This window comes from Triticum aestivum, chromosome 3D (assembly GCF_018294505.1).
Source record: "Triticum aestivum cultivar Chinese Spring chromosome 3D, IWGSC CS RefSeq v2.1, whole genome shotgun sequence".
Taxonomy (NCBI): domain Eukaryota; kingdom Viridiplantae; phylum Streptophyta; class Magnoliopsida; order Poales; family Poaceae; genus Triticum; species Triticum aestivum.
The window spans coordinates 264,778,154-264,850,242 of NC_057802.1; the positions used below are offsets into that span (position 1 = coordinate 264,778,154).

The 72,089-nt window shown below is 44.4% G+C and overlaps 1 protein-coding gene across 1 annotated transcript; it reads left to right on the plus strand.

The window, feature by feature from the left end:
- Positions 1-3,906: 3,906 nt before the first annotated feature.
- Positions 3,907-34,878, plus strand: LOC123078360 (nodal modulator 1). The gene is made up of 27 exons (XM_044500841.1): positions 3,907-4,144; positions 4,231-4,296; positions 5,336-5,422; positions 5,601-5,657; positions 5,773-5,837; positions 5,926-6,092; positions 8,790-8,851; positions 8,937-9,020; positions 9,160-9,316; positions 13,299-13,414; positions 15,880-16,008; positions 19,613-19,684; positions 19,784-19,879; positions 19,959-20,036; positions 20,463-20,591; positions 20,705-20,881; positions 20,966-21,166; positions 21,251-21,364; positions 21,453-21,703; positions 21,847-21,889; positions 21,961-22,209; positions 22,635-22,862; positions 32,894-32,985; positions 33,478-33,706; positions 33,794-34,150; positions 34,441-34,514; positions 34,606-34,878. Exons 1-27 carry the CDS (start codon positions 4,052-4,054, stop codon positions 34,709-34,711), a joined length of 3,579 nt encoding a protein of 1,192 aa, XP_044356776.1. The 5' UTR covers positions 3,907-4,051; the 3' UTR covers positions 34,712-34,878.
- Positions 34,879-72,089: the final 37,211 nt, after the last annotated feature.

Consider the following 72,089-nt stretch of genomic DNA (forward strand, 5'->3'; position numbering starts at 1 on the left):
CATCTCCTTCGGCACGCATGAGATTAGTAAGTTCAAATAGACAATCACTAAACCTAGGATCATTGGAATTCATCTTACTCAAGGCAATAGACTTATGAAGGATCTCATCTAAGTTTTGCAAGGAATAGTTTGGAAATCGTTCCTCAAGAAATCTCCATATAGTGTAAGCACAATCAAGAGTAGGTAAGCTAGCAATCAAAATTTTGGGCAATCCTCTAATGATAAGATTGATAGTTATAAAATTGCGAATCATGCCAAGATCCTCATCAGGAGAGGGATGCAAAGGATCACAAGGGGTAATGCAAGGACTAGTAATGTACTTGTTCAAGTGATATTCATTGAAAATCTCAAGCATCTCATTTTTCCACTCATGAAAGTACTCTCCATCAAGTATAGGCACTTTATGTCTAAGACTCCCCAACGTAGACACATCCATCTTCCTTCAAAGGTGTTTAAACCAAAGCAATGGAGACCAATGCTCTGATACCAATTGAAAGGATCGAGAAGAGGTGTCTAGAAGGGGGGTGAATAGACTCTAATCAAGAAAAGTTGCAGTTTTTAATTTCTTTGAGTTGAGGTGGAGTTTTAGCATAATTTTAAACAATCACAATACATATCAAGCAAGCATGACAAGAGTATATGAGCAGCGGAAAGTAAACCATGCAAGTTGCAAGAATGTAAAGGGATGAGATTGGAGTGTGCAAACGCAATTGAAGACACGGAGATTTTGGGCGTGGTTCCGATAGGTGGTGCTATCGTACATCCACGTTGATGGAGACTTCAACCCACAAAGGGTAACGGTTGCGCGAGTCCACGGAGGGCTCCACCCATAAAGGGTCCATGAAGAAGCAACCTTGTCTATCCCACCATGGCCATCGCCCACGAAGGAATTGCCTCACTAGGGTGGATCTTCACGAAGTAGGCGATCTCCTTGCCCGTACAAACTCCTTGGTTCAACTCCACAATCTTGACGGAGGCTCCCAAGTGACACCTAACCAATCTAGGAGACACCACTATTCAAAAGGTAATAGATGGTGTGTTGATGATGAACTCCTTGCTCTTGTGCTTCAAATGATAGTCTCCCCAACACTCAACTCTCTCTCACACAGATTTGGATTTGGTAGAAAGATTATTTGAGTGGAAAGCAAGTTGGAGAAGGCTAGAGATCAAGATTCATATGGTTGGAATGGAATATCTTGACCTCAACACATGAGTAGGTGGTTCTCTCTCAGAAAATGTATGATGGAAGTGTAGGCATGTTCTGATGGCTCTCCTCGTGAATGAAGAGTGGGTGGAGGGGTATATATAGCCTCCACACAAAATCTAACCGTTACACACAATTCACCAAACTCAGTGGGACCGAATAATGAAACTCGGTCAGACCGATTTAGTTCAAAATGTGAACATTAGGCTTTTCGATGGGACTGATATTATCAACTCGGTGGGACCGATGTGCTAGGGTTAGGGTAAAACCTCATCTCGGTTTGACCGATTACACAAACTCGGTGGGATCGATTTTGGTAATGAGATAACCAGAGAGTTGGTCAAGAAAACTCGGTGAGATCGATTGCAAATCTCGGTGGGACCGAAATAAATGCAACAGGCACCAGAGAGTTTGCAAACCCATCTCGGTGAGACCGGGATCCCATCGGTGAGACCGAATTGCTTAGGGTTTCTGGGAGTGGCTATGTCGAATGAACTCGGTGGCGCCAGATAGAAAGTTTCGGTGGGGCCGAGTTTGACTTTTGGTTTGGGACATATGTGGATATGAGAAAGTGGTTAAGGGTTTTGGAGCATATCACTAAGCACTTTGAGCAAGTAAGCCATTAAGCAACACCTCACCCCCTTTTAATAATATTGGCTTTTCTATGGACTCAATGTGATCTTGGATCATTAAAAGTAAAATGTAGAGTCTTGAGCTTTTGAGCTTGAGCCAATCCTTTGTCCTTAGCATCTTGAAGGGGTTCCACATCCTCTTGTCCACGCCACTCCATCTGTTGAACTTGTCTGAAATACACTAGATGAAAACATTAGTCCAACAAAGAGATATGTTGACATTAATTACCAAAACCACCCAGGGAGCACTTGTGCTTTCAGGTTGCTTTGATCTGCAGACCTCTACACATAAGCAGGACACCTAGTGCAAAAAACTGTAAAACATGTAGACAACCAACTACTACAATGATGCAGCCAACTGGGCAGTCAACCTTGTGCAACTGGACAACATATAAGCCAACTAAGTTTAACTGTGGCAAGTAATAATTAGGCAGAAAATAGTTAAAAATAAAGGCAACCAGCTGAGTATGATAACTTGTGCAATTGGGACAAACAAAAAATGCATAACCAAATATCCAGCAAAATAATTGGGCATACTATATTGAAAAATTGGCAAGCATTAGTACTAATTTGCAAAAATAAGGGTCCCTAGTTGCACACATCAGGGGGAAACACATGAACAACCACATCCACAACAAGACTGGCAGATTGGGTAGACTATATTGGAAAATTAGCAAGCATTGGTACTAATTTGCACAATCAAGGGGCCCTAGTTGCACACAGCAGGAGGAAACACACACGAACGACCAGATCCAACACAAAGGCTGGCAGAAAAATCAGTAGACTATATTGGAAAATTGGCAACCATTGGTACTATTTTGCACAAGTGATGGTCCCTATTTGCACACAGCAGGAGAAAAACACATGAACCATCACATCCACCACAAGGCTGGCAGATTGGGTAGACTATATTGGAAAACTGACAAGCATTGGTGCTAAATTGCGCAAACAAGGGTCCCTAGTTGCACACAGTAGGGGGGAAACAACAAGCCAACTAAGTAGGGCAACTAGCGCAAGTGTATAACATATGAACAGCCAACTTGTGCAACTGAACACTGTGTAGATAACCAACTAATACAAACAGTAAGCCAACTGACCAAGACAACTGGTGCAACTGCAGAGCATATGGACAGCCAACTACTATATTGATGTAGCCAACTGGGGAGAATTTTGTGCAACTAACCAAAAATCTCTACCTAAATCTCTGTACAACAACTTCAAATCAGCCAATGCATTGCACACAACATTGCGCACATCTAATAACAAACAATACAAATTGGAGAAGGACTCGAAATCATGAACAGATCTCAAACCCCTGCCAATTGAACATGAACTAAACAACACTACCAATCGTCCTAAAATCGCGCAACGGGCGTCGTGGACGTGCATCCCCTGCTACCTATCGACTACCCCGTGCCCTGGCCAACTACACCTTGGCCCTGGCCAGCCACCCCGCGCCCTGAACAACCCCACTAGACGGGTCCTTATAGATCCCGACCACCGTTGGGTGCGTGCTACCAGAGAGGAGAAAGGAACTCAACATGACCAAAATCGAGCATAAGCGGGGGTAGTTCGCGCCGTTCCCGAACCCTAGAAAGTATTCCCCCCACATATCGGCACATCCGCGCCCCGCGAGCATACCTCCGATGTCGAGGAGCAGCAGCGATTCCCCCGCACGGAGAACCACCCGCAAGCTGCCGCCGACCTAAGCACTCCGCCGCGACTCCCCCGTATCGCGCCCGTTTGGTGGAGAGGCTGGCGAGGACGAAGACGAAGATGGAATGGGGAGAGAGCACCGCTGCGGGCGAGGGATTTCAGGCACAGAATTCGAAACCGCCGCCCACGACCCTCACTCCTCCCTCCTCTACGGCTTACATGTGGGCCTCCCCACGTCCGGATATGGACAAACCTGGCGCACCCGGGCGCGATAAGCGGCCGCCCGGTTTGGTTAGATAGTGCGCGTGCACTTTGAAGGATTTAGATTGAATTTAGGGACCGTATTTGATCAGTTTCAGAGTTTAGGGACCGTATTGGATCAGTTTTAGGGCTTAGGGGCCGTTTTGGTCCTCGCGAGCAAGTTCAGGGACGGTTGATGCATTTTACTCCAGGATCAAGTCGCAACTCCACTGCTATTACTACACCTACCCCCACCCCCCGCACATCTCCTCAAACTCGTCATCTCCCTGGCATGCTCTGCGCCCACTAGATCCGATCTATGGACCCCCTCCTCCCCTTCCTCCTCCTCCTCACCCTCGCCGCCTTCTCCGCTGCTTCCGACGAGATCGACGGATGCGGCGGTTTTGTCGAAGTATTCCTCGTGTTACTCGCTAAGCTTCAGTTTCGGCTTGGGTTGGCTTGATTCTAATGCATTTTCTGATTGGGCTCTTGGTGCAGGCGAGCTCGGGCCTGGCCAAGTCGAAGAGGGCGTCGGAGTCCAAGTTCGACTACTCTGACATAACGGTATGCGATACATGCCGCACTCTAATTATTTCGTAAATTATCGTTGCGTTCTGTACTTGTTGTCGATCAAGTTGCTGCACTATGTTGCCGCACTCTGATGTGAGGGAGTTGCTGCACCCCCTCACTCTGACATAACGGTATGCGATCTACGTTGCTGCACTTGATCTAGTCTCTGCTAGTAGTTAATGGGTGCTTCAGCAGGGATACGTTTTGTTGCTTGAGATAGTTCACCTGAACTGATACCTTGTGGATTTTTCTAGTTGCTGGATGCCACTGGTTCCAGTGGCGCTGCTAGTTTGGGCCAATTGTTTATATAATTACAAATTGCTAGATGCTTTGTGCAATGGGGCTACCTGCTACTGGTTGCTATCAATCGGACTAAACTACTTTTGCTTTCTTCCCATGGCGAAAATGAATACTGGGTTGCGGAGAATTATAATGCTAATGTTTCGTTGCCTGCAACCATATGTATGTTGTATTTTGTTGCTGCTAGTGATGGTGGTCACCAGATTTGCTTGGGATTAGGTGACTGCTCTGGTGACTTGATTACGCAGTTTTACATGAAAAATGAAATGGAGGTTGTGACTTTTGAGCAAGTTCCATGCATTTGCAAAGCTTGGCGCAAGTAAAAAATGTTGGAGGTGCTAGAAACTCTGTCAACAATAGTCTCTGTCAACAATAGTTGTACTCATGATTGACAGGTTCAGTTGTAATCATGATGGTGGGTTTATATTCTCTGCCATTAATTATTTTTGAGCTAATTGAATCTGTTTCCCCAAGGATTTTTCTAACAATAACATACCCTGTGTCATTTTACCCTGGTTATGCATAAGATGTATCGTACTACATCAGTGAGAAAATCTCATATCTTCGCTATAGTTGCTTATATGCATATCAAAGCCATAGAGACTAATTCTACATCTGCAGTATAATTATTAATTCCAGATTACTTTTGGTGGCCATATATTCTACTTTATGCTTTTGTTTTTGTGGTATCTGGTATGCACAAATTCATTGCCTCCTAAACTTTTTGAATCAGGTTGAGCTGTGTACTGTTGATGGTTTGGTGAAAGAAAGCACCCAATGTGCTCCTAATGGCTACTATTTCATTCCAGTCTATGACAAGGTATACTTGTGGGTGATGCTTGCCTTTAGTGTAGGTTTTCTTCATTATGAGTTATCTAGATATAACAGTAATAGCTAATTTTGTGATGTGTATGATATTTCAATAGTGAGCGCTGCATTCCCATTGAAACAGTTGTGGACCCTAATCTGTTTGATTTTGGCTTGTTGTCTCTCCACAGGGTTCATTTATCGTCAGAGTTAAGGGGCCTAAGGGATGGTCTTGGAAGCCTGAAACTGTAAGTTGATTTGTCGACTGAATCTTTTTGTTCTTCCCTTTTTTCTGTCTTAGTTATCTGCTTGGCTTTGACTTCCATCTATTGTGTGAGATAAGTCATCAATTAACATTTTCAGGTTCCTGTTGTCATTGATCAAAATGGATGCAATGGAAATGCAGATATAAACTTTCAATTCACTGGGTCTGTTGCTTTGACCATTTATTTAGTACTTTTTTTTGGTGTGGATAATTATCTGATTCAAGTTTTAACTGTTGAATTCGTCATGCAGATTTACAGTATCTGGTAAAATAGTGGGAGCTGTTGGTGGTAAGAGCTGTTCAAAAGATGGAGGACCTTCTGGTGTGAAAGTTGAGCTGTTATCAGATTTGGATGAGTTAGTTGCATCTGCTTTGACATCATCAACAGGAGGATATGCGTTTGTGAACATAATTCCTGGTTAGCCTCACATTCATCATTAGAAAACCACAGCATATGCGTGTATATAGTCTGATGTGAGAAGTATTGGTCATTTCCTGTGAGTTCATCTCTTACTCATGTTATCAGTAGCTACGGAGTACCCTATTAAGGACTTGTATGATGTGACTTTAATTAAAATTTGTCAACGTGTCTTTCTTTTTTGTTTCATTTGAATATATTAGATGCTTAATTTACTCTTGTTAATGACATGCCAACATATTTAAATTTTTATAGGTTGTTCAATCTGTTTTATATTATTGCATTTGTTCGGATCAAGTCCTCTGGAAAAGATATGCAATTGGGTCGTTATGTTGGCATGAGTTTCTGACTCGAATAACTTCTTGACCAGTCTTTTTAAGTGGTGAAAAATTCGTGTAGAATCTAGTGTCATGGCAAACCATACCTGCTCCCTTCATGGACTCATGGTTGTGTTGAACCCTAGAGCCCAGAAATCATTTCCCTCCTTTGGTTTTCCACCGGAGGCATGTGTACCACGAACCGTAGATCCCATATTTATATTTGTATAGGTTGTTCAATCTGTTTTTTTTATTATTCCATTTGTACGGATCAAGTCCTCTGTAAAAGATGTGCAATTGGCTCATTATGTTGGCGTGTGTTTCTGATTGGAATAACTTCTCAATCTGTCTACTTAAGTTGCTAAAAAAGTCTTTTAGAATCTAGTGTCATGGCAAACCGTACCTGCAATCTCTCTCATGGTTATGTTGAACCCTAGAGCCAAGAGATCATTTCCCTCCTTTGGTGTTCCACCGGAGGCATCTGCACCACGAGACCCACTCCCACCCCACAATACATCAGCAGAGACATGGTAGTAACTTTGCCTCAAATGTCTCACTCACCCCCTCTCCATCCTTTGCAAATATGACCCAGACATTTGGGGGAAACCTATTGCAGCGAACTGTTTCTTCAACCATAGTTTCAGTCCAGTTCGCTCGGAATTCACTACCAAGTTGCCGATCTCCATGCACAAAATCACAAGCATCAGCAGCTAGCTTAGTGGTGGACAGGCTCTGATCCAGCATGGTCGATAGAGGAAAGCGCTGCAGCAGCGTGGCGCATGAGTAGGTTGTGACGCTGGTGAACTTTGGCGGCGGCCGGTGCTGCGTGGATGTATGTACAGAGACCTCCAGTGCTTTGGCCTTTGAAAGTTGGGATCATGGAGTAAAGCTTAGTGAATCTGGGAGGGATTTGGATTTTTTTTTTTGAACAGCGGGAAGGGACCCGAGGTTCTGAAATTGGCATTAAAAGAGCAGAATTGTACAACACAGCTTACAGAAGGACACCAAAGAAAAAGAAGATTATAGACACATACTTCCTTTTTGCAAACAAGAACCCAGCATAGACACTTGGATTGCAAGCGAGTCCTGGAGCATAATCCGATCTTGCCGGAGAGGCTACTGCCTTGCCATCTTTATGCAAGGAGAAGAGGGCCTCCCAGCATGGAAGTTGAAAAGGAGCGCGCAGATGATCTGCGACAGGCTGAAGCTGGCGATCAACCCTAGCTCTTGTCGGAGCAAACTGGAGACATCTGAATGACCAAAGCTTGTCCGGAAGAACCATGAATGCGGCAGTCAAAGAGGTCGTGGCTGTGCATCTTGGAAAATGAGAATCACCAAAGCCAGCTTCCTTTCCTGTTGGTACACCAGATTTGCATGGATTGAAGCCAAATCCAGCCCGATACTTCCTTCCACCACCTCAGTGATGAAGAGGGAAAGAAGAAGCTTCAGACTCCACCAGATTGGGCTGCCACAGGAGCTTATTGTGGAGCTCCCGCTGGATCCACCTCCAGCAGCTGTCCTCCCCCATGGAAGACAGCTGGAAGAGGTGAAAGGCAACCAGCCGACGCAGCTTGAGTGCCGTGAGAAGCTCCAGTCCGGCATGACGCCAAACACCACGAAGGCCGCCCTAACCTAGACCTACACCTACTATACTATATACAACGAGGATCCACACTCCCATCCTATCCTCACTCCGGCCGGCCTTGTCGGTGAAGGAGAAGAGGAAAAGAGGCGCTCAGTCGCCGTTCTGTCATCTACACAAGATGATTTGAGGCCTATGCTTTGCTGACAGTTATCATGTTATGCAACTTGTGGTGCATTTATGTTAATGCTAGCTGTTAAATCTCCCAATCGGCTGTCATATGTTATATATTTATGTGTAGCCTTGCCTTATGCTTTAAGTGCTTAAAATTTTTGTGCCTTTTTTCCTATTCAGCTTCCTTTTTTACTTTCAATAATTCAGGATCTTTGAGTGAATAGAAATATTTGGTACTTCTAGCTCTTGATAAAAATATGTTGTGTACAGCGATTTCGAAACGGAAATAACGAATGCATGAATCTGATTCCCAATTTGCGAATTGGAAATGTATACCCCCTAGTGAACCCGATTTGTGATCGTGAAATCAAATTGTGAATCGAGCTAATTGCGGATCTGGTAACTATGGTCCAAACACAACATTTCTAGCTCAGCTTTTTATTATAGTGGTATCCATTAATGGATTAGTCTGGTCAGACTCGTACTTGCACCCATTTACAAATGATAGCCATGTATATCTTGTTTCTCCCCCTTCTCATTTGAGCTTAGTACCTGACATGCATTTACTTGTTTGCTTCTACGCGGCACCTTTGTTCATTTATGTGTGTCTTTGATCTTTTCCAGGACTCTACAGGTTGCGTGCATCTCATCCTGATTATGAAATTGAGATGACAGGTTCATCAGAGGTTAGGATTTCATCGTTGCTTATCTGCCAATATATGTTATCACACACATGTATTGCTTATAGTGGAGTCTGTTTTCTGTATGTAGGTGGACTTGCGATTTGGAAATGCTGTAGTAGATGATGTTTTCTTCGTATCAGGTTACAATATTCATGGCTCTGTAGTTGCACAGGTACTGAAGGAATCTGTATGTTGGCAATAAGTTATAACCAATGCTGTAAGCATATGACTGAAATTGCCAGCTTCAGGGTTGTGATTTTCTTGTTTGCTGGATTTTTAGATTAACATATACTAAGCATTTCTTGTACCAGGGAAATCCAATCTTGGGAGTTCACCTGTATTTATATTCAAATGATGTAAAGGAAGTTCCTTGCTCGCAAGGTTTGACCGACGCACCCAGGGAAGGTGCTCTTTGCCATGCAGTATCTGGTGTGGATGGGAAGTTCTTATTTAGATCAATGCCCTGTGGTAAGTTAACTTGCCCATAGTTCATCACACTGTAATGCAACTGGTACATAAAATTCTGTAGTTAACATGCTGTGGAAGTTTCCTTTTGACATGTCCTCTTATTTGACATGTCTTCCAGGACAAAAACAACAACAGTTGTACATGTAATTTGTGTATCTAATTAACTAATACTCCCTCCGTTCCGAAATAATTGTCGCTGGGGGGTTATTCCGACCAGGTGAAAACGAGCAAAAGTACAAAAATACCCCTGATTTGAAAACGTGAGTCGTCGTCTTCCTCCGCGACGCTCCTCGTCGTCGTCTTCCTCCGCCAGGGCGGCCACCTCCTCCTCCGCCCTCCACCTCCTTCAGCTGCTAGTCCGGCCACCTCCTCCTCATTCGCCAGTCTCTTCCCCGTCGTCCTTGCCCAGTTTGGTCGCCACCGCTCCCAATTTGATCGCCGCCGCCCCAGCCTGGCCGCCGCCACCACCGCTCCCAATTTGGTCCTTGCTGCTCCCCCGCCTGGTCCTAGCCAGGTACTCCTCGCTGCTCCCAATTCTTATCAGTTTTCGGCAGGTGCACTGAAATTTACAGCAGAACTGGGAGAATTCGTCGATGCTTTTAGGTACAATAGTCTGTAAAATTGATCAGGAGACATTCAATCAGGAAGAATTTGTTAAGATCAATAATTATAGCAATCAGACAAGATCATCACCCTCACAATTGGCATCAGAAGAAATTACTGGAGTGTAATGATCAATTGGGAAACCTATAATGCATGAGAAAATGTTGTTGCTGTCCTCCTGCTGATGTTGTCCAATTGTCCAATTTAGAGATGATGATCATTGTTATACACCATTTGTCCAATTGCAAACATGCCTAAAGTTTCTGCGAGTCAATGGAAACAAATTCAATACACCATTTGAGATCAATACTTGGATATTTAAAGAACTTCATAAAAAAGCTGTGTATCCTGATGAATGAAGCCAACAGTAAGAAAAGCCAACAGTCTTGACAGTAAATAAGAATGAAATTTGTGAAAAGTGTGAATGAAAGATTAGTCTTGTCATGATTACACCGAGGGAGTATCAGGTTTAATCTCATGACTATTCCAAACTATACTTATAGAGCCATCCAGGGCAAGGTGGCAACATTTTGCCATGTAATTTTGTGACAACAATGTCCACATGCTTCTAATAATGGGGAAAAAGAGGTATCTCAATCCAATGGGAATATGGGATCACTTACTCTGTTGACATAGTGTGTGTTCCTTGTAAAACATAGTGTGTGTGTCGATGGTCTCACTCACAGGATGGATCCTTGCTTCTTTTCCGTGACACAAGCAAACCAAATGGAATGAGATCTTATTTATTTACAATCAAATCAAAACAAGGAAGCAAGGAAAGGTGAAGATGGACTGCACTTTAGTTTACTTCATTTCATTTCAGACAAGCAAACCAAAAGTAAGTTTATTTTTATTTACTTCACTTTGACTGCACTTTAGTTTAAGTGAATGGACAGTTTCAGTAACAATAAACTGAAATGTGGTCTGATGTATTAAGAAGAGAGAAGAAGAGAAACTTTTATTTTTACTCCTACTCCTACTAATCCATTTGAATTAAGGCCTGATATATTGCAGTTTAAGTGTCAACAAGCAATGTGGTCTAAATTTCTGTGGAGTAATTTTTTAATGAAATGTGATTCAGAAACAATGCAGAGTTGCCTCTGTTTAGATGCAAGTTAACTTACAGAAACGTACTCGGAGTACAATTTTCCTCTGTAGTCGGAGTATATGTTTACTGGTTTAGACTTAATAACATGAGTAGCTCGGAGCTGAGACCTGAGAACTAGGCACTCAAATTTCTGCACTTTATTCTAGCCTCCTGCATATTGCAAATCAAAGCGCGCACACACAGATGACCCGCACCAAGGCGAGTTTAAGAGACGCAATGATTTGTCGGACGTCCCGGCGACGTCGTTGATGTGAAAGTTGACGCTGCCTATGGTCCAAAGATGGCTCCAACTAAATTACTCCTCTATACAAATCTTTAGCAAGAACTACCCTACCGGGAACTAAACTACTCCTATATAGGAATAGGGTTCTATTGCTGCAATCCAAATGTTTCTAAAAACAAATGTTCAGAGTACTTGCATGTTCCTCTCACAGTAGCAATTCAAGATGAGTACTCTTGCTTTTTTGGCTGTCCTGAATAGCATAGCTCAACACAAGCAGATGCAACCACATGCGCAAGATGTTTAACAGTACTTTCTCAAAAAAGAAGATGTTTAACAGTACAACCAATTAGCTTTATACTCCATCTGTGGAAGAAATTGCAAAAATAATTGACTTTATTCACTGTTGGTATTGTTTATATTGTGATTACACTGGTTAGCATCCGGGGCTGGGAGGCATCAGGAAAACTGTTAGCTCATGGATTCAGAGAAATAGCACTGGTTTGCCCAAGCTCACAAGATTGTTCTGCCTCAGGATACAGCATCTGCCCCTTCCTCTCGCTCTCCCTTTTCACTGTTGGTATCCAACCAACCAAACAACAGAGAAGCTAATTGCCAACCAAACAACAGAGAAGCTAATTGTTTCAGATCAAACAAATCGACCGGCGGGAGGAAAGACTACAGTACTAAGTACTCCGGCGTTGGGCAGGGGATTACTTACGTTGGGCAGGGGAGGAAGCAGCTACTCCGCCGCCGCCGCCGACGACGTGGGCACCGTGAGGACGAAGACGCCGCTCCAGATTCGCCGCTGCTCTAGATCCGCCACTCGGGTGCCGCTCCACATCCACGCCTCCGTCGCCCAGATCCAGCGCTTGTGCTCCACATCCACGCCTCCAGAGTAGAAGCTCGTCGTCGGCGCAAAAGATTAGATTTTTTGACCTTCGGGGTGTGAGTGGAGGCGGGGTGGTGGAGATAAAGGGGGCGGTGGAAAGGGAGAGGGAGAGGTCGGCGACGGGGAGAGGGTGAGGCCGGCGAGCGACGGGGAGAGGGGAGGCAGGCGAGAAGGGGAAGGCCGGCGAGCGGCGAGAAGCGTGGGAGAGAGGGCGGTTGGGAGAGTACGAGCGAGTGAGTGCGGCTGGGCGAGTGAGCGACTCTGAGGGAAAAATTGGAAAGTGCGGATATTTCTGAACTAGACGAAAGTTGAACTAAAAACCTCCAGCGACAATTATTTCGGAACGGAGGGAGGCAGGCGAGAAGGGGAAGGCCGGCGAGCGGCGAGAAGCGTGGGAGAGAGGGCGGTTGGGAGAGTACGAGCGAGTGAGTGCGGCTGGGCGAGTGAGCGACTCTGAGGGCAAAATTGGAAAGTGCGGATATTTCTGAACTAGACGAAAGTTGAACTAGAAACCTCCAGCAACAATTATTTCGGAACGGAGGGAGTAATAATCTTCTCCTATAAGGAACTGCTTGTCCTCATGCAGCATGGACTGTAAATTATGTATGCTAGCTGTTTATGGTTGTTTTCCATGGAAAGTCTTCTTTTGTTTTGCCAGGTCTACATGAGAACTTGCATTGTATTTCACTCATATAAACCTTTAGGCTACTATATTTTTGTTTTATTACACTTTCTAAATGTGAATGTATCATTGGTGTTGGTGCATCAAGTTGTAGACATTCTGTTTATGGTTGTTTCCCATAGGAAGTCTTGTTCTGTTTTTGCCAGATCCGTATATAAAGGAACCTACATGAGAACTGCACAGTATTTCAGCCATGTAAATCATGAGGTTGCCTTATTAAATTTGTTTGGTGTAAATGCGCAAGTATCATTGGGGGTTAGTGCATCAAGTTGTAGACACTCCTTCACATGGTCCCTTTCCAAATGCTGTAAATATGAGTTCATATTTTTATTTATGGCACTAAAGCTACTTGATGCGTTATTAGCATTGCAATTCTGTTGCTAATCGACATTTTTCACGTGTTATAATGCTTGTGAAGGTGAGGTGATGTGTAAACACCAAGCATAGAAATTTTCATTATCTTGTATAATTTTGCAGGTAGCTATGATCTGTTGCCATACTACAGAGGGGAAAACACTGTTTTTGATGTTTCACCTTCTTCATTACATGTTTCCCTTGAGCATAGTCACATGACAATCCCCCAAAAATTCCAGGTAATTTTTAACTTACTATACATCTCATAATTTGGACTGTAAAGTTATGATGAAGCTATTTTTGCGAGGATGGCTGACAAGAGGGCTACCTATAATTTAAAGCTGGGTAGATGTTACTTGAAGTTTACCACTAATTGATTAGCATGTATACTTTCATGGATATAAACAAAATATCTTTCCTACTTGTAAAGTCTAGAGTTGTCGGTGAGTTCACTCTCCCTCCATTTTTTCTTGGGCATAGTATATGTGGGGCAAGTAACTTACAAATGAATCAAATAAACAAATATATTCATCTTCACATGTGGGATCACCACTCATGCAAAAGATCTCGCAATCAATAAAAAATGCACTATTATGTTCAAACGTGGGACCTGTATTCTTGCAAAAGGCAAAAATAAATGAATATACTCTTATGCTCTGTTTGGATGTAGACATTCAAAGGCATGGCATTGAATAACTGAATTGACTTAATGCCAAATATCCATGACATTGAGAGCTTCAATATCAATTTTAGTGTTTGGATGGTCATATATTTGGCACCTGGAATCCATCATAAGCCACAATTTTCTTGTTTGGATGGTCAGATGTTGAATTGCACATGTACAAGTGTATGAAGTATGAACAGAGCAATGAATGTTCATGCAGCAGCGCATGCAAGCAATGCTGCACACATAGCCACACACGCGTTGCTGGACATTGTATCTCCATTGCCAGACTCGACGTCGCCGCCAATCTCCAGCCGAACTAGCAGCCCATCTCCAGTCGGTCTCATCGCGCCACCTGTTCCAGCCAAGGCAGATCCCATGCCGGGGAGATACGGGGCATGGCGAATCACACCGGAGCTAGATAGGGTGCACGGGGGAAGCATGGGGGCGAGGTGGGGAGCATGGGGGCGAGGTGGGGATGGCCGGAGGAGTGCCGTCATCGAGTTCCGCCTGGGTCGTCTCGCCCTGGGGATGTGGCCACCGAATAGAGTAGCACAGAGGAGAGCACCAGCACGGCGGAGAAGTTCTTGACGGAGGCGGCCAGCGAGGGGCTGCTGCCATTGCCGGACGTGGAGTAGGACACAGAAAGGCGCGTGATTGGCCATTGTTGCATCCTTGGCGTGCGTGGGGTAGGCGTGCGGAGGGGTTGTAAGAGGATGGGTAAAGAGCGTAGGGGACGGCGTCCACCTTGATTCGGCGGAGAAGCCGCCGGTCTTGGAGACGGCTGCTGGAGCGGGCTGGCCTCGACCTCGATCTCTTTTCTTCGCGTGCAGGGAATGACGAAGGGGTAGCGAGGCGAACGATTCCAGGGAATATCGAACTCTGGGGGTCTGAATTTGCGGAGGGCCGTGCGTGTGTTCAGAAAAACGCTTCAATATTGAGCCCGAATACCACGCCTGAATGTCTAGGCCATCCAAACAGCTGCATTCGGGTCAGCCCAATGCCAATTACGAATTCCCGCCACCAATGTCTACATCCAAACGGGCTGTTACTCTCATAGGAACCAACATTCCTCTAATTGGCACAAATAGACAAATGTGAAAAGCCACTCCTAATGCAGAATCTTGCTCTAGATTTTTTAGCTTTCCCCACTAAACCAATTTTCCTCGGTCTATATCGTAGCATGCATCATCGAGCAATTTATTTATTCTGGCATAACGGAGGATTCCATTCTCCTGCGGTTTTCTTCCTTGATTGCTGTCCTCTTTCCACATCTCATTACTGCCCAACGTTCCTCGTTTGAAAAATTAAAATTTGCTCTCTTTGAACCTTGTAATACCACCTAATGGTCGTTTTTGTTGCTCCCATATCCCTGGGTTTTCACCCTCATTTTCTTGCCGAGACCACACAACGGTTGTAAGACACTAAGGCTCTTCCGGCGACCCCCATGCCTATGGTCCTTGTTGCATTTCTAGATGTTTTTTCGCAGCAATTCATGGGCACCGTGCTATAACGTGATAGCTTAACCTATGTTCAGCTTCATGCACTAGCCAACGCAACCAAAAGTCTGAAATTATGGAAAGGGCTAGTGCAATCCACATATACTGTAACACCCCCTCTTACGTGTGACGGGGAAGACAAGTCAACACGTGCAATCGGAAGAGACCAACGGCGCGCGAAACTCATGTATGACTCAAGAGGCCTATACGTGGACACAAAGGGGGGTAGCAGCAATTTTTTAGGTAAATTGCGAAAGCTAGGACTTGAACTCAAGACCTTAGCTCTGATACCATGTTAAGCTTCATGCACTAGCCAACGCAACCAAAAGTCAGAACTTGTGGAAAGGGCTAGTGCAATCCACATATACTGTAACAACCTAGACTTGAGAACTTTCAGCTGCTTAAGCAATTTGAGCTTGAACATGTTCTTTATTTGCTGTGATTTTGAACATGTTTGTGCACATTCAGCTTCAGTAGTTATTTTCCTTGCTCTTTGTATGCAAACCTGATCTCCACCAATTTTCCACATTTATCTTGCTAGGTTACTGGGTTTTCTGTTGGTGGACATGTTGTTGATGGCTATGGTGCTGGCATTGAAGGTGCCAAGGTTATAGTCGATGGTCAGTTGAGAGCTGTAACAGATAATCTTGGGTATTACAGACTTGATCAGGTACTGTTATCTGATCAGAATTTTAATTAGTGCATCTGTTTATCTAGGGTGTTTCTTTTCTCTTTATTTGTATCTTTACTTGTATCTCAAGGTATAGCATGGTTTATTTGTGTACAGATCACTAGCACCACTAGTCCGCTTAGTCATTCAAGCTGGTTGAGGGCTCGTAGATTGGTTGTTGACCAAAATTAGCTATGTTGGTTCTTATATATTAAATTTAGGAAAATACGATAAAAATAACAAAGTTACTAAAAACAACAGAAAAGTTTGAACTCCAGTATAGAGGCTAGAATGTATGCTATAGGAACTGCAAGTAGTGCGTTATAACTTAGATGCGCGGGATCAGCCAGCTCAACCGCGGTTGAATTGATCATTTGATCAGTTGGATACGTGACCAGTTTTCAGCCAATGTGGTGTACCTTTCTAATCCCGGTTTTCTACTCTGTGTAGTCTACCTATCCCAGCCTCTAATCCCACCTCATGCACCGCTCGCCACAAACAGCTGCAGCCCACTGAAAAGTGTAGCAGCCACGCTATGTAACGGCGAAGTACGGTTCCTATGCCGCTGCCACAACACCGTCAATTTTTTTCTGCAACATTTTAACACATGCATGCAAAACTATTCATCTTTTATCGTGTGCATGCGCATAGTTCCAAACATTTTTCTTATTGTTTGGTACTTGCTGGTGTCGCTCCAGCGTGAGCTACGGTCTCCAACGAAGATGCTTGTTGGAGCAGTGTTGTCAGGCTTGCATCCGCGGCAGCTGGCTTTGCAGCATCGCGTGTCCAGCTCACAGTGTCGCTGGACTGGACTTGCAGCATCGTGATTCCGTCATTTGCAGCAATGGTGGACCTACCTTGCAGCTTTGTACTCACTTGCATCGTCATCGACCCGACATTGCAGCATCTTCGTCTCAGCATGCAACATCGTATGCCCCAGCTTGCAGCATGCCACCGCTGTTGCTCGACTATTCTTCCTGCTGCAACATGAAAACTGCACATACAACAAAAACATTTTCTCTCGCGAACGCATCAAAATCAATCAAAAGTCTTGCAACAATTGAACATCCATTTGTGGCAGGGCAACGGTACACGTTGGCAGGCGGATAAGAGAGAAAGACAGACCGGTCCCAGATCATTGAATGGAGCAGATAAGAGAAAAAGACCGACCGGGTCCCTGATTATTGGATGGAGCTGCTGATGCCCATCCTATCTACCCAAGTGACCAGCCATCTATGCAACAAATGAGCTGTTGCAATATTTTCTGCGACAGAGGTCTTATTGCAGAAAAATTTCGCAATAGAGGTATTGTTGCAGAATTTTTCGCAACAAAGGTGTTGTCGCAGTTTTTTTTGCGAGGCTGCAATAGTGCCCTTCTGCAATAAGAGCCTTGTTTCAATTGCGACATGCCCTTTGTTGCAAAATAAACGTATCCGCTCGTGTCTGTGTTTGCCGTTCGGATCGTCTTCTCAGGGGTCGACACCGCCCTTTGTCGCCTTCGTCCGCTCCATGCACACAACATAAAAAGATAAACGTAAGCAGCACATGAAAAAGAACATGCAATGACAGGAGAGAACTTAAATCCATATTTTGTCCATAGAAGTGAGGAGCCGGCTTACCATGAGTGATGTCTTACAACGAGTGATGTCTGTGAGGCAAGCTGCAGGCCGATGGTGAAGATAGAGCCAAACCCATCAGTTGACACCAAAAAGGAGGAGATATAAGGAGCAAAGCTCTCTCAAGTTCTAAGTATATGCTTTGCTAGCCCTAAAAATTGAGAGGAGGTTGCGCAATAGGTACGGGCCCGGTGGGCTACATGGGCTTCTTAGCCTGAATTGGTGTGCAAACCGGTTGATTCCGGTCTGACGCACCAGACTGTGGTAGTGTAAACAGCGGCCGATCGGAAGTTCGGTCCTCAGGGCCGGACAGTCCATTGAGTCCGGAGAGTTAGGCCGCGCGCACCGTCCATCTACAGTCTGGTTGCTCAGACTGGACAGTCTGGTCCCTAGGACCATACAGTCCATTGCTTCCAGAAGGTTTTGCCCGAAGCATTTATGCTGGACAGACTGGTAGTGCAAATTCTGCACAGCTTCTTTTCCACTTCTTCTTGTCCCTACTCTTTGCTCGAGTCTTAGGGCTGATCTTATGCCTCCATTTCGAGGAAAAAAAAACAGCCGCAGTATCTACTAGCTAGTACTACTAGAGCACTAGTACACAGCAGCAGTACATTAACAGGTGTGTATGTGTGTGGAAGCACCCGAAGTTAAGGACAATCGTGGACAGGAATCAGCTGCCCATGGGGACGACTCACGTCCTAAGCGTGCTTACAAGAAAGCATGCGTGGTAGGCCTGAACATGTAGTTGGTTCCGTAGGCGACTCAACGTCATTCTCAAATCAGCCGGGTGAGGACATTCGTTTTCCAAACTTATATGAGAGGTTCCAAACAGAGCACGTCTAGGTTTTCTCTTATGAACAAGCCTAGAATGTTAGCATTAATTTGTCATATGGTAATTTGGTGCTGCATGCATGAGGTGATGCAATGCATGCAGATAAATGTGCACTAGCTTGCATTTCAGCTGACTTTCTACAGCAAGAAAGAAGGCAAGGCATCTCTAATATGACGGTAGGAACAGTCACAATCCTTTTGACTGCTTGTTATCTTGATAAGGAAGTAGAAAAGGTAATGGCAAGCTCAATGCATGCATGCACCTAAGCTGGACATTGGATGCATTGACTGAAGGACATGAGTTGTATGAGCTATAGGTCGGTTTGTAAAGTCATATATAAGGACATGTATCCATCTATGTAAGATAAGTTTGTGGCAGGATGTAGCCCCTCAAGCATGAACGAATGTAAGTGCATATGTGTGTCATATGTGCATTTGTTATGAGAGAAAAACAGTGAGTGGATCCTTGTGAGAGAACCTAGTAGTTCTAACATATAAGCTAGTTTAGTTTCTGTTACTGTTTTGCAGTAAAACACCCTAATCTGTTCTGGCACAAATTGTCACATTGCAAACATTTTTTGAACTGCAAATTTCTTGATTAAAGGAATGGACAAATGTACTGCTGGAAACTAAAACTCCTAAGAGCAAGCAATTTACTACCTTTGAAGCAGTAAACTTTGTATTGTATTATCTTGGCATGGGTGGAACATTTGGACGTTTAGTCTTTAGAACAATGGCTTGCACCATTTACTGCTTTATTACGCCCTCTTGTTTTTAATTTTATGTCTATACTCCAAAAGTCCAAATAGAACTCAAGTCTTGGACAATTTAGTTGAAAGTTTTCTCAACATGACTGTGGCACTGTAGCCAACATCAATTTCCCTTCATCTGGTTTTTAGTAAATCTTCAAACTAGACAGCTTTAAAACACAATCTGGTCAACAGACACTAAGAAAACTGTATATTCTTACTGTTAGTTCTTGTCATAAAATGACAGGATCTAGGATACGCAGATTACTGAAATAGAAGGTACAGAATTTTGTCTTTGCAAGCACTTAATTCTTCTAATTCTCATGTAAAGAAAGAAACAAGGATACTTATGCTACCTCATATTTTTGAGTTTAAACTTGTCATTTTGATCTTTTCGCCTGTGTGTAGGTTACATCCAAGAAGTATGATATAGTTGCTGAGAAGGATCATTATAAGTTCAACCGTTTGGAGAACTTCATGGTAAAAAGTGCCTGATTGAGGGAACACCTTAAATTGTTAAATCTCCAGATCAAGTGCCTTAGCTTCCCCTTTGTGGCTAAATACTGTCCTTTTCATTAGATTTTGCCAAACATGGAAAGCATTGATGATATCAAATCAGTTCGATATGATGTATGTGGTGTTGTTCAAACAGTAACTCCAAACTCTAAAGCCATGGTAATATCTTGATATGGTCTTTTGTTTCATTGAGATTACCATGAAAACTTCATCCTTACAATTTGTGTGGGGTTGTTAGGTAACTTTAACACATGGGCCTGAAAATGTAAAGCCGCAGAGGAAAATTGTCAGCGAAAATGGAAGATTCTGCTTTGAGGTACATGGTTATTTCTTGTTTTGTTGCTGGAAATAAACTTTGAGCTAATGATGTGTCATTCCTTTTTGCTACTTTTTTGTATGAACATAGTTTCGTGCACCGTATGTTGCAATTTGAACATGTCTCACTTCAGAATTATTAGATGCATTATTATCTTCAATGTTTACAGTTTGAACAAATGTAATGCAAATTGGGATGCCGTACTAAGCCTTTTTTTACCACTAGCCGTGTTCTATGTGTGAGTAGGAATAGGAATTTTGCATAGACCTGCCTTGAATGGTTATTTATATCATTGTGAAGTTTGGTCTGATCTTACACAAACCAGCTTGTGATGTGAGCTCCAGCATTATTTCATTCATTCAAGTAACTCAATTTAAAGTTATATGACGAAATTATCTGTTCTTCTTCCTTTCTTGCAATATGCAGGTTTCTACTGGTGAATACCGATTATCTGTGTTACCTGTAGATTCCGAAGGTTCTTCCAATCTTTTGTTTTCTCCAGGATATATCGATGTCAATGTCAAGTGCCCGTTGCTTGATGTTGAGTTCTCTCAGGTAAATGAGTATTTCTTCACCTATTCTGGTGATTTTTCAACATTATTTAACTTTCATCAAGTTGATGGATACTCTGACTTGATTGTATCTGAGTATTACCTCTTTGTAAACAGTCACAAGTCAATGTTCATGGTAAGATCCTCTGCAAAGAGAAATGCAACCAAAATATTCTGCTCTTGCTTGTTAGATTAGCTGGGGGTGTCAAGCATGAAACGAAGACAACCAGTTTGGAGCAAGATAATGCTAATTTTGTGTTCACAAAAGTATTTCCTGGAAAATATCGTCTGGAGGTAAAATCTTGTAATTTGATCAACAATATTGAATTTTCACTATTCTGTCTAAACTCTTGGCTATTTTGTGAAAATCCCTTCTAGGTGAAACATTCTTCATCCAAGGCTCCTGCAAACGATGACTGGTGCTGGGACGAAAATACCTTGGATGTAGATGTCGGTAATGATGATGTGACAAATATTGTATTTGTACAAAAGGGTTATTGGATAGAGCTAGTCTCAAGTCATGACACTGAAGCATACATTCGTCAACCAGACTCTTCTAAACTTGAATTGTTGATAAAGGTCCATACTTGGACTTATTAAATCTACAATATATTTGAATTAATACAATTTTTTGTTAATCCGTCCACTTTTTATCCTACACAGGAAGGGTCACAAAGAATGTGCATCGAAACTCCTGGGCAACATGAGCTTTATTTAGTTAATTCTTGCATTTCCTTTGGGACCTCGCCTATTGTGTTTGATACACAGAACCCAGTGGTGAGCTGCTCATGTACTTTGGTTTTTATCTTTATCCATGTAAAGTTCAGTTTGGCACCCTAATGCAAAAAGTTACCCTCCCCCCTAGTTGGTTCACATCAGTGCAAAGAAGTATCTTGTAAGAGGTGAAATCCATGTGGACATAAGCTCTCCTCTGGAAGAGATTGATTTATTAGAAGATATCGTTGTTGATGCCTTCAAGAGTAATGGGAGCTCTATCGACGAAATATCTACCATGCCTGTTTTTGCAAAGAGTTATCAAAATGGTATTACTGTTTTTGAGTACTCTACTTGGACTGATCTTGGGGAAGACTTCATTTTTGTCCCTCGTGATTCCAGGTATAATTTTTACTCGTAGTCCTTTTGGTTTTGCACCAACAGTCAGAATTTCTCAATAGTTGCAAATTCCTTCTACCTCTAACTCTTGTTTTGTATGTTTCCCTTTCTCGATTATTGATCTATTATACTTTTCTGTAATACAGCACTAGGAGGAAAAAAATCCTATTTTATCCATCACGGCATCAGGTGAGCGATGGTTTATTAAAAAAAACTTCTGAACTTGAATGGTGAAACCATCATTAATATTTAAACTGCAGTTCTCAGTGTCTGCAAGCGGATGCCAAGATGCTGTTCCTTCAATCACTGCTAAAATGGGTCTATACCTTGAAGGATCAGTGTCACCTGCAACTTCTGATGTTCGTATCACGATTCTGGCAGCTGGAAATAGCAAGTATGCGATGCTGAAGAAAGGTGATATAGCAACAGAGACAAAGACAAATTCCGATGGGTCATTCTTTGCAGGGCCCTTGTATGAGGATATAGGATATGAAGTCGAAGCCTCAAAGGTCTATACTTTTTTCTGCACACACATTATGTGTAATCGTTAGGGTGTTGACCTCCGGTGTTGACTTCATGGTCATATGCTGCAACTGTGTACCGAACTACAGTGTATTAGCATGATTTCTCAGTTTTCACAAACTGTTTTCCAGTCACTCTTTTTTTCAAATAAGAAAGACGTAGCAAGTGATGTTTGCATGGAGCACCACTTTATTTTATTTACCTTTGCACTAGACTAGTCAATGTGATTTCTTGTAAACTGCTTAGTCAGAAGTGGTTCCAGTCTTGTTCATTCAAGCTTAAACAGTGCACTGTTCAATATAGTATGCCGTAGTTACATTTAACCACAACTGGGAAGGGAACTTTTAGAATCAGCAACCAAAAACGTGTGTTTTCTTTAATATCCTATATCTGATATCACTCCTTCCTTCAGGCTGGCTATCATCTCAAGCAAACTGGCCCATACAGCTTTGCTTGTCAGAAACTTGGTCAGATATTAGTTCATATTTATGGCGAAAATGATACAGAGATGTTACCGGCAGTATTATTATCCTTGAGTGGTGAAGGAGGTTACAGAAAAAACTCAGTCAGTGGTTCTGGTGGAACTTTCAGCTTCGATAACTTATTTCCTAGGAGTTATTATCTCCGCGCTCTTCTTAAGGTACTTTGTTGTTATTCACACTCTCTGTTCTAGTTTGTACTGTACCACAGTTCTTCTAAATAATCTGAAATCTTCACATCAGATTTTACTAGTTTTCAACAATGTGTCTAAATATATCAGTGGGTTGTTCATATGTTAATATGACGTCATAAAATATTCATAATTATTGTCTTATTTGCTCGTAACATGTACTGACGTCTACATTTGAGTGACTTGACCTTGACCAAACTGCATCCTATTTCTTAGCTGTGAGTTTTGATAGCCTTCATCTGAAATAATATCCGATTCTCTCTAGGCCTCGACTGAACTAACTTCTCAACATTTCTGACATACGGATATCAAAGAATAGGGAGAGATATATTTATAGTTCAAGCTTAATGTGGCGAGGATACAAAGGGTCACTTGGCTAAGAAGATACTAATTTGTAAAAATCAATGACTTGTTGATTTTTTAGTCTTCCTGATCTTTATTTGACTTCGTCACCAGGTAGACTTGCTCGCTTCACAATTCACACTCGAACTGATTGCAACAACAACAAAGCCTTTCAGTGCCAAACAAGTTCGGGTAGGCTAGAGTTGAAACCCATAAGATCTTGAACTCATGGTTTTGGCACATTTATAGCTAATTTCCACGAACCCCTGTCCATAGCTAATGGCTAATTCTTTGGTGATATTCTAGTCATTCCGATCTCTCTTTACTGACTCCTCCCATGTCAAGTTTGGTCTACCCCGACCTCTCTTGACATTATCAGCATAGTCTAACCGTTCGCTATGCACTGGCGCTTCAGTAGGCCTGTGTTGTATATGCCCAAACCATCTTAGACGATGTTGGACAAGCTTTTCTTCAGTCGGTGATGCCCCAACACTATCACGTATATCATCATTTCGGACCCAACCCTTTCTTGTGTGTGTTAGCAGTATTTACTTAGCTAGGGAGTAGTAGTAGGTCGGGTGGAGCTTCCTTAGTAAGGTAGTGTATGCATCTAGACAGCAGTAGTCAGTTTGGTTTTTGCATGTACCAGCAACTCAAAAAAAAAAACTGCTAGAGCTGCATGGTCGGTAGAACACTAGAATCAGACGGTGGTCGCCATTGCTCGTGCCCGGCTGAAACAAAGGAAGCTGCTAGCAGAATTTTGGGGGGAGGCGGTCACAACTGCAGTTTTCCTGCTGAACCGAGCCCCCACCAAAAGTCTGGCTGGCATGACACCATTTGAGGCATGGCACGGGAGGAAGCCCGCTGTCCAGCACCTGCACACCTTTGGGTGTGGTGTACCTCAAGGAGGTGCGCCCGCAGCTTTGCAAGCTCGATGACCGCAGCTCCGCCATGGTCTTCATCGGCTACGACGAGCGCGTTAAGGGCTATCGCGCATACGATCCAGTGAACAAGCGTGTCCATATCACCCATGATGTCATCTTCGATGAAGAGGCCGGCTGGGATTGGACGGCTGTCAGCTCAGATCCACCATGCAGCGACTTCATCATCACGAAGACCCAACAAGTTGCTCCTTCCACACCAAGTGCAGCTGCAGGGGGAGCACCTTCCCTTGTTCCTGCACCATCTCCTGCTGCACAGCCATCTCACCAAGACAATCTCCACAACCTATGCAACCTGAGTTTGTGTCACCATCGCCCAATGAAAACGAGTGGCTGGACGCAGCTCATGATGACACACTGTTGCACTACCGTGGCATTGCCAATGTGATATTCAGCAACCCTGTTCATGGACAGGCATCAAGCGAGCTCGTCAATGACACACTCTACCTTGTGTGTGAAGGAGAGTCAAGCTCCTTTGCCAAGGCTGAGCGCGACGCATCATGGCGTGCATCCATGAAGGAAGAAATGGATGCCATGGAGCGGAACAACACCGGAAGCTTGTAGACATACCACGCGACCATCGCCCAATTGGCCTGCGTTGGGTCTTAAAATTGAAGAACGAGGCCGGCGCCGTCGTCAAACAAAAGGCACGACTCATCGCCAAAGGTTATGTGCAGCAGCCCGGGATCGACTTCGATGAAGTCTTCACCCCCATAGCACACCTCGAGTCCGTTTGGCTTCTCACTCTGCTACCCATGAGGGGTGGCCTGTCCACCACATGGACGTAAAATCTGCATTTATATGCATTTATATGTTCAGGTTTCAGGATCAAGCATGTTCAATAGAGCTGAGTGCAGCAATACAAGCAACAACTTCAAGAAATCAAAACTATCCTGTGTTCAGCCCCAGCTCCCTTCTGCTCCTCTACTGTAGTCTATTTCTAACAGTGTGGCAACATATCCATCTCAACAAGCGCATCTCTGCTACACCTAACCGTTGCATGTCGCCTTTTAGTTGGCCAACATTCAACACCAGACAACATCGCAGGTCGAATCACTGTTAGGGGTGCAAAGCGGCGTCCCGCCAAGACCCGCCAACAACCGAAGCTAGAACAAATTGAACTAGCACATTCCGATCCAGCTAGAACTAACTTTTTCTCTTCCATACGAAGCGGGACGGGTTCGGGCGCCGCTCTGCACCCCTAATCACCGTCCTATATAACACGCCTTTTAGCTTTTGTGGTACACTCTTGAGTTGATGACTTACATCTTCATCGATATCACCATCCTTCTGCAGCATTGGCCCCAAATATCGGAAGGCGCCCTTTTGAGGTACCACCTGCCCATCAAGGCTAACCTCTTCCTCATGATGCCTAGTAGTACTGAAACCGCACCTCATGTACTCGGTTTTAGATCTACTAAGTCTAAAGCCTTTTGATTTCAAAGTTTGTCACCACAGCTAACTTTCTATTAACCCTTGTCCGACTATTGTCGACTATCACCACATCATCTGCGAAGAGCATACACCATGGGATATATATCCTTGTATATCCCTTGTGACCTCATCCATCATCAAAGCAAAAAAGATAAGGGCTCAAAGCTGATCCTTGGTGCAGTTCTATTTCAGTTGGGAAGTCATCAGTGTTTAAAAAGTCATCTTTGTTGCCATCACTTGTTTGAACACTTGCCACAACATTATCATGGAGGTCCTTGATAAGGGTAATGTACTTTTGTTGGGACTTTGTGTTTCTCCATAGGCCCACCACATGACATTATGTGGTATCTTATCGCAGGCCTTCTCTTCTCCAAGTCAATGAACACCATACGCAAGTCCTATTGCTTCTTGTATCTCTCCATAAGTTGTCCTGTCGAGAAAATGGCTTCCATGGTCGACCTCCCGTGCATGAAACCAAACTGATATTTTGTCATGCTTGTCATTCTTCCTAAGGCTTCGTTCGTTTAGTCCCCACCCCCGCCGGGATCGGAGGGTTTTGTCTCGAACCCCGTTGGTTTTACCCTTGCAGGGGTTGGACCCCCGCTTAGCTTATATGCATATTTGGTTAAACCCGGACGGGTTTATTTGCCATCCACCCCCCCCCCCCCCCCCCAAAGCGCAGGGATTCCACCGGGTTTTGAGCCATTTCTTCCTCTGCGTGGAAGAAAACCACGTCTCGTCTCGTCTCGAAAGAAAAAGGAGAAGAGGGGCGGCGGCAGCGGGGAAGGAGCCGGAGAGATGAACTCAAACCTCCATTGAAAACCGGCTGCTGCCTTCTACCTCACCTTCCTCTCCCCAGCAGTAGATCCTCGGCGCGACCCTCTTCTTCCATCCCGACATGAGCTCAAAGGCGATCTCGAGGTGCAGCGGTGCGAGCACGGCGGCGCCCGCAGCGACCCCCATCTTTGGCGTCCGCTCCTCCCAAAAATTATCTTGCCATCTTCTTTCCCCTCTCCTTGTCCTTAATTTCTATTCTTCCAGCTCGTCTGCCAAGAGAGGTATAAACGAACAACTATACGTAGACAGGGATTATGCAGGAAAGGATTAGTGGGGATTGGGTGACGGGGTGGGGATCACCCAAACCCTAGGCGGATTGAATCCACTAGGGGATTGGATCCCCGACGACCGAACAAAGCCTAAGTGGTTCTCAATGACTCTCCCATAGCTTCATTGTGTGGCTCATAAGCTTATTCCACAGTAATTAGTACAACTTTGAACACCTCCCCCCCCCCCTCTTGTTCTTGAAGATTGGTACTGACCTACTCCGCCTCCATTCTTTGAGCATCTTGTTTAACCAAAAAATGAGGTTCAAAAGCTTAGTTAGCTATACTATCACTATGTCTGCAAGGCTTCTCTACACCTCAATTGGGATAAAATCAGGGCCCATCTCCTTGCCTCCTTTCATCCTTTTTAGAACCTCCCTAACCTCAGACTCTTGGATTCGTCACACAAAACGTCTGTAGGTATCATCAAAGGAGTCGTCCAGCTCAATGGTAGAGCTCTCATCCTCCCTATTGAACAACTTGTTGAAGTGCTCTCGCTATCTATGCTAGATCTCTTCACCCTTCACCAGAAGCCAATCTGCTCTATCCTTGCTGCATTTGACTTGGTTGACATCCCTTGTTTTCCTCTATTGGATCTTGGCCATCTTATACATGTCCCCTTCGCCTTCCTTCGTGTTTAAACACTGGTAGAGGTCCTCATATGCTCGACCCCTTGCTTCATGATGAGGAACAATAGATGAGAAAAAAAAACACATGCTAGTTCTGTTTGGCTACTTCTAGATACTTCCACTCTAGTGTAGTATTTATTTTCTTTTCTTTAGCTTACCACCTGCTGTTTCTAGAGTTCTCTAGTTATAAGTAGCTGCGAGTAGAATGGTGAATCCTAAATAATGTTTTCTAGAGTGCCAGCTTTAAGTAGAAGTATGTGAAGGCTTCCCAAAGCCCTATAAATAGAGGGCCTCACCTCTACTTTATAACCAGACGATGTACCCACACCTATAATAGAACTTGTTGTTCTTATCTGAGATCTTGGAGTAGATCTTGTGCTCTAGGAGTTTTTGATTGAACTCTTGCTGCCATATCGGCCTACATTCGCCTCTAGAGCGATATCTAGCACAACACGTTGAAGTTGTTCCTTCAACACTTGTGCTGTACACATTGTAGCACCAAGGTGGAGTTGCTCCTCCACAACCTTTGTGCTGCTTCAGGTGGCATCAGCGTCAGGTTGACCCATAATCGTTCTTGCTTTCCTCTTCGAGAGCAAGCTGCAGCAAGCAATGGAGCAATTGGAGGAGAGGATGGATGTTGCAGAACAACAAATCAAAGAGCTGCATGAAGATCTTAATCGGAGATTTGACCACCTGGTTGGGATGATAAGAAAGGGTGTCCCCCCTACTGCCAATGAAGGAGATTCATCTAAAGAAGAAGATGTTTAACAAAGAAGGAGAGGTAATCTTGGAGCAAGACTGCCACAACAACGTGTTGTTCAACGTGCTTCAAGGAGGCCAATTTATGTTGAAGCTTTTGAAGGTGAAGAATATGATGATCCCCTTGAAGAACCTGATCTCTATGCTTATTGGAGAGTACCAAACCCTACATATGCAAGGGATACATACAAGGTGAAAGCTGGGATCCCAACTTTTAATGAAAATACTGATATTGAAGGGTGCCTTGATTGGTTATATGAAGTGGAGACTTTCTTTGAGGTCATGGAAGTTCCGGAATATCGTAGAGTTCCTTTGGTCGCGTACAAGCTGAAAGGAGGAGCCGGTGCATGGTGGCATCGTGTTCAAGAAGAACGCAGGTTGAGAGGAGAACCTCGTGTGAGAATTTGGCGGCAAATGAAAAGCCTTTTGAAAGGGAGATTTTTACCAGCTGATTATGATCAGATCCTATTTATCCAATTCTAAAATTGTGCTCAAGGAAATATGACTGTTTCAGATTACACGGAGGAGTTTCTAAGGCTTCAAGTGAGGTGCAACCTTGCTGAAACTGAAGATCAACAAGTTGTAAGGTACATCAATGGTGTCAATGATGCTATTCAAGATCGATTGATGATGCAACAAATCTGGTCCATTGATCAAGTACAAGCTCTAGCCTTAAAGGCCGAGAGGTTTGTGAGGACAAGAAAGACAACTAAGACTCCATATCCTCCATATTCTCATACCGAAGGCTTGTGTAGGGATCACCCTAATAGAGTGGAAGAAAAGCCCGCTCCACCTAAGGCAAAACAACCAATCCCGAAGCAAACTAGAGGCAAGGGTAAGTCCAATGAAGGCCCAGAATGATATAAATGTGGTGAAGAGGGACACATATCTAGCGGTTGCCCACAAGGGAAATTCGTTAACGCAACTATCCATGATGGTGAAGGCGACGAGGAAGAATACTTGAAGATGTAGGGGGACAAGAGGTTTGTCAAGAAGAAGGTGAAGAGGTGTATGTGTGATTGAGCGTCTCTTATGTTTCACACCACAACCTGACGACACACAACGGAAGAAAATATTTGAGAGCAAATGCACGGTGAATGGCAAGGTATGCAAATTAGTGGTTGATAGTTGCAACTGGGATAATCTTATCTCCCAGTAGTTGGTGAACCATTTAAAGCTTGAAACCCATGATCATCCAAATCCCTACACTATTGGATGGATCAAGAAAGGAGTGAATACGAGGATCACCAAACAATGCAACTGCCACTTCCTTTGGGCAAGCATTATCGCTCAAATGTGTTGTGTGACGTAGTCGATATGGACGCGGACGCCAGCCATGTGGGAGACCTTGGCAATTTGGTGTGGATACTGCACACAAGGGCAGGGAAAATTCTCACTCTTTCATTTGGAACAAGAGAAAGATCATTGTTCTACCAAATAAAACTGATCGTAATATCTCTAAGGAGGAGGGGAAAAGTATGTTAACTATCTCCCACACCTCTAATGAGTGTATGGAAGACTTGAAGGAGGCAGATTTGTGTGCTGCACTTATAGTAAAAGGAGAAGAGCACGTGGTTGTTGAAATTCCAGCAAAGGTACGTGGCTTATTAGCAGAATTTTATAACATACTTGGAGAGCCACAAGGCCTGCCACTGATGAGAGGAATTCAACATAGAATCGACATAATTCCGGGAGCAAGTCTTCCTAATCTTCCACACTATCGAATGAGCCCAAAAGAGCATGATATATTGAAGTAGAAAGTGGAGGAATTGCTGCAGAAGGGGCAATTCGAGGAAGTATTAGCCCATGTGCTGTACTAGCCCTGCTCGCGCCAATGAAAGATGGTTTCCTTGGCGCATGTGTACGGACAATAGAGCCATTAACAAGATCACTGTAAGGTATAGGTTCCCTATTCCCTGTTTGGATGATATGTTAGATCAGCTTAGTGGAGCAAGAGTGTTCACAAAGCTGGATTTAAGAAGTGGATATCATCAAATCTGTATCAGACCCGGGGATGAATGGATAACAGCCTTGAAGACAAAAGAAGGGTTGTTTGAATGGCTAGTCATGCCATTTGGACTCTCAAATGCAAACCTTTATGCACTTGATGAATCAAGTCCTTTGACCCTTCTTATCCCACTTTGTTGTGGTCTATTTTGATGACATCTTGATCTATAGCAAGGATGAGAACGAGCACTTTGATCACATTCGGAAGGTGCTAGAAGTACTAAGCGAAAATGAGCTCTACGTCAACTTGAAGAAATGTGTTTTCCTGCAAACACAACTTCTTTTCCTAGGATTCGTCATAACATGTGACGGTATTCGTGTTGATGACTCCCAAGGTTGAAGCAATCCGAGAATGGCCAACTCCAAAGACCATTTCTGAGGTAAGAAGTTTTCATGGCCTTGCAATTTTATATAGACGATTTGTAAAGAATTTCAGCACTATCATGGCACCAATTACGGAGTGCCTGAAGAAAGAAGTTTTCATGGCCTTGCAATTTTATATAGACGATTTGTAAAGAATTTCAGCACTATCATGGCATCAATTACGAAGTGCCTGAAGAAAGGAAGTTTCAATGGACAGAAGCGGCTGAAACTAGTTTCAATGAGCTCAAGCAAAAACTCTCACAAGCTCCTGTCTTGGTGCTACCTGATTCCAACAAGACTTTTGAGTTGGAGTGTGATGCAAGTGGAGTAGGCATTGGAGCTATTCTATCTCAAGAAAGGAAGCCCATTGCTTTCTATAGTGAGAAGTTAAGAGAAGCTAGACAGAAATGGAGTACCTATCAACAAGAATTGTATGCCGTTTTCAAAGCCTTGAAAACTTGGGAAGTTTATTTGCTGCCTAAAGAGTTCGTTGTATATAGTGACCATCAATCCTTGAAGCATTTTAGAAATCAAAAGCATGTTGACCGCATGCTAGCGAGATGGGCAACATATCTGGAGAGGTTTAACTATCTCATCGTGCATAAATCTGGGACAACTAACCGAGTGGTTGATGCTTTGAGTCGTCGTGCATGCCTCTTGACTTCTTTTGAGGCTGAACTTCCAGGCATGAATCAAATAAAGGAGTTGTATCAGAATGATGAAGACTTTGGCCATGTTTGGGTGAAGCACATCAGGGGCCAACCATTAGGTGACGACTATTTGGTGCAGGATGGCTATCTCTTGAAAAATGATCGTTTGTGCATCCCAAGAAGTTCTTTGTGTGACAAACTAATTAGAGAACTCCATTCAACTTAGTGGCCATGTTGGAAGTGGTGAACAAGTTTATGGGTAATCCGATCTGTTGCATTTATGGAGAAAAAAAGGGAGAATGGGATTTGGCTTTATTTCCTGCAGAGTTCTCCTACAATAACTCCAAGCATAGATCCACGGGAAGGAGCCCTTTTTCCATTGTCTACACTAAAGTTCCAACACATGTGGTGTACCTGGTGAAGCTACCATCAAAGGGAAACTCAAAATCAGCATTGTCCTTTGTTGTTAATTACACTGGGTTATTTGAAGAGATTTGTGGTGCTTTGGAAGCACAAAATCAGTAATATAAACAACTTGCTGATTGCAAAAGGAGGCCAAAATCATTTCTAAGTTGGTGATAAGGTTATGGTCTACCTCCGAAAAGAGAGGCTGCCTTTAGGTGTTAAGGGGAAGCTTAGGCAACGAAGGTATGGGCCCTTCTCTATCACGAGGAATATAAATGATATGTGATAGATCTTCCAAGCGACATGGGCATATCCAACACTTAAATTCTGCGGACTTGACTCTCTACCATCCAGAAGAAGTGCTTTACGACGATAACTCGAGGGCGAGTTCCAAACAACCAGGGGAGAATGATGAGGAACAATAGATGAGAAAAACAAAACACATGCCAGATCTGTTTGACTACTTCTAGATACTTCCACTCTAGTGTAGTATTTCTTTTCTTTTCTTTACCCTACCTACTGTTTCTAGAGTTCCCTAGTTATAAGTAGCTGTGAGTAGAATGGTGAATCCTAAATAATGTTTTCTAGATTGTTCCAGCTATAAGTAGAAGTATGTGAAGGCTTCCCAAAACCCTATAAATAGAGGTCCTCTCCTCTACTTTGTAACCAGACGATGTACCCACTACCTATAATAGAACTTGTTGTTCTTATGTAAGATCTTGGAGTAGATCTTGTGCTCTAGGAGTTCTGGATTGAACTCTTGCTGCCATATCGGCCTACAATCGCCTCTAGAGCGATATCTAGCGCAGCACGTTGAAGTTGTTCCTTCAACACTTGTGTTGTACACATTGTAGCAGCAAGGTGGAGTTGCTCCTCCACAACCTTTGTGCTGCTTCACTTCACTCACAACTCGTTTTGCGGTGTTTGCCGCCTTGGTACTTCTCTATGTTGTCTGCACCCCTATCTAGGTGTAGGCGTTTAAAACTGTCTTTCTTCTCCTTAACAGCCTTCTAGACAACATCGTTCCACCACTGGGCATCTTTAGTTTCACTTTACTTCCCCTCACCCCAAACTCTTCTGAAGCCACCTTTAGAACGGAAGTCGCCATCGTCATCCACATATTGTTTGCATCACCTCCTTCCTCCCAAGGTCCCTCCTTAATAACCCTGTCCTTGAAAGCCTGAGCTGCATCCCCTTGAGTTTCCACTACTTTCTGAGTTTTTTTTAAAGCTGGGTGGGCATATAATGATAGTTATGTTGGCGCACTACCAGATATGTCATATACACTGCACAACATAACTGTAATTGGGCATCATATACAAGTTTATTGGTTGGAGAGCCCTTGATGGTTTGGTGGTTTTCTTGTAGGAATATAAATTTACTCCATCAACAGTTGCTATTGATCTCAATTCTGGAGAGTCTAGAGCGGTTGAGTTCCGTGCAACCCGTGTTGCCTTCAGGTTTGTTTGATTTTTAACATATGCAATTTGATTTGCATGCATGTTCTAATTTGTTCCCATCTTTTGCCATCTATTGAAAGGAACCATCTCACAGTCTGCAGATAATTCATGCACATATATTTGAGTATCAATTAGGCTATGTAATGCTCACGAGATGATAACATATATACCATTGAGAAATTTTCCAGTTCTAAAGAGGCCACTCAAATAATCATGGTTATGCCCTCATATTTAGCTGTATGCACACAATAGGAGTAATACATTTAATATTACTAGTGTTATTCTGGGAAATGTAACTTTTATACTCGGTATGAGTGCTGAAGTGCAGCAGTGGACCTACCACTAATGTTTTTGAAATTATGTTTCCTGCATGATTCCCACATGACGCGAATGTGCTCACGAAGTTCTAAATTAATCAATATAGCAGTTCTGGCACACGCTTTTTCACTAAACCAATTTTATGCTACTACCTAAACCTGCTTTTCAATGTAGTGCCATGGGTTCTGTTACACTGTTAACTGGCCAACCAAAGGAAGGTGTTTTTGTTGAAGCTAGATCTGAATCAAGAGGTTATTATGAGGAAGCTACTACAGATTCTTTTGGTAGGTTCCGCTTGAGAGGACTTGTCCCTGGCTCATCTTACTCAATAAGAGTAGTTGCAAAAGATAATCTCAGGTTGGCAGCAGTTGAGCGTGCTTCACCAGAATCTGTATCAGTTGATGTAAGTCACTCTTGATGTCCTTTGTGCACATTTGCGTACTGCAATCTTGTCACTAATGACAGAGGCACTGCTCTTTTTTTTAATCAGGTCGATGAGGAGGACATCTCTGGTATTGGTTTTGTGGTTTTTGAACGCCCAGAAGCAACAATTTTGAGCTGTCACGTGGAAGGAAATGACATTGATATGTTGCAGCCACATTTATCTGTTGAAATTAGATCAGCTGTTGACCCTTCTAGAATAGAATCTGTAGTTCCTGTTCCTCTTTCCTACCACGTCGAAGTAAGAAATTTACCCAAAGGAAAGCATTTTGTTCAGCTTCGGTCTGGCCTTCCATCACATACCCATATATTTGAATCTGAGTTGGTTGAAGTTGACCTAGAAAAGCAACCTCAGATTCATGTTGGTCCTCTTAAATATAAACTGGAAGAGCGGCATCACAAACAGGTAACCTTTTTCATGCACTTGCGTCAGCATTGCATCACAATGACATATACTTTATTTGTTTGTCTTCTCAAACTGGGAAATTTGAGGTAAGAATTGAAGAAATTAGCTTTTTGAAACCATTCCTTTGCCTGTCTGCAAATGAATGATACAGTAGAAAATTTCAAGGTTTTATTTAACCAGAACCAAAGATATCTTTGTACTCCATGCATTTATATGTTTTGTTGTTGGAAAATCTTTAACGTGTTCCTAAATTTTGTGTTTATGTATCATCTAATTGCTATCTCTTGCAGGAACTGACCCCAGCCCCAGTTTTTCCTCTTATTGTTGGAGTTTCTGTTGTTACAGTCGTGATCAGTATGCCAAGGTTGGTTGCTATATCATGACCAGCCTCTTTATGTAAACTTAAGTAATCATGGTTGTAGGAACTGCTTTTATATGATATCATGATGCCATAGGCTGAAGGACTTGTACCAGAGCGCTGTAGGAATGACTTCCCTAAGTTCAGGAAACACACCGAGCAGAAAGGAACCACGGAAGACAATACTGAGGAAGAGAGCCTGAAACATATGATCCTGACTAGGTGTGGAGAATTTGAACTTACACGTCAGGATTAGAAAGTAGCTGTTTCCTTTCTTCCCAATGGGTAATTTTGCAGATGCGGAAGCTAACAGTTAATAGTTTGTATCATTGTTGACTAATACAAATTTTGTCTCATTGTTGGTCATTGAGAATATCGTGTGATGGTAGTATTATACTCCCTCCGCCTGATTACTTGTCTAGGTACGGATGTATCTAGACACGTTTTAGCGCTGTAGGAATGACTTCCCTAAGTTCAGGAAACACATGGAGCAGAAAGGAACCACGAAAGACTATTGAGAAAGAGAGTCTGAAACATATTCCTGATTAGGTGTGGAAAAATTTGAACTTGCACGTCAGGATTAGAAAGTACTCCCTCCTCCTTATAATGTAACACGTTTTTTCACACTAGTGTAGTGTCAAAAAGCATCTTGCATTATGGGACGGAGGGAGTAGCTGTTTCCTTTCTTTCTAATGGGTATTTTGCAGATGAGGAAGCTAACAGTTAATATAGTGATCTAAACATTCTTATACTCCTTCTGTCCCATAATATAAGAACTTTTTGACACTAGTGTAGTATAAAAAATGCTCTTATTATTATGGGACGGAGGGAGTATTTCTTTACGGAGGAGTGTAGTGGCGGGTGTCGTGATGCAGCGACAACAGTAGCGATGCAACGGTGCGGCTTCAGTGAAGCAGCAACAGCGCAGCGAGATAGGATAGCGGCAGCGGCGGCGCTATCGGGTTAGGCTGATACAATGTGGAGACACAATAGGATGCAGCACACGTCGTATATCCATGGGCATCCAATGCCAATATATGGATACAAGGGAGATCATCATGTCCAAGACTAGACTCTAATGAGATTGACAAAGATTAGAGTACATGTATATGTGAGACGAGGATCCCCTGCCGTAGGGGGTGCCGTTCCACCACCGATACATGGGCCTGCTTGAAACTTGGCGCACAGCAAGTGGTACAAGTTTTTGTTCTTTGATGCCACAAAACGAAACAATCAGCCACTGGTATCATTCTTGGAGAGGAAATTATTGTTGCTGTCTTGAATGCTATAAATTCAAAGCAAATTCCTTCGGAACGGAATGACTCGTCCATCATTTTGATTTCAAAGGTAGATTCTCCTGAGTTGGTAACACAATACCTCCCCATTAGCCTCTGCAATGTTTTGTACGAGATTATTTCAAAGATGCTTTCTGTTCGTTTGAAAAGTATTCTTCCAGATATAATATCTCCTACCCAAAGTGCCTTCGTCCCGGGTAGAACGATTATTGACAACATCTTGGTAGCCTATGAATGCATCCATAAGATTAAGAATACCAGGAAATCAGGAGTGTGTGCTGTTAAGTTGGATATGCATAAAGCGTATGATAGAGTTGAATGGATTTTCTTGAGAAATATGATGCATAAACTAGGCTTTGATAGTCAGTGGATTGATCTTGTTATGGCATGTGTGAGCTCAGTTAGATATAAAGTCCGGTTTAATTCCCAAGAAACGGAAATGTTTATACCTTCAAGGGGGATTCGGCAGGGTGACCCATTATCACCTTACCTGTTCTTAATTTGTGCGGAGGGTCTTTCTAGCTTGCTGCAGTATGAAGAAGAAGTTGGTGGCATCGATGGGATAAGAGTGTGGAGGAATGCACTGTCAGTATCACACCTTTTATTTGCTGACGATTCTCTGACTCTCATGAGAGCAGATATGTTGAATGCAACTTCCTTACAGCAGCTGTTGGAGATCTATTGCAACAATTTTGGACAGTTGGCAAGTTTGGGGAAATCTAGTATTTTCTTTAGCCCAAACACTCATGCGCAAACCAGAGATGAAATATGTCAACATCTGAACATTAATAACCAAGCTATTTCTGATAAGTACCTTGGTTTGCCTTCTATGGTGGGGGCAGACAGAAGTGATTGTTTTAAACATTTCTGTGAAAAGATAAAGAAATTGTTACAAGGATGGATGGAGAAAAATTTGTCAACAGGAGGGAAAGAAACCTTGTTAAAAGCAGTAGCCTAGTCTATTGTTGTTTTTGCTATGTCAGTTTTTCTCTTGCCAAAAGAAGTATGCAAGGATATCACGGATGTTATTGCTCAATATTGGTGGGGAGATGATGAGGAAAATAAAAAAATGCATTGGTTTTCATGGTGAAAATTGTGTATCCCAAAGAGTGACGGGGCATGGGATTTAAAGACTTACATTCTTTCAACTTGGCACTTCTTGCAAAACAGTGTTGGAGAATGATTATCAACCCAGATTCTATTTGTGCAAGGATTCTGAAGGCAAAGTATTTTCCAAGCACTGATTTGTTGCATGCAGGTCCCAAAAATGGTGCTTCCTTTACTTGGCAGAGCATCGTTGCAGGACTGGCTACTTTTAAAAGAGGTTTTATCTGGCGAATCGGCTCGGGGGAGAATGTAAATATTTGGGATGACCCGTGGATTCCCTCGAGTCCGGATAGGAAAGTAATAACCCCGCGAGGCCATACGGTGATATCAAGAGTAGTTGAGCTTATTGATCCAGTCACCACACAATGGGATGAACAGTTGATTCGAGACATATTCTATCCAGTGGATGCCAATAGGATTTTGCAAATACCGATCAACTTTCAGGCCTTTGATGACTTCATTGCTTGGCACTTGACTAAACATGGGAAATTTTCAGTGAAAAGTGCATATATGGAACAATGGTCACATAAGTACAGGAACCATTCTCTTGGTGATCTGATGTCTAGTAGTACCCTGCAATTAGCGATTTGGAAGCAGCTATGGTGTTTGCAAGTGCCCAGGAAGATCCAAATATTCTGTTGGCGTGCTCTTCGAGGAATCGTCCCATTAAAATCTGTACTTGCTAATAGACATATTCCCATCAGTGGGGAATGCCCGATCTGCAACAGGGATGCTGAAGATATGCGACATATGCCGTTCCAGTGTGATATTGCTAGGAAACTATGGACCGGGTTGGGACTCATGGATCGCATAAACCACGCCGTGCTAGTGGACAGATCGGGATCGGTGGTCTTTGAGTTTCTTCTCCTGGAACCTGATTCACCCTTGAGTATCATGCCAAGTTTAAATTACAAGGAAGTGATTGCAGCGACCTGTTGGTACCTCTGGTGGCTACGGAGGTGTCATACTCACCATGATTCATGCCCCCGGCTACCACATGGACTACCTCAATTCTGTCAATTGTTGCTAACTGTGTAAAATCTGTTAGCCAGAAGAGAGAGGTGATTGAGCACAAATGGAAGAGGCCCGAGACGAGATTTGTTAAGTTAAATGTCGACGCGTCCTATCATTCGGATGAGGGGTCAGGAGCAACGACTGCAGTTATACGGGATGAACGAGGACGATTCATAGCGGCACAGTGCAAATATATTCATTATGCAGCGGATGCAGTCACAACCGAAGCCATGGCGATGTGTGACGGGCTAAACTTGGCGAACAGCTTGGGCTGTAACAGGGTGGAAGCGGAGTCTGACTCGCTTAACATTGTGAAATGTTGCCAGGGACAAAACCAATGGTGGGATGCAGCTGCTGCCATCTTTGCTGAATGCACAGATGTGGCTACATCAATAGGAAAGGTCATCTTTAGTCATTGTTTTCGCGATGCAAATTCGACAGCTCATGAGCTAACTAAATTTAGTTTTTGTAATAAATATAATAATAGTTGGACTAGCGAATGATGTAATCGTTGTTTGATCTTAACAAAGCTAGCCATGATGGCCTCCCCCCCAAAAAGCCACTGGTATCATAGTATTTGTAGAACTGTCAACAATGACACCGCAGTTCTTTTCTCTTGCTACCGGAAATCAAACACCAGGCTCTCAAAATTATATTACCTATGTCCCAAACTTATATTACCTATGTCCCAAAATTCTAGCGCGTCCCGGTGAAGCCCTTCCACTCGGAGGCCAACTTCTACTCGTGGAAGACATACTTTGGTCTTCTCTTTTGCGAGTATGATCTCCACGACCACATTGACGGTAAGGCCGATCTCCTGGTCCTGCATCACGACGCCGAGTGGACGGCCAGCGGTGGCACCATCATATGGTGGTTCTTCCTCACCGTTTTCAAGGAGATTTTCCACACCGTCATTCATGACGGTGACACTACGCATACGGTGTGGACCAAAAATTACTGGCCTCTTCACCCACAATAGGCTGCAGCGCATCGTATTTCTTTAGGAGTTTTTTTGGTTTACACTAGAACAACTCCTCTATCGATGAGTGCTGCATGCGTCTCAAAACTCTTGTTGATGAGTTGCGAGACTTGGAGTTTGAGCTATCCGATGAGCTCCTCCTGTCCATGCTGACAACCGGTCTCAATGAGGTCCTTAGCAACGCCGCCTCCAACCTCATGCTGCTGACCACGCCGTCCTTTGAGAAGGTTGTGGCGTACCTTCGCCTTGAGGAGCGCCTGCTGAAGCAGTTGTGCTCTCACATGGTTCACACCGCATTCGCCGCTGGTCTCTCCCGCGGCGCCCCTGCTCCGCCACCTGCGACGCCGCAGTCGCAACCTCTGGTGCCCCTGGTGCATTACCCGCCTCAGTCAGCTCCCGTTGGCCAGGCGCCTCCAGACCGCAACCTCCAGCATCAGGGCGTCTCTAGACCGCAACCTCCAGCATCGGCGCGACCACGGGGGCAACGACGGTTAGCACAATGGCGACAATCGTAGGAAGCCGCGCATCGCCCCGCAGCACCAGCCGACTCCGCCGTGGACCACGGGTCACAACCCACGGACATGGGTTGTGCACGCGTACACCATGCTGGTGCCGCACACCCCTATCTCGGGTCTCTCCGAGCCCCGTTCGGCCATGCACCAAGCGTTTCTCGCGATGCCTCAGTCTAGTGCGCCGCCCGCCTATGCCGCCGTGCCCGTCTACTCTGGCGCGCCTCCACCGACAGCGCCTCCCGGCTACTTCGTGCTATTGTCGACGACGCCACCATCGTGGGACCCATGCTGCTGACTGCTCTGCAGTCTGCCCCCACTCCTGCTTCCTATGGTGGCGGTGGTGACTGGCACATGGATACGGGTGCATCCTCTCTGATGGCCTGCAACCCGGGTAATCTCTTTGTTTCTTTTTCCACTGCTACCACCCCTCGTATCATCTTAGGTAAAGGTTCCTCCCTTCCCATTACCCACAAAAGCTGTATGCCAAAAAGAGCCAATGTGAATTTAGGTTCAAAAGGATCAATAGCACATGGCGAAGTTCAAGTGTCTTCTCTTCAAGAGAATAGAGCATAATTGTAGGATTATATGGATATCAGTTCTTTTATTCAACTTCCGAGGCACTCTTCAATGATTGAGGAGATTCCCGAGGCAGTCTTAGTGCTAGCGTCAGGGTCACCACCCTACTGTACCCCTTTCGCACTTGCTTCAAAACTTAGTGCATGTTCATTCTCTTTCTCGTGATAATTCTGAAACTATGGAATTTGATGAATTCGGTTTTTCTGTTAAGGATGCTCATACTTGGATGGTCCTGCACTGATGTGACAACCCCGGAGATTTGTACCCTGTCCAACCACCTTCATCATCATCATATTCCGCTGGACCTATTGCTCTCTCCGCCCGCATTGACCTCTAGCACGCATGCCTCGACCACCCTAGCTCCACCACTTTTCATAAAAAAGTGCGATGATTTTCCTTTTTCTGTAATAAAGCGGGTGCTCATACTCGTGAAGCATTTCGTGTTGAAAAACATGTTCGCCTTCCATTTAGTTCTTCTTCCACAATTGCATCTTTTCCATTTCAGTTGACTCATAGTGATGTATGGACCTCGCCCGAGTAATTCCGTTTTTCTCTACTATCTTCTCATTTTGGATGATTACTCGCATTGTGTGTGGACATTCACATTACGCTAGAAATTCGACGTTCCCGCTACCCTCACTTCCTTTTACTCCTATGTTGCCACACAATTTCGTAGGCCTATACATGCTCTTCAAACTCACAATGCAGGAAAGAGTTCGATTGTAACACCCCGGATGTAACTTTTCATATTTGTAACTCCAACTCTTGCCATTTTCGGCTATGTGTTATGATATTCCTTCCGTGGTCAGGTTTTGTCTTTCGCTTTGCATTTTGTTCATGTCATGCATCTCATATCTTGTCATCATGTGCATCTCATTTGCATACGTGCTCGTCTCATGCATCCGAGCATTTTTCCCGTTGTCCATTTTGCAATCCGGCACTCCCACCTCCTCCGGCGCACCCCTCTTGTTTCTTTTCGTGAGCGGGTGTTAAACGTTCTCGGAATGGACCAAGGCTTGCCAAGTGGCCTTGGTATAACACCGGTAGACCACCTGTCAAGTTTCGTTCCATTTGGAGGTCGTTTGGTGCTCCAACGGTTAACCGGGCAACCGCAAAGTCCGTTTGTGTGTTGCAGCAAAACCCCCCTCCAAACAGCCCAAAACCCCTCTAAGTCACTTCCATGCTCTAGGTCGTTCGATCACGATCGTGTGGGCGAAAACCGTGCTCCATTTGGAGTCTCCTAGCTCCCTCTACCTATAAAAATACCTCTCCCCTCCGAAATCTCGGGCAAAAACCACCCTAACCCTAGCAAAAATCGCCCCCGCGCCGCCGGACACGTCCGCCGCCGGCTGGACGCGTCCCCGCCGCCGCGCTCGGCCAACCGCGGCGCGCCACGTCAGCCTCCCCGGTCTTATTTAATTAATGCATCTATATATTCGGTAAAGGGTGGAAGGCTCGGCCTTATGCCCGGTGTTTTGTTCCACTCTTGCCGCCATAGTTTCCGTCATACCGGTATTATGTTCCTTGAGTTTGCGTTCCTTACGCGGTTGGGTGATTTATGGGACCCCCTTGACAGTTCGCCTTGAATAAAACTCCTCCAGCAAGGCCCAACCTTGGTTTTACCATTTGCCACCTAAGCCTTTTTCCCTTGGGTTTTCGCGAGCCCGAGGGTCATCTTTATTTAAACCCCCGGGCCAGTGTTCCTCTGAGTGCTGTCCAAACTAGAGCCACTTGCAGCACCACCTTGGGGAAACTCGAGGATTGGTTTTAGTTGTACGTAGTGTTCATCCGGTGTGACCAAAGAACGAGATATGTGCAGCTCCTATCGGGATTTGTCGGCACATTCGGGCGGCTTTGCTGGTCTTGTTTTACCATTGTCGAAATGTCTTTTAAACCGGGATTCCGAGACTGATCGGGTCTTCCCGGGAGAAGGTTTATCCTTCGTTGACCGTGAGAGCTTATAATGGGCTAAGTTGGGACACCCCTGCAGGGTATTATCTTTCGAAAGCCGTGCCCGCGGTTATGAGGCAGATGGGAATTTGTTAATGTCCGGTTGTAGAGAACTTGTCACTTGACTTAATTAAAATACATCAACCGCGTGTGTAGCCGTGATGGTCTCTTCTCGGCGGAGTCCGGGAAGTGAACACGGTTTCTGTGTTATGTTTGACGTAAGTAGGAGTTCAGGATCACTTCTTGGTCATTACTAGTTGACGACCGTTCCGCTGTTTCTCTTCACGCTCTCATTTGCGTATGTTAGCCACCATATATGCTTAGTGCTTGCTGCAGCTCCACCTCATTACACCATCCTTTTCCTATAATCTTAAATAGTCTTGATCTCGCGGGTGTGAGATTGTTGAGTCCTCGTGACTCACAGATTCTACCAAAACAGTTGCAGGTGCCGACGATGCCAGTGCAGATGACGCAACCGAGCTCAAGTGGGAGTTCGACGAGGAACGTGGTCGTTACTATGTTTCTTTTCCTGATGATCAGTAGTGGAGCCTAGTTGGGACGATCGGGGATCTAGCATTTGGGGTTATCTTATTTTCATTTGGATTTGACCGTAGTCGGTCTATGTGTGGATTTTGGATGATGTATGAATTATATTTATGTATTGTGTGAAGTGGCGATTGTAAGCCAACTCTCGTTATCCCATTCTTGTTCATTACATGGGATTGTGTGAAGATGACCCTTTTTGCGACAAAACCACAATGCGGTTATGCCTCTAAGTCGTGCCTCGACACGTGGGAGATATAGCCGCATCGTGGGCGTTACAAGTTGGTAATCAGAGCCATCCGCGACTTAGGAGCCCCCTGCTTGATCGAATCGCTGGCGTTGTTGAGTCTAGAACAAAAATGTTTTGAGCCTTAGGATTATATATATCGGAGAGTAGGATTCTTTTTACTCCTCAGTCTCTTCGTCGCTCTGGTGAGGCCTCTTGACGTAGAAGTTTTGACTCTTCTCTCCTCAGATTTCACTAAAAAAATTTTTAGGATCACGCGGGTATCTTAGAATCGTTCCGATGGTTTTGTGACGAGAACATTGTTCTTAGTGCCTCCTGACATTTAGGGGTTGTGGCAGTGTCCCGGGGAGTTGAGCTCCGAGGTGTTGTCGTCACAATTTTATCGTTGCAGTTCTGGAATACCTGAGTTTCGCCGACATCGAAATCTCTTTTATGCAGTTGTTGGTGAGATCACCTCGACGCCACCCAGTACTGGGGCAGGAGTTCGGGAGTATTGCCATAACTCGAATAACGGATACTTTTTGAAGGTTGAGGTACACGATTTCCGAAGGTTTCTTGGGTATGTGTTGACGGATGGATACAACTGGATTTAGGGATTGCTAGTTTGGGTGATATATTTTGTGTCCCCTGTATCCCCAACACCAGATTGCATAACCAGAAAGTTTCGGGAGTTTATAAGTGGGAATTCAAGTAGCTCCTAGGATATCTTTCCGACAGACGCATGATATGAGATTGGGGTTCGACATCTAGTGGTCCGCCTTTCCACGGTTGGTTTTACAGTGGTCTCGTAGTGTCTTAAAGAGTCCTTGGCTATGCCGACTCGGGGACGCTTCGTATGTCATGTGCACTGCCTTGTACATGATGGTGCTGTACGATCGAGCCCGTGTGGGCCCCACCACGAAAACTTCGGACGAAATCTCTATCATATGTTTGTTCCGGCTGAAGGAAATATGCCCTAGAGGCAATAATAAAGTATTATATATTTTCTTATATCATGATAAATGTTTATTATTCATGCTAGAATTGTATTAACCGGAAACATAATACATGTGTGAATACATAGACAAACAGAGTGTCACTAGTATGCCTCTGCTTAACTAGCTCGTTAATCAAAGATGGTTATGTTTCCTAGCCATAGACATGAGTTGTCATTTGATTAACGGGATCACCTCATTAGGAGAATGACGTGATTGACATGACCCATTACGTTAGCTTAGCACCCGATCGTTTAGTATGTTGCTATTGCTTTCTTCATGACTTATACATGTTCCTATGACTATGAGCTTATGCAACTCCCGTTTACCGGAGGAACACTTTGTGTGCTACCAAACGTCACAACGTAACTGGGTGATTATAAAGGTACTCTACAGGTGTCTCCAAAGGTACTTGTTGGGTTGGCGTATTTCGAGACTAGGATTTGTCACTCCGATTGTCGGAGAGGTATCTCTGGGCCCACTCGGTAATGCACATCACTATAAGCCTTGCAAGCATTGTGACTAATGAGTTAGTTGCGGGATGATGTATTACGAAACGAGTAAAGAGACTTGCCGGTAACGAGATTGAACTAGGTTTCGAGATACCGACGATCGAATCTCGGGCAAGTAACATACCGATGACAAAGGGAACAACGTATGTTGTTATGCGGTCTGACCGATAAAGATCTTCGTAGAATATGTGGGAGCCAATATGGGCATCCAGGTCCCGCTATTGGTTATTGACCAGAGAGGTGTCTCGGTCATGTCCACATAGTTCTCGAACCCAAAGGGTCCGCACGCTTAAAGTTACGATGACAGTTTTATTATGAGTTTATATGTATTGATGTACCGAAGGTTGTTCGGAGTCCCGGATGTGATCACGGACATGATGAGGAGTCTCGAAATGGTCGAGACATAAAGATTGATATATTGGACGACTATATTCGGACACCGGAAATGTTCCGGAGAAGTTTCGGATTAAACCGGAGTGCCGGAGGGTTACCGGAACCCCCCGGGGGAAGTATTGGGCCTTAGTGGGCCTTGAGGGGAGAGAGAGGGCAGCAACCAGGAGGTGGTGCGCCCCCTCCCAGGAGGAGTCCTAGTTGGACTAGGAGAGCGGGGCGCAGCCCCCTTTCCCTCTCCCTCTCCCTCTCTTTCCTTCCCCCCTTCTTTTCCTAGTAGGACTAGGAAAGGGGAGTCCTACTCCTACTAGGAGGAGGACTCCCCCCTCTCCTTGGCGCGCCCATAGGCAGCCGGCCTCCCCCTTGCTCCTTTATATACGGGGGCAGGGGGCACCTCTAAACACACTTGATATACGATATTTTAGCCGTGTGCGGTGCCCCCCTCCACCAGATTACACCTCGATAATACCGTCGCGGAGCTTAGGCGAAGCCCTGCGTCGGTGGAACATCATCATCGTCACCACGCCGTCGCGCTGACGAAACTCTCCTCAACACTCGGCTGGATCGGAGTTCGAGGGACGTCATCGAGCTGAACGTGTGTAGAACTTCGGAGGTGCCGTGCGTTCGGTACTTGATCGGTCGGATCGTGAAGACGTACGACTACATCAACCGCGTTGTGATAACGCTTCCGCTGTCGGTCTACGAGGGTACGTGGACAACACTCTCCCCTCCCATTGCTATGCATCACCATGATCTTACGTGTGCGTAGGATTTTTTTTTGAAATTACTACGTTCCCCAACAGTGGCATCCGAGCCTGGTTTTATGCGTTGATGCTATGCACGAGTAGAACACAAGTGAGTTATGGGCGATATAAGTCATACTGCTTACCAGCATGTCATACTTTGGTTCAGCGGTATTGTGAGATGAAGCGGCCCGGACCGACATTACGCGTACGCTTACGCGAGACTGGTTTCACCGTTCGGAGCACTCGTTGCTTAAAGGTGACTGGCGGGTGTCTGTCTCTCTCACTTTAGTTGAACCGAGTGTGGCTACGCCCGGTCCTTGCGAAGGTTAAAACAGCACCAACTTGACAAACTATCGTTGTGGTTTTGATGCGTAGGTAAGAACGGTTCTTGCTAAGCCCGTAGCAGCCACGTAAAATATGCAACAACAAAGTAGAGGTCGTCTAACTTGTTTTTGCAGGGCATGTTGTGATGTGATATGGTCAAGACATGATGTGATATAATGTGTTGTATGAGATGATCATGTTTTGTAACCGAGTTATCGGCAACTGGCAGGAGCCATATGGTTGTCGCTTTATTGTATGAGATGCAATTGCCATGTAATAGTTTTACTTTATCACTAAGCGGTAGCGATAGTCGTAAAAGCAATAAGTTGGCGAGACGACAACGATACTACGATGGAGATCAAGGTGTCGAGCCGGTGACGATGGTGATCATGATGGTGCTTCGGAGATGGAGATCACAAGCACGGTGCTTCGGAGATGGAGATCACAAGCACAAGATGATGATGGCCATATCATATCACTTATATTGATTGCATGTGATGTTAATCCTTTATGCATCTTATCTTGCTTTGATTGACGGTAGCATTATAAGATGATCTCTCACAAAAATTTCAAGATAAAAGTGTTCTCCCTGAGTATGCACCGTTGCAAAAGTTCTTCGTGCTGAGACACCACGTGTTAATCGGGTGTGATAGGCTCTACGTTCAAATACAACGGGTGCAAAACAGTTGCACACGCGGAATACTCAGGTTAAACTTGACGAGCCTAGCATATGTACAGATATGGCCTCGGAACACAGAGACCGAAAGGTCGAGCGTGAATCATATAGTAGATATGATCAACATAGTGATGTTCACCATTGAAACTACTCCATCTCACGTGTTAATCGGACATGGTTTAGTTGCTTTGGATCACGTAATCACTTAGATGATTAGAGAGATGTCTATCTAAGTGGGAGTTCTTAAGTAATATGATTAATTGAACTTAAATTTATCATGAACTTAGTACCTGATAGTATCTTGCTTGTCTATGTTAATTGTAGATATATGGCCCGTGCTGTTGTTCCGTTGAATTTTAATGCGTTCCTTGAGAAAGCTAAGTTGAAAGATGATGGTAGCAATTACACGGACTGGGTCCGTAACTTGAGGATTATCCTCATTGCTGCACAGAAGAATTACGTCCTGGAAGCACCGCTAGGTGCCAGGCCTCCTGCAAGAGCTACGCCAGAAGTTATGAACGTCTGGCAAAGCAAAGCTGATGACTACTCAATAGTTCAGTGTGCCATGCTTTACGGCTTAGAACCGGGACTTCAACGACGTTTTGAACGTCATGGAGCATATGAGATGTTCCAGGAGTTGAAGTTAATATTTCAAGCAAATGCCCGGATTGAGAGATATGAAGTCTCCAATAAGTTCTATAGCTGCAAGATGGAAGAGAATAGTTCTGTCAGTGAGCATATACTCAGAATGTCTGGGTATAATAATCACTTAATTCAACTGGGAGTTCAACTTCCGGATGATTGCGTCATTGACAGAATTCTTCAATCACTGCCACCAAGCTACAAGAGCTTCGTGATGAACTATAACATGCAAGGGATGAATAAGACGATTCCCGAGCTCTTCGCAATGCTAAAGGCAGCGGAGGTAGAAATCAAAAAGGAGCATCAAGTGTTGATGGTCAGTAAAACCACTAGTTTCAAGAAAAAGGGCAAAGGGAAGAAGAAAGGGAACTTCAAGAAGAATAGCAAGCAAGTTGCTGTTCAGGAGAAGAAACCCAAGTCTGGACCTAAGCCTGAAACTGAGTGCTTCTACTGTAAGCAGACTGGCCACTGGAAGCGGAACTGCCCCAAGTATTTGGCGGATAAGAAGGATGGCAAGGTTAACAAAGGTATATGTGATATACATGTTATTGATGTGTACCTTACTAATACTCGCAGTAGCACCTGGGTATTTGATACTGGTTCTGTTGCTAATATTTGCAACTCGAAACAGGGGCTACGGATTAAGCGAAGTTTGGCTAAGGACGAGGTGACGATGCGCGTGGGAAATGGTTCCAAAGTCGATGTGATCGCCGTCGGCACGCTACCTCTACATCTACCTTCGGGATTAGTTTTAGACCTAAATAATTGTTATTTGGTGCCAGCGTTGAGCATGAACATTATATCTGGATCTTGTTTAATGCGAGACGGTTATTCATTTAAATCAGAGAATAATGGTTGTTCTATTTATATGAATAATATCTTTTATGGTCATGCACCCTTGAAGAGTGGTCTATTTTTAATGAATCTCGATAGTAGTGATACACATATTCATAATGTTGAAGCCAAAAGATGCAGAGTTAATAATGACAGTGCAACTTATTTGTGGCACTGCCGTTTGGGTCATATCGGTGTAAAGCGCATGAAGAAACTCCATACTGATGGAATTTTGGAATCACTTGATTTTGAATCACTTGGTACTTGCGAACCGTGCCTTATGGGCAAGATGACAAAAACACCGTTCTCCGGAACTATGGAGAGAGCAACAGATTTGTTGGAAATCATACATACAGATGTATGTGGCCCGATGAATATTGAAGCTCGTGGCGGATATCGTTATTTTCTCACCTTCACAGATGATTTGAGCAGATATGGGTATATCTACTTAATGAAACATAAGTCTGAAACATTTGAAAAGTTCAAAGAATTTCAGAGTGAAGTTGAAAATCATCGTAACAAGAAAATAAAATTCCTACGATCTGATCGTGGAGGGGAATATTTGAGTTACGAGTTTGGTCTACATTTGAAACAATGCGGAATAGTTTCGCAACTCACGCCACCCGGAACACCACAGCGTAATGGTGTGTCTGAACGTCGTAATCGTACTTTATTAGATATGGTGCGAACTATGATGTCTCTTACTGAATTACCGCTATCATTTTGGGGTTATGCTTTAGAGACAGCTGCATTCACTCTAAATAGGACACCATCGAAATCCGTTGAGACGACGCCTTTTGAACTATGGTTTGGCAAGAAACCAAAGTTGTCGTATCTTAAAGTTTGGGGTTGCGATGCTTATGTGAAGAAACTTCAACCTGATAAGCTCGAGCCTAAATCGGAGAAATGTGTCTTCATAGGATACCCAAAGGAGACCGTTGGGTACACCTTCTATCACAGATCCGAAGGCAAGATATTTGTTGCTAGAAATGGATCCTTTCTAGAGAAGGAGTTTCTCTCAAAAGATGTGAGTGGGAGGAAAGTAGAACTTGATGAGGTAACCGTACCTGCTCCCTTATTGGAAAGTAGATCATCGCAGAGATCAGTTTCCGCGACACCTACACCAAGTAGTGAGGAAGTTAATGATAATGATCATGAAACTTCAGATCAAGTTATTACTGAACTTCGTAGGTCAACTAGATCAAGATCCGCACCAGAGTGGTACGGTAATCCTGTTCTGGAGGTCATGTTACTAGACCATGGCGAACCTACGAACTATGAAGAAGCGATGGTGAGCCCAGATTCCGCAAAATGGCTTGAAGCCATGAAATCCGAGATGGGATCCATGTATGAGAACAAAGTATGGACTTTGGTTGACTTGCCCGATGGTCGGCAAGCCATTGAAAATAAATGGATCTTCAAGAAGAAGACTGACGCTGATGGTAATGTTACTGTCTATAAAGCTCGACTTGTTGCGAAAGGTTTTCGACAAGTTCAAGGAATTGACTACGATGAGACCTTCTCACCCGTAGCGATGCTTAAGTCTGTCCGAATCATGTTAGCAATTGCCGCATTTTATGATTATGAAATTTGGCAAATGGATGTCAAAACTGCGTTCCTGAATGGATTTCTGGAAGAAGAGTTGTATATGATGCAACCGGAAGGTTTTGTCGATCCAAAGGGAGCTAACAAAGTGTGCAAGCTCCAGCGATCCATTTATGGACTGGTGCAAGCCTCTCGGAGTTGGAATAAACGCTTTGATAGTGTGATCAAAGCATTTGGTTTTATACAGACTTTTGGAGAAGCCTGTATTTACAAGAAAGTGAGTGGGAGCTCGATAGCATTTCTGATATTATATGTGGATGACATATTACTGATTGGAAATGATATAGAATTTCTGGATAGCATAAAGGGATACTTGAATAAGAGTTTTTCAATGAAAGACCTCGGTGAAGCTGCATATATATTAGGCATTAAGATCTATAGAGATAGATCAAGACGCTTAATTGGACTTTCACAAAGCACATACCTTGACAAAGTTTTGAAGAAGTTCAAAATGGATCAAGCAAAGAAAGGGTTCTTGCCTGTACTACAAGGTGTGAGATTGAGTAAGACTCAATGCCCGACCACTGCAGAAGATAGAGAGAAAATGAAAGATGTTCCCTATGCTTCAGCCATAGGCTCTATCATGTATGCAATGCTGTGTACCAGACCTGATGTGTCCCTAGCTATAAGTTTAGCAGGGAGGTACCAAAGTAATCCAGGAGTGGATCACTGGACAGCGGTCAAGAACATCCTGAAATACCTGAAAAGGACTAAGGATATGTTTCTCGTATATGGAGGTGACAAAGAGCTCATCGTAAGGGGTTACGTTGATGCAAGCTTTGACACTGATCCGGACGATTCGAAATCGCAAACCGGATACGTATTTACATTGAACGGTGGAGCTGTTAGTTGGTGCAGTTCCAAGCAAAGTGTCGTGGCGGGATCTACGTGTGAAGCGGAATACATAGCTGCTTCGGAAGCAGCGAATGAAGGAGTCTGGATGAAGGAGTTCATATCCGATCTAGGTGTCATACCTAGTACATCGGGACCAATGAAAATCTTTTGTGATAATACTGGTGCAATTGCCTTAGCAAAGGAATCCAGATTTCACAAGAGAACCAAGCACATCAGAAGACGCTTCAATTCCATCCGGGATTTAGTCCAGGTGGGAGACATAGAAATTTGCAAGATACATACGGATCTGAATGTAGCAGATCCGTTGACTAAGCCTCTTCCACGAGCAAAACATGATCAGCACCAAGACTCCATGGGTGTAAGAATCATTACTATGTAATCTAGATTATTGACTCTAGTGCAAGTGGGAGACTGAAGGAAATATGCCCTAGAGGCAATAATAAAGTATTATATATTTCCTTATATCATGATAAATGTTTATTATTCATGCTAGAATTGTATTAACCGGAAACATAATACATGTGTGAATACATAGACAAACAGAGTGTCACTAGTATGCCTCTGCTTGACTAGCTCGTTAATCAAAGATGGTTATGTTTCCTAGCCATAGACATGAGTTGTCATTTGATTAACGGGATCACCTCATTAGGAGAATGACGTGATTGACATGACCCATTACGTTAGCTTAGCACCCGATCGTTTAGTATGTTGCTATTGCTTTCTTCATGACTTATACATGTTCCTATGACTATGAGATTATGCAACTCCCGTTTACCGGAGGAACACTTTGTGTGCTACCAAACGTCACAACGTAACTGGGTGATTATAAAGGTGCTCTACAGGTGTCTCCAAAGGTACTTGTTGGGTTGGCGTATTTCGAGACTAGGATTTGTCACTCCGATTGTCGGAGAGGTATCTCTGGGCCCACTCGGTAATGCACATCACTATAAGCCTTGCAAGCATTGTGACTAATGAGTTAGTTGCGGGATGATGTATTACGGAACGAGTAAAGAGACTTGCCGGTAACGAGATTGAACTAGGTATCGAGATACCGACGATCGAATCTCGGGCAAGTAACATACCGATGACAAAGGGAACAACGTATGTTGTTATGCGGTCTGACCGATAAAGATCTTCGTAGAATATGTGGGAGCCAATATGGGCATCCAGGTCCCGCTATTGGTTATTGACCAGAGAGGTGTCTCGGTCATGTCTACATAGTTCTCGAACCCAAAGGGTCCGCACGCTTAAAGTTACGATGACAGTTTTATTATGAGTTTATATGTTTTGATGTACCGAAGGTTGTTCGGAGTCCCGGATGTGATCACGGACATGATGAGGAGTCTCGAAATGGTCGAGACGTAAAGATTGATATATTGGACGACTATATTCGGACACCGGAAGTGTTCCGGAGAAGTTTCGGATTAAACCGGAGTGCCGGAGGGTTACCGGAACCCCCCGGGGAAGTATTGGGCCTTAGTGGGCCTTGAGGGGAGAGAGAGGGCAGCAGCCAGGAGGTGGTGCGCCCCCTCCCAGGAGGAGTCCTAGTTGGACTAGGAGAGGGGGGCGCAGCCCCCTTTCCCTCTCCCTCTTCCTCTCTTTCCTTCCCCCCTTCTTTTCCTAGTAGGACTAGGAAAGGGGAGTCCTACTCCTACTAGGAGGAGGACTCCCCCCCTCTCTTTGGCGCGCCCATAGGCAGCCGGCCTCCCCCTTGCTCCTTTATATACGGGGGCAGGGGGGCACCTCTAAACACACTTGATATACGATATTTTAGCCGTGTGCGGTGCCCCCCTCCACCAGATTACACCTCGATAATACCGTCGCGGAGCTTAGGCGAAGCCCTGCGTCGGTGGAACATCATCATCGTCACCATGCTGTCGCGCTGACGAAACTCTCCCTCAACACTCAGCTGGATCGGAGTTCGAGGGACGTCATCGAGCTGAACGTGTGTAGAACTTCGGAGGTGCCGTGCGTTTGGTACTTGATCGGTCGGATCGTGAAGACGTACGACTACATCAACCGCGTTGTGATAACGCTTCCGCTGTCGGTCTACGAGGGTACGTGGACAACACTCTCCCCTCCCGTTGCTATGCATCACCATGATCTTACGTGTGCGTAGGAATTTTTTTTTGAAATTACTACGTTCCCCAACACCGGCTTATTCTGCAAGCCAATACTTCGTTTTGTTTTGAATTGTGGTATTCGAGTTGCTTCGAAGTCAAATATTGGTTCCATACCTTTTTTCTAAGTGGCTTCTCAACTTAATGGAAGTGTGATGATTTACTATGGAATTCATTCGTTCATCCTCGTTCAAGTGTTTATTGGGAAGACTATATGTTGCAATTTCTATCCGTTGATTCTACTTGTCTATTTGTCTATCAAGATGCTAACGGATGTCACCCTCTTCAGGGTGGCTCCGCCAACGCGTCAGAATCCGGAACGCAATGAAGGGAGTCAGGCGAACCCTCCGCCACCACCTCCGCCTCCGGAGGCATGGCAAGCTATCATGGCAGCCACCAACGCCAATGCTCAAATGATTCTGCAACTCTTGCAAGAACGCACCCAAGGGCAAGGCAACCAAGGAAATCAAGGCCAAGGCAACAATCAGCCTCATTTAGCTACCCTCAACCAGTTTCTCGCAAATCAGCCCAAGTCTTTCAGCTACTGTGCCGAGGCCACAGATGCCGATGATTGGCTCGTGGACATCAACAAGCATTTTGAATGTAGCAATGTCAGGCCTGAGGACTTTGTCAAGTTCGCTTCTTTTCAGCTCAAGGACCAAGCTGCTGATTGGTATCAACAATACAAAGATTCCAGAGGAGGCCGTGTGATCACTTGGACTGACTTCTATCGGGACTTCAAAGCGCACCACATTCCACAAAGTGTTGTTGAGAGCAAGCGTGAGGAGTTTCGCAATCTCAAGCAAGGCAACATGTCTGTGTATCAATTCAACATCCAGTTTCAGAAACTTGCTCGCTTTGCTAAACAAGACGTTCCTGATGAAAAGAGCATGATCTATCACTTCAGAGGTGGCCTTAGAGAGGATCTGCAGTTAGCTCTCGTTCTTGTTGAGCCTACTCAGTTTGATCAATTCTATAACATGGCACTGAAACAAGAGACTGCTCAGCTCAAGTGTGAGGCTTCTAAGAAGAGAGTCAGGGACGCAGTTCAGTCTTCTTCTTCCTCACTAGTGGCTGCTAAGCAACAGAAGTTCTGGTTGCCTCCTCCTCCTCCGTTTCGTCCGCCTTACCAGCAGAAGAACAAAGGTGGCCATGGATCTTCCCACTCTTCCAACTCTGGCTATCAGAACAAGTCTCAGAATCAAGCTCCAAAGTCGAATGCTCCTTATCATCGTCCACTCTCAGAGGTGACTTGCAACAAGTGTCAGTAGAAAGGTCACTATGCTAACAAGTGCTTCAACCAAAGGCGTCTTCCGCCTCCTCCTCCTGTGAGATCTTCCAGCAATGCAGTGGTCAAGCATAATCCAAAGTCTGCAAAGGTGAACATGATGAATGCAGCTCAAGCGGAGGAATCTACTGATGTGATAATGGGTAATCTCTCAGTTAATGATATTCCTGCAAAAGTCTTATTTGATACTGGTGCATCTCTTTCTTTCATTTCAAGACCTTTTGTTGCCAAGCATGAGTTTGTGACGGAAAAGATTCCTATCCCGTTGAAGATTGTGTCCCCGGGTAAGCAAATGACATCTAATAATTGTGTCCCGGATGTTTCCATCAAGATGGGAAACTATAAATTTCTGTCTAAACCAATTGTTCTTGGTGACTCGGATATTGATCTAATTCTCGGGATGGACTGGCTTTCGAAGCACAAGGCTCAACTTGATTGTGCTGCCAGGGAAATTCAATTGACACACTCTTCTGAGGATGTTATCATCTATGCCGCTCGTGATGAAACCATTCAGTTATTTTCTCTCAATGAGAAGGGCGAATTGAATGCCATTTCTCAGATTCCAGTCATTTGTGAGTACCAAGATGTCTTTCCAGAAGAGCTTCCGGGTATGCCTCCTCATCGGCCAGTTGAGTTCGTTATCGATCTTGAGCCGGGCACTGAACCCGTTTGCAAGTGTCCATACAAGCTTGGACCCAAGGAGCTGGAGGAATTGAAGAAACAGCTTGATGAACAAGAGCGTCTAGGTTCGATCAGACCGAGTTCATCTCCATGGGGTTGTGGTGTTCTTTTTGTCCAGAAGAAGGATGGCACGGACCGACTTTGTGTCGACTACCGTCCATTGAACAAGAAGACAATCAAGAACAAGTATCCACTTACCAACATCAATGAGCTATTCGAGCAACTTAAAGGTGCTAAAGTATTCTCCAAGCTTGACCTTCGTATGGGTTATCATCAGATTCACATTCGTGAAGAAGATATTCCCAAGACAGTATTCAGAACAAGCTTTGGTTCTTATGAATATACTGTCATGTCTTTCGGCCTTGTCAATGCTCCTCCAACATTCTCTCGGATGATGAATTTCATCTTCAACCCCTATACCAATGAATTCGTCCTGGTGTATCTCGATGATATCTTGGTCTTCTCCAAGAATAAGAAGGATCATGCCAAACATTTGCGATTGGTGCTCGACAAGCTCAGAGAGTATCAATTCTATGCGAAGTTTTCCAAATGTGAGTTTTGGCTCGATGAAGTTCTTTACCTTGGTCATATCATCTCTGCCAAGGGCATCGCTGTTAATCCCGAGAAGGTGTCTGCAATTGTGAATTGGGAACCTCCTCAGAATGTCAAGCAGCTTCGCAGTTTTCTTGGTCTTGCAAGCTATTGCCGAAGATTCGTTGAGAATTTCTCTAAGATTGCAAAGCCTCTTTCCAACCTCCTCCAGAAGCATGTGAAGTATGTCTGGTCTCCTGAGTGTGACGTTGCTTTCAACACTCTCAAAGAGAAACTCGTCACAGCTCCTGTCTTAACTCCTCCTGACGAATCCAAGCCATTTGAAGTTTTCTGTGATGCTTCTCTTCAAGGTCTCGGTGCTGTGTTAATGCAAGAGAAGAAAGTTGTGGCCTATACCTCTCGTCAGTTGAAGCCCAACGAAAAGAACTACCCCACTCACGATCTTGAGTTGGCGGCAGTTGTCCATGCATTAATAACATGGAGACATCTCTTGTTGGGAAGGAAAGTGGACATATTCACCGATCACAAGAGTCTCAAGTACATCTTCACTCAGCCCAACCTCAACCTCAGGCAAACTCGATGGGTCGAAATGATTCAAGAGTACAATCCGAGTATTGAATATACTCCAGGCAAGGCCAATGTCATTGCAGATGCTTTGAGCAGGAAGGCTTATTGCAACAGCTTAATTCTCAAGCCATTCCAACCGGATCTTTGTGAAGCTTTCCGCAAGCTGAATCTCCAAGTTGTTCCTCAAGGCTTTCTTGCCAACCTCATAGTCTCTCCTACTTTGGAAGATCAAATTCGTGAGGCACAACTCCTGGATACCATGGTGAAGAAGGTGAAACGTGGTATCGACAAGGGTCTTTCCAAATACAAGTGCTATCGCATTGATGACAGAGACACTTTATTCTTCGAGGACCGGATTGTGGTTCCTAAAGGTGATCTAAGGAAAGTCATTATGAACGAGGCGCACAATTCTCTTCTTTCCATTCATCCTGGAAGTACGAAGATGTACCATGACCTCAAGCAGTCGTATTGGTGGACTCGAATGAAGCGAGAAATCGCTCAATTCGTGAATGAATGTGATGTCTGTCGAAGGGTGAAAGCAGAACACCAACGACCAGCTGGTCTCCTCCAACCTCTTGCTATCCCAGAATGGAAGTTTGATCATATCGAAATGGACTTCGTGACTGGTTTTCCCAAGTCCAAGCGTGGAAATGATGCTATCTTCGTTGTCATCGACAAGCTTACTAAAGTGGCTCATTTTCCTTCCAATCAAAGAATCTATCACAGCAGCTCAGTTGGCAGAGCTATACACCTCCAGGATTGTCTCCTTGCACGGCATTCCACAATTGATTTCTTCAGATCGTGGAAGCATCTTCACTTCTAAGTTCTGGGACTCCTTCCAGAAGGCCATGGGCACCAACATTCGCTTCAGCACAGCTTTCCATCCTCAAACTAGTGGCCAAGTCGAGCGAGTCAATCAAATCCTTGAAGATATGCTCAGGGCTTGTGTCATTTCCTTTGGCATGAAATGGGAAGATTGTCTTCCATATGCCGAATTCTCCTACAACAACAGCTTCCAAGCGAGTTCGGGCAAGGCCCCATTCGAGATTCTCTATGGCAGAAAGTGTCGTACTCCTCTCAATTGGTCAGAGACTGGTGAACGCCAACTTCTTGGCAATGACTTAATCACAGAGGCTGAAGAAATGTGTAAAGTCATCCGTGAAAATCTCAAAGCCGCGCAATCGCGCCAGAAGAGTTACTATGATAGTAAGCACCGTGATTTGGCTTTCGAGATCGGAGACCATGTCTACCTCCGCGTCTCTCCAATGAAAGGCACTCGTCGCTTCGGTATCAAAGGGAAGCTTGCCCCTAGATACGTGGGTCCTTTCAAGATCATTGGCAAAAGAGGCGACCTCGCCTATCAACTTGAGCTTCCTCCAACTTCGCGAACGTGCACGATGTGTTCCACGTGTCACAGCTCCGCAAGTGCTTCAAGACTCCTGAGCGCACCATCAACTTCGAAGAGATTGACCTCCAAGAAGATCTGTCTTATCATGAGCACCCCGTTGCTATTCTTGAAGAAACTGAGCGCAAGACTCGCAACAAGTCAATCAAATTCCTGAAAGTGAAGTGGTCGCACCATTCCGACCGAGAGGCCACCTGGGAACGCGAGGACCACCTCCGTTCCGAATATCCGGAGTTCTTACAGTCCTAGATCTCGGGACGGGATCCTCTCGTAGTGGTGGAGTGTTGTAACACCCCGGATGTAACTTTCCATATTTGTAACTCCAACTCTTGCCATTTTCGGCTATGTGTTATGATATTCCTTCCGTGGTCGGGTTTTGTCTTTCGTTTTGCATTTTGTTCATGTCATGCATCTCATATCTTGTCATCATGTGCATCTCATTTGCATACGTGCTCGTCTCATGCATCCGAGCATTTTCCCCGTTGTCCATTTTGCAATCCGGCACTCCCACCTCCTCCGGCGCACCCCTCTTGTTTCTTTTCGTGAGCGGGTGTTAAACGTTCTCGGAATGGACCAAGGCTTGCCAAGTGGCCTTGGTATACCACCGGTAGACCACCTGTCAAGTTTCGTTCCATTTGGAGGTCGTTTGGTGCTCCAACGGTTAACCGGGCAACCGCAAAGTCCGTTTGTGTGTTGCAGCAAAACCACCCTCCAAACAGCCCAAAACCCCTCTAAGTCACTTCCATGCTGTAGGTCGTTCGATCACGATCGTGTGGGCGAAAACCGTGCTCCATTTGGAGTCTCCTAGCTCCCTCTACCTATAAAAATACCTCTCCCCTCCGAAATCTCGGGCAAAAACCACCCTAACCCTAGCAAAAATCGCCCCCGCGCCGCCGGACACGTCCGCCGCCGGCTGGACGCGTCCCCGCCGCCGCGCTCGGCCAACCGCGGCGCGCCACGTCAGCCTCCCCGTCGCCCGTACGCCGCGGCCCGACGAGGCCCGGGGCCGGCCCCCGCGCCCGCACCCCGCGCGCTCGCCCGCCCGGCGCCGCCGCCCTCCTCCTGCGCCTCGCCGCGCCCGCCCGTGCCGCCGTTCGCCGGCGCCGCCATCGCCCGCTCGTCGCCGCGCCTCTCGCCGCCGTCCCGCGCCGCCGTCGCCATCCTCTTCCGCTCCGGCCCCGTCTCCCCGAGCTCTCTTCGCCTCCTCTCCACCTCCCTCCGCCGTGCGCCACTGCTCCGGCGAGCTCGCGCCACCGCCGCGCGGGATCCCGATCCATATCCATCCGCTGCTAGGTTGACTTTCCCCTCCCCCGATTTTCTCCAAGTATTCTGATTTTTACAGTATCTTGCTATGTTCATTGCATCATAACTCTCTCCATATAGCTTCGTTTCGTGCGTGTAATATATCGAAATGGTCGTCTCGAGATGCTCTTCTTTTTGTTCCATTATGCCATGTTCATTTGAGTCCATATTGATGCCCAAATCTCTGGTGCAAGAGTGCTATATGCTGTTAACTGCTGTTACTTATCAGAACTTGAGGATTTGTTATTTTTGTTGCATTTGATGTGTGTATCTTATGGGCATGAGCTCCACATGTGTTTTGATGTATGCCATGCCATCTTTACAGAGGTGTATGCCATGTATTTTTGTGATCTCTGTGCTGACTAGCACAAGCATGCAAACTAGGCTTCATGATGTTTCCGATTTCAGGGACTTAGTAATTTCACCAAGTCTGTTTCTTCTGTTATTTTGTTGCCATGTATCCATGTGTCTACAGAGATATCCATGCTCCTTTTGGTGATGTTCTGTAAGTATGTTTTGTAGGTATAGTCGTGCTCTATCCATCCATGCCCCTGTTTGCAATTATGGAGTGCCATAGCATGTCTTAATCTTGCTTTACTTTTGCCATAAAATATTTCTGGCAGATTGTTTACGTGTTATTCAATTTTGCCAAGGTTGTTGTAGCTGTTTCATACATGCTATGTATTTTCTCTTGCGATGAATAGCTTCATAAACATGCCATCTTGCTGTAGGTATTCTTTTTTTGTCATGCATTGCTTTGTGGTGAGTACATAAAGCTCACCAAGATGCCTTCATAATACTGTTTCTGCCATGCTCTGTTTTCTGCCAAGTCTGAAACCTGCTAACGAAGCTTGCTATGTTTACATGGTTGCCATCATACCTTCTGGTCCTTTTTGGCTTATGCTCAGTAAGGGACTTTTGTTATATGCATTTAGTAGATTCATGCCATGCCTTTTTTTTCTATGTTAAGTTCCTGTAGCATATGTTTTTCTTGTTCTGAACATTGCTACCTGATGCTGTTTCTGCCATGTCCAGTAATTTCACTAAGTCTGTGAACCTGATATCTTTTGCACTTTTGCCATGCTTGTTTGAACCTGCTGTGGTGTGATCTAGGCGTAGCTCAGTGTTCATCTTTTGTCAAGCATCTCCTGTCGATTACTGTCATATGCTTTGTTGCTATGTTGGAGTGCTGTAGCATAGTTACTTCTTGCGTTCTAGATGCTATCATGCTGTTAATCACAGAATCGTGTCATTCTTGTTTTGCTTGCCATTTGCAAACCGTGCATCCGTTTCCGGTGATCTTTATATCGATTTCGACCGAAATCATCTCATCTTTCCAGTGGCATCCTTGGTTTACCAAGTTACTGCCTTGTTCATTCTTCTTCTTCCGGAGCACGCATATGCATCGCATATCATATCTCGCATATCATGCATGTTTTGCATCATGTTGCTTGTGCATTTCCCGTGATTGATTGTGGTTCCGTTGCTTGTGTTCCTGTTTTGGGTAGAGCCGGGAGACGATTTCGTGAACGAGGAACCTGTTGAGTACGCTTACGAGGATCAAGCTTTCGACAACTCTGAGAACCTTACAGGCAAGATGACCATACCCTCGAAATCACTTCTATCTTTGCTTTGCTAGTTGTTCGTTCTATTGCCATGCTGCGCTACCTACCACTTGCTATATCATGCCTCCCATATTTGCCATGTCAAGCCTCTAACCATCCTTTCCTAGCAAACCGTTGGTTGGCTAAGTTACCGCTTTTGCTCAGCCCTTCTTATAGCGTTGCTAGTTGCAGGTGAAGTTGAAGTTGGTTCCATGTTGGAACATGGATATTTTGGAATATCACAATATCTCTTATTTAATTAATGCATCTATATATTTGGTAAAGGGTGGAAGGCTCGGCCTTATGCCTGGTGTTTTGTTCCACTCTTGCCGCCCTAGTTTCCGTCATACCGGTATTATGTTCCTTGAGTTTGCGTTCCTTACGCGGTTGGGTGATTTATGGGACCCCCTTGACAGTTCGCCTTGAATAAAACTCCTCCAGCAAGGCCCAACCTTGGTTTTACCATTTGCCACCTAAGCCTTTTCCCTTGGGTTTTCGCGAGCCCGAGGGTCATCTTTATTTAAACCCCCGGGCCAGTGTTCCTCTGAGTGCTGGTCCAAACTAGAGCCACTTGCAGCGCCACCTTGGGGAAACTCGAGGATTGGTTTTAGTTGTACGTAGTGTTCATCCGGTGTGCCCTGAGAACGAGATATGTGCAGCTCCTATCGGGATTTGTCGGCACATTCGGGCGGCTTTGCTGGTCTTGTTTTACCATTGTCGAAATGTCTTGTAAACCGGGATTCCGAGACTGATCGGGTCTTCCGGGAGAAGGTTTATCCTTCGTTGACCGTGAGAGCTTATAATGGGCTAAGTTGGGACACCCCTGCAGGGTATTATCTTTCGAAAGCCGTGCCCGCGGTTATGAGGCAGATGGGAATTTGTTAATGTCCGGTTGTAGAGAACTTGTCACTTGACTTAATTAAAATACATCAACCGTGTGTGTAGCCGTGATGGTCTCTTCTCGGCGGAGTCCGGGAAGTGAACACGGTTTGAGTTATGCTTGACGTAAGTAGGAGTTCAGGATCACTTCTTGGTCATTACTAGTTGACGACCGTTCGTTGCTTCTCTTCTCGCTCTCATTTGCGTATGTTAGCCACCATATATGCTTAGTGCCTGCTGCAGCTCCACCTCATTACACCATCCTTTCCTATAAGCTTAAATAGTCTTGATCTCGCGGGTGTGAGATTGCTGAGTCCTCGTGACTCACAGATTCTACCAAAACAGTTGCAGGTGCCGACGATGCCAGTGCAGATGACGCAACCGAGCTCAAGTGGGAGGTCGACGAGGAACGTGGTCGTTACTATGTTTCTTTTCCTAATGATCAGTAGTGGAGCCCAGTTGGGACGATCGGGGATCTAGCATTTGGGGTTATCTTATTTTCATTTGGATTTGACCGTAGTCGGTCTATGTGTGGATTTTGGATGATGTATGAATTATATTTATGTATTGTGTGAAGTGGCCATTGTAAGCCAACTCTCGTTATCCCATTCTTGTTCATTAAATGGGATTGTGTGAAGATGACCCTTCTTGCCACAAAACCACAATGCAGTTATGCCTCTAAGTCGTGCCTCGACACGTGGGAGATATAGCCGCATCGTGGGCGTTACATCGATAACATCACCATTCACACCCTCCTCGCCCACCATGGCACCATCTTTCATCTGACTTGTCCTTAGACCTCGTAGCAAAATTGTCACGCTGAATGCATTCTTTGTACTCTGAATGATTACGTGTGCACACTTTTGTTTCGTGCTCAAATGCCGCCCCGGTTTTGGACGGATGCGCTCGCCATCGCCACTATTCTTGTGAGCATCCGAACTTTTCATTCCCACTGGCACTATTCGCCCCATCGTCTCCCCTTTAGTGCGCCACCCTCCTATGACGATCTCGGCATCTTAGACTATCTCTGCTATCCTAGAATCGCCGCCACCACTCTGCATAATCTTGCTCCATGCTCCCTTCCCTGTGTGTTTCTTGGCTACTAATTACTTTCTTTGGTGATCCAGAAATGGACGAGAAAGGATTCTCGCCTATTTCCCCAGAGGTGACCCTGAGTTATAAAACCCATGGGAGGAATGCCCCCTTGAAGCCAGGGTCTCAAGCAATCTTTTGTTAAACAAACTGAAGGGGAACACTTATGAAAAAGAGGCATGGGTATGAGTTCTTAATGCTTACAACCATATATTTGTGTTGGGACCAAATATGATCTTAATTTGTGTGTTGGAAGTCATCCATCGAGATGTTCTTGTCACGAACCGAAGTGGGGGGATGTGTCCAAATTACATCTTGACCGACACGTGTCCTGCATCAAGAGTCAGTTGTCCAACCAAAGGCCCTATGTATCTCGTGAGGTTGCCTTGATAATTAAGATCACAATAATCAGACAAGAGCTTTGGGCATTTAATGACTACACCTCTTGAGTCCCTAGAGTTAGGATTCGTGTTACCATACTAAACCTTTTTGTCACTGGTGTTCAGAATAACACTTCACTGTCTCCCTGCCCTTAGCCTCTCTATGGCTCGCTCTTCATGATCCTGGGTACCTGCAGGGATCAAGAACACATTCGAGAAAAGAGACATCTACAGAACAATTTTATTTCACGCAGATGGGACGTTAATTCAAAGCCCTTCCAATGATCCCCACAACAAATACAGAGGGTTGCAAGGCTCTTGCCTCAATCCATACCTGAAAGTGCAACTAATCCCCGGGTGGTTTTGGTAATTCATAACAACATATATCTCATTGAACTAATGTCCATTCAAGATAAATATTTCAGGAAGTTCAATGGTTGGCATGGCATGGACTAGAGATGTGGACCCCTCAAAATGCTAAGGACAAGGATTGGCAAAAGCTCAAGACTCTACATTTTTTGTTTAAGTGATCCAAGATCACATTGAGTCCATAGGAAAGCCAATACTATTAAAATGGGATGAGGTGTTGCTTAATGATCTATTTGCTCAAGTGCTTAGTGATATTGCTCCAAAACCCTCACCACCTTCTCTATTCAAATATGTCCAAACCCTAATTCCCAACTCGGCCCCACCGAAACTTCCCATCCGGAGCCACCGAGTTCATCTTGACTTAGCCACAGCCAAAGCCCTAACAATTCGGTTCCACCAATACGGATCTCGGTCCCACCGAGATGGCCTTGCTAGCTCTCTGTGACTTGTTGTAATCACTTTGGTCTCACCGAGATGTTGCAATCGGTCCCACCAAGATGGCTTAACTGATTCTCTGTTACCTTATTACTTCACTTCGGTCGCACCGAGTGATGCAATCGGTGCCACCGAGATGAGGTTTTCCCTAAGCCCTAGCACATCGGTCCCACCGAGTTGTTCCCGTCGGTGCCACCAAGATTCCTAACGTTCATATTTTTACACAGATCCGTGCCACCGAGTTTTCTAATCGGTGCCACCGAGATGGGTCAAAAGTGTGTAACGGGTGGATTTTGTGTGGAGGCTATATATACCCCTCCACCCCTCTTCCTCAGAGAAGAGAGCCATTAGAATGTTCCTACACTTCCACCATTCATTTTCTGAGAAAGAACCACCTACTCATATGTTGAGATAAAGAGATTCCATTCCTACCATTTGAACCTTGAATTCTAGCCTTCGCCAAGTTGCTTTCCACTCAAATCCTTCTTCCACCATAGCCAAATCTGTTAAAGAGAGTCGAGTGTTGGGGAGACTATCATTTGAAGCACAAGGGCGGAGTTCATCATCAACACACCGTCTATTACCTTTTGGAGAGTAGTGTCTCCTAGATTGGTTAGGTATCGCTTGGGAGCCTCTGACATGATGTGGAGTTGAACCAAGAAGTTTGTAAGGGCAAGGAGATCGCCTACTTCATGAAGATCTACCCGAGTGAGGCAAGTCCTTCGTGGGCGATGGCCATGGTGGGATAGACAAGGTTGCTTCTTCGTGGACCCTTTGTGGACTCGCGCAGCCGTTACCCTTCGTGGGTTGAAGTCTCCATCAACGTGGATGTACGACACCACCTATCGGAACCACGCCAAAAATCTTCGTGTCCTCATTGCGTTTGCCTTCTCGAAACCCTTCCCTTTACCTTCATATGCAATGTTTTACATTCCACTGCTATACTCTTAGAATTGCATGTGTAGGTTGATTGATTGACTTGTCATAATTGCTAAAATCAGCCCACAACTAAAATTGGTAAATGAAAGATTTTTATTTGGCCAAGTAGTCTAATTACCCCCCTCTAGATATACTTTCAATCCTACAAGTGATATCAGAGCTTTGGTCTCCGTAAGCCTTGATTTCCATTGCTTTGGTGATCATAGCCTTGGTTTCACAACCTAGGAGAGTATGGTGTCTAGTGAGGGTAACTATCACCGTAGAGGTTCTTATTTTGATGGTACAAATTTTGCTAGTTGGAAGTATAAGATGAAAATGCATATTCTTGGACATATTAGCTTGCAAGGTGAATTGTTTGAGGATGGTAGAGAACCGGATCGTGAAGCGATCGGAGAAGAAATGAAGATGTTGCAATACAATGCTCAAGCTTGCACTACAAAAAAATCACTTCCATACGTCTTTATCATAGTAGGTCACGTTTTCTGTCATGCATGTACATAAATGACGATTTTATGACAGAATCAAGATAGTCATACCTGTGCTGTCGTAGAAGTGTTCCATGACAATACCAAAATTATAATCACGGAGGTGTCCACTTCCATGACGATAAATGGCGCGTCATGGAAGTGGTTTCGTCAAGGGTAACCAACACGTGGCATCCACCGTAACGGGTGGCCGTTAAGCTATCGGCTTCCGATTTGGATCTGATAACCCGTTAACTGCCCGGACCAATGGGGATTTTCCACGTGCAAAATTCTGATTTGCCTTAGTATCCACGTGTCAGCTCCGCGTTGGGACAGGTGTCATCAAGCGAGTGGACAGGACGAGCCTGTTGGGGAATGTAGTAATTTCAAAAAATTTCCTACGCACATGCAAGATCATGGTGATGCATAGCAACGAGAGGGGAGAGTGTTTTCCACGTACCCTCGTAGACCGTAAGCGGAAGCGTTATGACAACGCGGTTGATGTAGTCGTACGTCTTCACGATCGACCGATCCTAGTACCGAACGTACGACACCTCCACGATCTGCACACGTTCGGCTCGGTGACGTCCCACGAACTCACGATCCAGCAGAGTGTCGAGGGAGAGCTTCGTCAGCACGACGGCGTGATGATGGTGATGATGAAGCTACCGGCGCAGGGCTTCGCCTAAGCACTGCGACGATATGACCGAGGTGGATTATGGTGGAGGGGGGCACCGCACACGGCTAAGAGATCAATGATCAACTTGTGTGTCTATGGGGTGCCCCCTGGCCACATATATAAAGGATGGAGGGCGGAGGAGGCCGACCCTCATAGGGCGCGCCCAAAGTGTGGAGTCCTACTAGGACTCCCTAGTCCTAGTAGGATTCCACCTCCCACATGGAATAGGAAAAAGGGAAGGGAGAAGGAGAAGGAAGGAAGGGGGCGCCCCCTTTCCCTAGTCCAATTCGGACCAGTTCATGGGGAAGGGGCGCGGCCACCCTTGAGGCCTTTCTCTCCTTTCCCGTATGGCCCATTAAGGCCCAATACGAATTCCCGTAACTCTCCGGTACTCCGAAAAATACCTGAATCACTCGGAACCTTTCCGATGTCCGAATATAGCCTTCCAATATATCGATATTTACGTGTCGACCATTTCGAGACTCCTCGTCATGTCCCCGATCTCATCCGGCACTCTGAACAAACTTTGTTCATCAAATCACATAACTCATAATACAAATCGTCATAGAACATTAAGCGTGCGGACCCTACGGGTTCGAGAACTATGTAGACATGACCGATACTCATCTCCGGTCAATAACCAATAACGGAACTTGGATGCTCATATTGGTTCCTACATATTCTACGAACATCTTTATCGGTCGAACCGCATAACAACATACGTTGTTCCCTTTGTCATCGGTATGTTACTTGCCCGAGATTCGATCGTCGGTATCTCAATACCTAGTTCAATCTCGTTACCGGTAAGTCTCTTTACTCGTTCTGTAATACTTCATCCCACAACTAACTCATTAGTCACATTGCTTGCAAGGCTTATAGTGATGAGCATTACCGAGAGGGTCCAGAGATATCTCTCTGATACACAGAGTGACAAATCCTAATCTCGATCTATGCCAACCCAACAAACACCTTCGGAGACACATGTAGAGCATCTTTATAATCACCCAGTTATGTTGTGATGTTTGATAGCACACAAAGTGTTCCTCCGGTATTCGGGAGTTGCATAATCTCATAGTCTGAGGAACATGTATAAGTCATGAAGAAAGCAGTAGCAATGAAACTGTAACGATCATAATGCTAAGCTAACGAATGGGTCTTGTCCATCACATCGTTCTTCTAATGATGTGATCCCGTTCATTAAATAACAACACATGTCTATGGTTAGGAAACATAACCATCTTTGATAAACGAGCTAGTCAAGTAGAGGCATACTAGGGACACTTTGTTTTGTCTATGTATTCACACATGTACTAAGTTTCCGGTTAATACAATTCTAGCATGAATAATAAACATTTATCATGAAATAAGGAAATAAATAATAACTTTATTATTGCCTCTAGGGCATATTTCCTTCAGTCTCCCACTTGCACTAGAGTCAATAATCTAGTTCACATCGCCATGTGATTTAACACCAATAGTTCACATCACCATGTGATTAACACCCATAGTTCACATCGCCATGTGACCAACACTCAAAGGGTTTACTAGAGTCAGTAATCTTAGTTCACATCGCCATGTGATTAACACCCAAAGAGTACTATGGTGTGATCATGTTTTGTTTGTGAGAGAAGTTTAGTCAATGGGTCTGCCATATTCAGATCCGTATGTATTTTGCAAATTTCTATGTCAACAATGCTTTGCACGGAGCTACTCTAGCTAATTGCTCCCACTTTCAATATGTATCCAGATTGAGACTTAGAGTCATCTGGATCAGTGTCAAAACTTGCATCGACGTAACCCTTTACGACGAACCTTTTGTCACCTCCATAATCGAGAAACATATCCTTATTCCACTAAGGATAATTTTGACCGCTGTCCAGTGATCTACTCCTAGATCACTATTGTACTCCTTTGCCAAACACAGTGTAGGGTATACAATAGATCTGGTACACAGCATGGCATACTTTATAGAACCTATGGCTGAGGCATAGGGAATGACTTTCATTCTCTTTCTATCTTCTGCCGTGGTCGGGCTTTGAGTCTTACTCAACTTCACACCTAGCAACACAGGCAAGAACTCTTTCTTTGACTGTTCCATTCTGAACTACTTCAAAATCTTGTCAAGGTATGTACTCATTGAAAAAACTTATCAAGCGTCTTGATCTATCTCTATAGATCTTGATGCTCAATATGTAAGCAGCTTCACCGAGGTCTTTCTTTGAAAAACTCCTTTTAAATACTCCTTTATGCTTTCCAGAAAATTCTACATTATTTCCGATCAACAATATGTCATTCACATATACTTATCAGAAATGATGTAGTGCTCGCACTCACTTTCTTGTAAATACAGGCTTCTCCAAAAGTCTGTATAAAACCATATGCTTTGATCACACTATCAAAACGTTTATTCCAACTCCGAGATGCCTGCACCAGTCCATAAATGGATCGCTGGAGCTTGCACACTTTGTTAGCATCCTTTGGATCGATAAAACCTTCAGGTTGCATCATATACAACTCTTCTTCCAGAAATCCATTCAGGAATGCAGTCTTTACATCCATTTGCCAAATTTCATAATCATAAAATGCGGCAATTGCTAACATGATTCGGACGGACTTAAGCATTGCTACGGGTGAGAAGGTCTCATCGTAGTCAGCTCCTTGAACTTGTCGAAAACCTTTCGCAACAAGTCGAGCTTTGTAGACAGTAACATTACCGTCAGCGTCAGTCTTCTTCTTGAAGATCCATTTATTCTTGATGGCTTGCCGATCATTGGGCAAGTCAACCAAAATCCACACTTTGTTCTCATACATGGATCCCATCTCAGATTTCATGGCCTCAAGCCATTTCGCGGTATCTGGGCTCATCATCGCTTCCTCATAGTTCGTAGGATCATCATGGTCAAGTAACATGACCTCCAGAACAGGATTACTGTACCACTCTGGTGCGGATCTTACTCTGGTTGTCCTATGAGGTTTTGTAGTAACTTGATCTGAAGTTACATGATCATCATCATTAGCTTCCTCACTAATTGGTGTAGGAGTCACAGGAATAGATTTCTGTGATGAACTACTTTCCAATAAGGGAGCAGGTACAGTTACCTCATCAAGTTCTACTTTCCTCCCACTCACTTCTTTCGAGAGAAACTCCTTCTCTAGAAAGGATCCATTTTTAGCAATGAATGTCTTGCCTTCGGATCTGTGATAGAAGGTGTACCCAACAGTCTCCTTTGGTTATCCTATGAAGACACATTTCTCCGATTTGGGTTCGAACTTATCAGGTTGAAGCTTTTTTCATATAAGCATCGCAACCCCAAACTTTAAGAAACGACAACTTTGGTTTCTTGCCAAACCACAGTTCATAAGGTGTCGTCTCAATGGATTTAGATGGTGTCCTATTTAACGTGAATGCAACTGTCTCTAATGCATAACGCCAAAACGATAGTGGTAAATCGGTAAGAGACATCATAGATTGCACTATATCCAATAAAGTACGGTTATGACGTTCAGACACACCATTACGCTGTAGTGTTCCGGGTGGCATGAGTTTGTGAAACTATTCCACATTGTTTTAATTGAAGGCCAAACTCGTAACTCAAATATTCATCTCCGCAATCAAATTGCAGAAAACTTTATTTTCTTGTTACGATGATTCTCCACTTCACTCTGAAATTCTTTGAACTTTTCAAATGTTTCAGACTTGTGTTTCATCAAGTAGATATACACATATCTGCTCAAATCATCTGTGAAGGTCAGAAAACAATGATACCCGCCGTGAGCCTCAACACTCATTGGACCACATACATCAGTATGTATTATTTCCAACAAGTCTGTTGCTCGCTCCATTGTTCCGGAGAACGGAGTCTTAGTCATCTTGCCCATGAGGCATGGTTCGCAAGCATCAAATGATTCATAATCAAGTGATTCCAAAAGCCCATCAACATGGATTTTCTTCATGCGCTTTACACCAATATGACCTAAACGGCAGTGCCACAAATAAGTTGCACTATCATTATTAACTTTGCCTCTTTTGGCTTCAATATTATGAATATGTGTATCACTATGATCGAGATTCAATATTCACCTTGGGTGTATGACCATTGAAGGTTTTATTCATGTAAACATAACAACAATTATTCTCTGACTTTAAATGAATAACTGTTTTGCAATAAACATGATCAAATCATATTCATGCTTAACGCAAACACCAAATAACATTTATTTAGGTTCAACACTAATCCCGAAAGTATAGGGAGTGTGCGATGATGATCATATCAATCTTGGACCACTTCCAACACACATCGTCACTTCACCCTTAACTAGTCTCTGTTCATTCTGCAACTCCCATTTTGAGTTACTAATCTTAGCAACTGAACTAGTATCAAATATTGAGGGGTTGCTATAAACACTAGTAAAGTACACATCATGTATATCAAATATACCTTTGTTTACTTTGCCATCCTTCTTATCCGCCAAATACTTGGGGCAGTTCTGCTTCCAGTGACCAGTCCCTTTGTAGTAGAAGCACTTAGTCTCAGGCTTAGGTCCAGACTTGGGCTTCTTCACTTGAGCAGCAACTTGCTTGCCGTTCTTCTTAAAGTTCCCCTTCTTCCCTTTGCCCTTTTCTTGAAACTAGTGGTCTTGTCAACCATCAACACTTGATGTTTTTCTTGATTTCTACCTTCGTCGATTTCATCATCACGAAGAGCTTGAGAATCGTTTCCGTTATCCCTTGCATTTTATAGTTCATCACGAAGTTCTAGTAACTTGGTGATAGTGACTAGAGAACTCTGTCAATCACTATCTTATCTGGAAGATTAACTCCCACTTGATTCAAGTGATTGTAGTACTCAGACATTCTGAGCACATGCTCACTAGATGAGCAATTCTCCTCCATCTTGTAGGCAAAGTGCTTGCCAAAGGTCTCATACCTTTCGACATGGGCATGAGTCTGAAATATTAATTTCAACTCTTGGAACATCTCATATGCTCCGTGGCGTTCAATACGTCTTTGAAGCCCCGATTCTAAGCCGTAAAGCATGGTGCACTAAACTATCAAGTAGTCATCATATCGAGCTTGCCAAACTTCATAATGTCTGCATCTGCTCCTGCAATTGGTCTGTCACCTAGCGGTGCATCAAGGACATAATTCCTCTGTGCAGCAATGAGGATAATCCTCAGATCACGGATCCAATCCGCATCATTGCTACTAACATCTTTCAACTTAGTTTTCTCTAGGAACATATCAAAAATAAAATAGGGGAGCTAAACGCGAGCGATTGATCTACAACATAGATATGCAAATACTATCAGGACTAAGTTCATGATAAATTAAAGTTTAATTAATCATATTACTTAAGAAATCCCACTTAGATAAACATCCCTCTAATCATCTAAGTGATCACGTGATCCATATCAACTAAACCATGTCCGATCATCACGTGAGATGGAGTAGTTTTCAATGGTGAACATCACTATGTTGATCACATCTACTATATGATTCACGCTCGACCTTTCGGTCTCAGTGTTCCGACGCCATATCTGCATATGCTAGGCTCGTCAAGTTTAACCCGAGTATTCTGCGTGTGCAAAACTGGCTTGCACCCGTTGTATGTGAACGTAGAGCTCATCACACCCGATCATCATGTGGTGTCTCGGCACAAAGAACTGTCGCAACGGTGAATACTCAGGGAGAACACTTATACCATGAAATTTTAGTAAGGGATCATCTTATAAAGCTACCGCCGAACTAAGCAAAATAAGATGTATAAAAGATAAACATCACATGCAATCAAAATATGTGACATGATATGGCCATCATCATCTTATGCTTTTGATCTCCATCTCCAAAGTACTGTCATGATCTCCATTGTTACCGGCATGACACCATGATCTCCATCATCTTGATCTTTTATCAACGTGTCGTCACATGGTCGTCTCACCAGCTATTGCTTTTGCAACTATTGCTATCGTATAGCGATAAAGTAAAGCAATTACGTGACACTTGCATCTTATGCAATAAAGAGACAACCATAAGGCTCCTACCAGTTGCCGATAACTTCAACGAAACATGATCATCTCATACAACAATTTATATCTCATCACGTCTTGACCATATCATATCACAACATGCCCTGCAAAAACAAGTTAGACATCCTCTACTTTGTTGTTGCAAGTTTTACGTGGCTGCTACGGGCTGAGCAAGAACTGTTCTTACCTACGCATCAAAACCACAATGATTTTTCGTCAAGTATGTGCTGTTTTAACCTTCAACAAGGACCGGGCGTAGTCACACCCGATTCAACAAAAGTTGGAGAAACTGACACCCGCCAGCCACCTGTGTGCGAAGCATGTTGGTAGAACCAGTCTCGCGTAAGCGTACGCGTAATGTCGGTCTAGGTCGCTTCATCCAACAATACCGCCGAATCAAAGTATGACAAGCTGTTAAGCAGTATGACTATTATCGCCCACAACTCTTTGTGTTTTACTCGTGCATATAACATCTACGCATAGACCTGGCTCGGATGCCACTGTTGGGGAACGTAGTAATTTCAAAAAAATTCCTACGCACACGCAAGATCATGGTGATGCATAGCAACGAGAGGGGAGAGTGTTGTCCACGTACCCTCATAGACCGTAAGCGGAAGCGTTATGACAACGCGGTTGATGTAGTCGTACGTCTTCACGATCGACCAATCCTAGTACCGAACGCACGACACCTCCGCGATCTGCACACGTTTGGCTCGGTGACGTCCCACGAACTCATGATCCAGCAGAGTGTCGAGGGAGAGCTTCGTCAGCACGACGGCGTGATGATGGTGATGATGAAGCTACCGGCGCATGGCTTCACCTAAGCACTGCGACGATATGACCGAGGTGGATTATGGTGGAGGGGGGCACCGCACACGGCTAAGAGATCAATGATCAACTTGTGTGTCTATGGGGTGCCCCCTGGCCACGTATATAAAGGATGGAGGGCGGAGGAGGCCGACCCTCATAGGGCGCGCCTGAAGTGTGGAGTCCTACTAGGACTCCCTAGTCCTAGTA

Excerpts from the sequence above, each read along its gene's own strand:
- LOC123078360 (XM_044500841.1), top strand. The coding sequence starts at position 4,052 with ATGGACCCCCTCCTCCCCTTCCTCCTCCTCCTCACCCTCGCCGCCTTC. Across the intron at positions 4,145-4,230 it reads GATGCGGCGGTTTTGTCGAA|GCGAGCTCGGGCCTGGCCAA; the intron begins GTATTCCTCGTG and ends CTCTTGGTGCAG. Across the intron at positions 20,037-20,462 it reads ATGGAAGATTCTGCTTTGAG|GTTTCTACTGGTGAATACCG; the intron begins GTACATGGTTAT and ends TGCAATATGCAG.